The following is a 72,089-nucleotide window of genomic DNA, read 5'->3' as shown; positions in this document are numbered from 1 at the left end:
GTTTGGCTAAGGTGATGGTTCCTCCGCCCAAAGAAGTTACAATCGGTCCTAAAACGGTTGACTGCATCTTCATTGGGTATGCACTTAATAGTAGTGCATATCGATTTGTTGTCCACAAGTCTGAAATACTGACTGTGACCGTGGGAACAACAATCGAGTCAAGAAATGTTGTATTTCTTGAAAACATATTTCCTCGCAAAGACAAGGAAAATATTGTACCCAATTCTGAGACGAGAATTGAGGATGAAGCCACTAGTTCTAAATCAGCGGATGAAGAGCCAGAATCGCGCAAGCGAACAAGGCCTGATCCAAACGATGCGGTACCAAGACGTGGTAGCAGGGTCAGAACACCAAAGACATTTGGTCCTGACTACATTGCATTCATGTTGGATGAAGAACCAACATCGATAAAAGTAGCATTTGTTGGCCCAGACGGGTTGCATTGGAAAGAAGTTGTTCAAAGCGAAATTGAGTCAATTTTGCTAAACCACACGTGGGTGTTGGTTAATCTACCTGAAGGTGCTAAACCTTTAGGATGCAAATGGGTCCTTAAAAGAAAGTTTAAGGCCGATGGAACAGTGGACAAGTATAAAGCTCGACTGGTAGTCAAAGGCTTTAAACAAAAGGAAGGGTACGATTTCTTCGATACATACTCACCTGTAACGAGGATTACATCAATTCGACTGCTTCTCGCGATTGCTGCTGTGCACAATCTTGAGATTCATCAAATGGATGTTAAGACTGCGTTTCTAAATGGTGACCTTGAAGATGAAATCTATATGGAACAACCTGAAGGTTTTGTAGTACCTGGACAAGAGAAAAAGGTATGCAAGCTGGTTAAATCCCTCTATGGATTGAAACAAGCGCCATTGCAGTGACACTTGAAATTTGATAACGTGATGTTATCAAATGGATTTAAAATCAACGAATGTGACAAATGTGTCTACATTAAGAACACTGATAATGAATACGTTATAGTGTGTCTCTACGTTGATGATATGTTAATCATGGGTAGTAACACCCAAGTGATTAACGACACGAAAGCCATGTTGAAGAAAAACTTCGACGTGAAGGATATGGGTCTAGCCGATGTAATTATTGGAATGAAAACTCTAAGAACATCCGAAGGAATCACCTTAACACAATCTCATTATGTTGAGAAAGTATTAAAGAGATTCAATGCCTATGATGGCATCCCGGCTAAGACGCCTATAGAGCTCAATGTTCACTTGAGCATGAACAGGGGTGAGTGATAAGGCTAATTTCATGCATAGGTCTACGGCTTTAATTCGTGAAATTTCTGGGTCTAACACGCGTTTTAAGCCAGGTGTGTGAAGATTTTCGCCAGGTCCAGCAAAGAAGGGAGACAGTTGCGTGGACCTAGGAAGAAGGCGAAAGAGTGGACATTATGAGGAAAATTGCTCGACGGAGGAAGTCTCGGAGTTGAAGGGTAGAATAGAGATTTCTACGAAGACTCTAGAAGGTTATGTCCGCGTCTATAAAAGAGAGAAGCATGCACGCTGGAGGGATCTTCTCGGTTGGAGACCTCGCCAACAGCTTGTAGCTTAGTCCACTTTTCTTCACACACTTGGGTTCTTTCGTGGGAAATTCAGGGCATACTTGGGGTTCACTTCTAGCTTACACACTTTTCGATCTGGTGGTAACATCGTCCTACTTGAGGGCGAAGAAACAATTTATTTTCTGTTACGTTTCTGCTGAATTCGCCGAGCTTCGCTGTTGGAGGCTCGGACCTCTTTGTTTTCTGGATATTCTCTGTGTTTATGCAAGTTTCGTTTTAGTTTATGCCGACTGTGTTGATCTTTGTGTGTCGATTATGTTTACTTGAATTCTGAGTTGGATTGTTGGAGTTGGTTGTTTTCTAGATTATTGCTGGTTTGTGGTTGGATCTGGGAGAATGGAGTTTGTTTGTGGATGAATCGGGTTCTTAACTTGTTGATGTCGTACGGTTGTCTGTGATTGTTGGGATCTGGAGTTGATTTGAGTAGATCTGTGAGAATCGGAGCTATGGAGTTGATTGTGCTGGGTGTTGAGTTCGGATGTCTTGGATCCGGAGTGGATTAAGCATTCGACGTGAATCTGAGTCGTGTTGGTTTAATTTTATGCCTAGCTTACGTGTTTTCGTTTCATTTCGTTCAGTTTATGTAGATCTGATGTACTTCCGATTCGTAGCGAGTTTCCGGCGTCCCGATCTCTATATTCTGTTCGAATCTAGGAGTATGCTCTGTTTTCTTCATTTACGTTTCTGAGTTGGATAGTAAATTGCATGAGTTTGTTAGTTGCAGCTTTTACCGTACTTACCTTATTTGAATGTCCTGGTCCCCACTTTTTAATTCTTCCTGCCTAGTCATATTTAGTTAATCATTTACACGGTCTAGCGAGCTATTGTTTCTTTCGGTGTTGATGTCTGATTTTACAAGTATTCTGTTTCTTAGGTCTAGCATTTAAATTCCGTGCCTAGGTCTAGTGGTAGTTGTTATAAACCTCAACCCTTTGCGTGGCAGCAGCCGCTTGTTTCCAAAGTCTCTAAACACTACTCACGAATCCATCTTCGTGGGATCGACCCCACTTCCCTATACTAATTTAATAGTAACTTGGGTTGAGGGATTAATTTTTGAAGGAGAGTCGAGCGTGTCCAACGACAACAACACTCTGTGTTCCTTGGGTTCCTGGACCTAGTGATCCAGTGGATTTAAGAAGCGCGGTGTCATGACTGAGCACTTGTATTAGTGTTCCCTGTAAGCACACGAAACACACACGATCCGATTCAGCTCTTCCTCACTTCAAAATGGCGCCGTTGCCGGGGATGGATGGCGTGCTTAGTGTTAGTGTTCAGAGTCTGTGGTGTAAATAGTTTTGATTTATTTTCTTTCTCTTTTGTTTGTAGTTTATGAGCAGAGGCTCAGGATCTACCTACTGGAGCAACTCGTCTGGGAGGAAGTACGGCCAGTTTACTCGGCAGATTAAGGATAAAACCTCTACTGTGACCACCAGACCAGGGTTCACCACAGGAGATCCGTTCCCGAGTGAATCAACTAGCGACGAATCTTGGACGTCGTAAGGACGCGAAGATGCAGAATCCCCACCCGAATCAGAAACGGAGTCAGAATCAGGGGAAGCAGAGGAAATAGTCATGGCGCAGGTAGTAGATCCAGATCCAGAGATCGGTTCTCTCACTGCCCATTTAGATGGAGAACCAGCTCAAGCTATAGTGATGAATCCACGCCAGAGGACTATTGAGATCAAGACAAACGTGCTCGGCATCTTGCCGACGTTCTCTGGGCGTAGAAATGAGTGTCCGTATGAGTTCTTAAATGAATTCAGCAAGTTGTGTGGTATTCAGAAAAGGCCGAATGATGCAACAGATGAGGATTATCGCCTACGTGCGATTCCGTTTACCTTGAAAGGGGAATCTAACACGTGGTTATTAAGGTTACCCCCCGGATTCTATTCGCACATGGAGGGATTTCAAATTGGAATTCCTAGATTATTTCTTCCCATCCAACAAGACGAATGCACTGAAGAAAGAAATATTAGAGTGTAAGCAGGATTACGACGAATCCTTGAGTCAGTATTGGTCGAGATTTAAGGGGTTGTTGGATGCATGCCCAAACCACCGAATGATAGAGGCAGAGACCTACTCTCTATTTTACGAAGGAGCGACTCCTGAGTCAAAGGATTTAATGAATTCCTCGAGTGGGGGGAATTTCACAAGAAAGAGGGGAAGTGAAGCAAGGGAAATTCTGGGAAAATTGATCGACGCTAAGAAGGCGTACGATAACCCTAGGAATGCTGTGAGAAGAGGGTCGGTGCATGCCGTAAGAGAGCAAGAAGACGATAAAGTGGAGGCAAGGATTGATAGGCTCGAGAAGGCTCTTTTGAACGCGATTGAGAAAACGAATCCACTGACTTCGCAAGGGAAGGAGAAATCTCCGGGTCCAGGAGATAGTCAAATTCAGCAATATTACGGGACCCAAGAAGGAGATTATCAGGCCCAGGTCAATGCAATGGGTAGTTGGAATCCCGATGGGAGCTGGAATCCAGGAAGACAGAGAGATGCACCTTGGCGGAATCATCCGAATTTCAGATGGACTAACAATGAGCAGAATCAGCCAGCACCACAACAAAGTCAACAGTTTGCACCTCAGCCCGAAAGGCAAGGTAACTGGTCAGGAAGGAATCAAGAGGGGCAGGGCAGCTGGATCAATCGGAACCAAGGAGACCACTCAAGCTGGGGGAACAGAAATCAGAATAATCAAGGGAACTCTTATGTGCCACCGCACCAAATGAATTTTCAGAATAATTACCAGGGCCAAGGAAATCAATACAACAACTCTTCAGGCGGTCAAGGGAACGCTCGTCAGAATCAAGCGAGTGGACCGACGCTGAGTATAGGGCCAGGGCCCAGTCAACCACAAAAGTCACCAAAGAGTATCGATGATATGGTGCACGACCTCGTCAGTTCTCAGCAACATATGCAAAGCAACCTGCAATCGAACAATGACGTAGTGCATAAGCTTCAAGATGCTCAACAGGAGCAAAAGGCAGCCATGGATATGCTGGCTAAACAATTGTCCCAGATAGCCACTGCTTTGAGTGATATGAGAGGAAACGAGGGAAAGATTCCCGCCTCAGTAAGGCCACCAGATAGGGCGAATATAAGTCAGGTTACCTTGAGATCCGGGAAGGCATATGATGGGCCAGTGGTGAGAACGAAGGAAGCGATAAGCCCCAAGGAAGGTAAGGAAGAAGATACTATTCCTAGGTCTGGGGACTTGGAAGGAGAAAGTTCTTTGGTCAAGGATGACCTTAAGATAGGAGATTTGGAGAAACCCTTGCCTAAGTCAACTGAGCCATTCTTCCTCGATCCAGAGCCAGTATTTGAGAACAAGGCAGAAAGGGAGGAGACTGGAGAATTCTCAGCTGACAGTTCTACAGGAGCAGGAAAACGATTGAAGCCTTTCCCGAGCCGGGGGGGAGCCAAGAAGAAGAAAGAAGAGCCGGTGGATTTCATGGACATTTTTGGGAAACTAGACATTAATCTACCATTCCTGCAGGCCTTGAAATTGCCGGTGTTTAGCAAGTTCATCAAGGAATTTATAGCTGAAAAGGCTAGACCCAGTGTGAAAATTTTGATAGGCGAGAATGTCTCGGCAGTGATTCAAAAGCGGAGGATGCCTTCAAAATGCAATGATCCAGGTATGTTTACCTTACCCATCTCTATTGGTGACGTGAAAATTGAGCATGCTATGTGTGACTTAGGTGCGTCGATAAATGTGTTACCGCTATCTGTATACAAGAGGTTAGTAGGGGTAGGCATGGTGGACACGAAAGTTGTAATCCAATTGGCAGACAGGTCATGCATTTGTCCTGAAGGTGTGCTTGAGAATGTGATAGTAAAGGTACATGATTTCTTGTACCCAGCTGATTTCCATGTGATAAGGATGAGTGATAATGAGTCTGGAGAGTCTGGCGGAGTACTTCTAGGGAGACCTTTTCTACGGACTGCTAAAACTATCATTGATGTTTTTGACGGTACTATTTGCCTTGATTACAATGGGGAGAAATATACATTCAGCATAGATGAGGCAATGAAAAGACCTCTTGACGTTGAAAATTTGTATGCTATATATGTTATTAACCCCTTGGTCCAGGAATATCTTGAGACAGAGTTAATGCAGGAACAGATCGAGAATTCTGAGATGGGTCATGCCATTGATAGAGAAGTAGCCAGTTGGTGTCAAACAATGAACACAAATGAGTTATCAGATGAGGAACTAGCGGAAGCAATTCTGGAATTCTGTACAAGTCCGGAGCTAGTTAGGTCAAGGAAGACACCTTATGTGGCGAGCATGAACAGTTCTGCTGAGTCTAAGAAATGAATGACAACAGAAAAAAATCCCTTGCCCCAGGAACAAGATATCCCCAAGAAAGAATTGAAAACACTTCCACCGGGGCTCAAGTATGCTTATCTGGAGGAGAACGAAAACTTCCCGGTGATTATTAACAGCAGCTTGACCGAGGGACAAGAAGAGGAACTGCTGAATGTAATTAGGAGAAACAAGAAAGCCATTGGGTGGACGCTCTCTGACTTGGTTGGAATCAGTCCAGATATGTGTATGCATCACATTCGTTTAGAAGAAGGAGCAAGGGCCTGTAGGGACCCGCAACGCAAGTTGAATCCGAACATGAGGGAAGAAGTGCTGAAGGAAGTATTGAAGCTGCTATCCCTAGGAATCATATATTCCATACCAGACAGTGAATGAGTTAGTCCTGTACATATGGTACCAAAGAAGTCAGGAATACAGGTAGTTAAGAACGATAAAAATGAGTTGGTCCCCACTCGACTTGTTACTGGGTGGAGGATGTGTATTGACTACCGGAAGCTGAACGAGGCTACTAAGAAGGATCACTTCCCGCTACCTTTCATTGATCAGATGTTGGAGAGGCTGGCAGATAAGCAATATTTCTGTTTCCTGGACGGATATAGTGGATATTTTCAAATCTATGTGGATCCCGAGGATCAAGAGAAGACAACTTTCACGTGTCCCTTTGGAACGTACGCTTATAGGAGGATGCCGTTTGGTCTCTGCAATGCGCCAAGGACTTTCCAGCGGTGTATGATGAGCATTTTCTCGGATCTCCTAGAGGATTGCATCGAGATTTTTATGGACGACTTCACTGTGTACGGGAATTCATTTGACTCGTGTTTGGCGAGTTTGGATATAGTGCGAGGTGCCAGAAAAAGCATTTGGTTTTGAATTTCGAGAAATGCCACTTTATGGTCCTTGAAGGAATTGTCCTAGGGCATGTGGTATCGGAAAGAGGCATACAGGTAGATCAAGCAAAAATCGATGTCATCTCGAAACTGCCTTACCCGACGAATCAGAAGGAGGTAAGAGGATTCCTAGGGCATGCAGGATTTTATAGGAGGTTTATAAAGGATTTCGCAAAGATTGCTCAACCACTCACTCACTTATTGCATAACGATGTGGAGTTTGAGTTCGATGAGGAGTGCAAAAGGGCTTTTCAGTTGTTGAAAGATAGACTAGTATCTGCCCCCATTATTAGAGCGCCCAACTGGAATCTACCATTTGAAATTATGTGTGACGCAAGCGACTATGCCGTGGGAGCAGTGCTAGGTCAAAGAATTGATGGAAAAAGCTATGTGATCTTTTATGCATCCAAAACACTGAATCAAGCTCAGAAGAATTATGACACCACCGAAAAAGAAATGCTGGCGGTGGTATACTCATTTGAGAAGTTTCGCCCGTATTTGCTGGGGTCGAAGGTGATCGTTTTCACGGACCATGCAGCTATTAAGTACTTGCTGGCAAAGAAGGAGTCTAAACCAAGATTAATCCGTTGGGTATTACTTTTACAAGAATTCGATTGGGAAGTTAAGGATAAGAAAGGAACTGAGAACAAGGTGGCTGACCACCTAAGTCGTATCTTTTAAGGAGAGACCGAGGAAGCAATTCCAGATGCATTCCCCGAGGAGCATTTGTATTATCTGGAAGAACTCCCTAGACCCATCAATTGGGAAAAGCTCATGGCATTAATAGGTCCAGGGGATGCCGAGAAAGGGAAATGTCAGACAAACACTGAGCCACGGTTCGCTGACCTGGCAAATTACTTAGTCACTGGAGAGGTACCCAGTTCCCAAGAAATCTCCCGGGCCCAGAAGATGAAATTGAAGAGTGAGGCCAAGTACTATTTCTGGGATGACCCGTATTTGTGACGAATGGGGGCCGACCAAGTTATCCGGAGGTGTATCCCAGAGTGGGAATAGAGGGATGTGCTGAACCATTGCCATGCCCTAGCGTGTGGAGGTCACTTTGGACCTAGGAAGACCGCAAGGAAGGTGTTGGACAGTGGGTTTTACTGGCCCACGTTGAATAAGGATGCTTTTGAATTCTGTCAGAACTGTGTGAGGTGTCAACAGACCGGGGGAATCTCCAGGAGGGACGAAATGCCACAAGTTCCAATAATTGTATGTGAGATATTCGATGTCTGGGGGATGGACTTCATGGGTCCATTTCCGTCTTCATACGGAAACACCTACATACTTGTGGAAGTAGATTATGTTTCGAAGTGGATAGAGGCAAAAGCAACAGCATCGTGTGAAGCTAAAGAGGTAGCGAAGTTCCTTAGAGCTAACATTTTCAACAGGTACGGAGTACCCAGAGCTATAATATCTGACAATGGGACGCATTTCCATAACCGGACTATTGAAGCTCTAATGAGAAAGTACGGAGTTCACCATCGCCTCTCCACACCATATCATCCTCAGTCCAACGGCCAAGCGGAAATATCAAATAGAGAAATCAAAGCGATCCTGGAAAAAACGGTGAATCCGTCGAGGAAAGACTGGAGCAAGAGAATTGATGATGCATTATGGGCATATAGAACAGCATATAAAACGCCCATTGGAATGTCTCCTTACAAGTTAGTATTTGGCAAGATGTGTCACCTACCGGTGGAAATTGAGCACAGGGCGTACTGGGCGGTCAAGGAGATTAATATGAGTCCTCGAGCTTGTGAGGGAGAGAGGAAACTGCAACTCCAAGAGTTGGAAAAATTGCGACTTGAATCTTACGAGTCAGCAATGTGGTACAAGGAAAAGACAAAATTGTGGCATGATAAAAATCTCCGGACCAAGGAACTGCAAGTTGGGCATAAGGTTCTCCTGTTCCAGTCCAGGCTCAAGTTAATGCCTGGCAAGTTAAAGTCCAAATGGATTGGGCCATACACTGTTGTGAGTCTGCGTGCAAATGGAGCAGTAGAAATCCAGGGAAGTTCTTCAAACTCTACTCCTTTCCTTGTCAATGGTCATCGTCTGAAGGTGTTTAGGGATGCCTCGGAGATGTGTGTAGTGGACGAAGTGCCGCTACACGCGCTTCTTGATATCCGCAAACGGGTCTAGGAAGGAAGTGTTCTTAAAGATTTCCTGGGCCGAGTGACTGAAAAGTTTTTATACCCTGACCCGGGGAATCTTGAGAACACTCGAAAGAAATTTTGTAAATATTTAATCACTTTTCGTAAATCTAGAAAAACCCAAACAAAACAAAAAAAATAATCTTCCAAAAATATTTTCGAAATACCAAACTCTTTGGGAATGTTTTTGATACTGTCATACCCTAAAACCGAGGAGTCTGGCGTTTCAAGTTTTTGTTTAATGTTTTATCCTAAGTACGGTTTTGCAGAAGGAATTTGCTAGGGCGAGGAGTTCAGAAGTAAAGGTTTGGAGGGAGTTGGCACCGGTTCGAATTTCAAAGGACACCTTTATGGGAAGGCGTGCAGTCGCTAGCGTCATGCCTGCAACCGCCTGCAAACCGTCCTCTCTCATACCTATCGGTTAATAACCGTGTTCTCTTTTCATTTTCCCTTATTCACTCTCTCTACTTCCAGAATTCCCCAAACTTCTCTCTAGGTTTTCTTTCTCTAACCCTAATCAAAGAAATTTCTGCCCTAGTTTTTGTCAAGATTTTCTACAGAATTCTTCATGGATAACAAGCCGAGTACCGGAAACACTTCAAGATCCGCCGATTCAAGTGCGGCGGCGTTTATGGCGGATATACTACAAAAATTTGGGGGACCAGAAAAGGCGATGGAGGCATTTGCCATGTTCGCGGCGGTAATGGGGAAATCTGCACCAGCCGTTTCTACATCTGCCGTATCACAACCGGGAACTTCAGGGGTTTCAACACCCAAACCGGTGGCTGCCGCAGAACCCACCACCTCTGTACCAGAAGAAGCAGATCTGACCGCGGGGTTAGAGTTGTTGGTCGTAAGTGAGCCTAGGTTAGGTTCTGTCACTGAGGAGGGGGAAACCCTTGTTGTGAAGGAATTTACAGAGGGGGAAACCCCTGTTTTGGAGGAGTTGGTCGAGGGGGAAACCCCTGTTGTTGGTTGCGATGTTCCAACGGGCGGCGAAGCCCTAACTTCTGAAAGACAATCGGCGGGGGAAACCCCATAAGTGGTTGAGGGCACCGAAGCCCAATTTGTTACGGGAAGTCCGGGTGGGGTAGAGACCCCTGTTTACATCGAGGGGGCAACCCCATTGATTGGGAATGAAGACGACCACGCGTCTGGCGAGGCACAAGAACCCATCGACGACGGGATGACTCTAATGGTGGATCTGACTGATGTCCCTGATGGGACCGATTCACCGGTAAACGCAAGGGAAGCAAGGAGGCAGGCTCGTCGGAGTCTGCTTGATGAGATAGACGAAACCGTCCAGCAGACGGAGGAGGACATGCTGGGTCGAGGGGCCGCAGCACCTGAGCAGGCAGATTCTCCCGGACCTGACGATAGGGAGAACGACGAGGAGGAGCGCAGACGCGCGGTCGAGAGGAAGAGGAAGGGGAAGCAGATCGCTCCTTCCTGGACCAAGTAAGCAAGAGGGAAGTCCGCCGACCATTCTCCCTCTCCACCTGCTAAAATATCGTCCGATGCCGAGTCGGAAAGCCCTAATGAGTCCAGTGGTTCCGAGGAAGATCAAGGAGTGGAGCTCAATTTTGAGCCAAAAGAAATCTGGATAACTAAGAAACTGCTGAATGCGATGGGGAAGTTTGATGACCCAAGACGTACAGCGATATATGCAGAGAAGAATACCGTGGGGAAACATGCCAAATCGGGAAAGAAGTACGATTCAGCAGAGCTTAAGGGGATCTCAAGCAATGACGAGTTTCGGGGGTATATAGAGGCAATCGGCTTTGACTGGTTGCTAAAGCATAGCACCCTTGAGGTTCCGATAGACGTGGCATGAGAATTTTTCTTGACTTTCCGGTTTAAATCCACCACCGATTTGGATGCCGATTCCATTAACTTCCGGCTTTTCAATGAAGAGCATGTGATGAGCATCAGGGAGTGGACTCTACGGATGGGTCTGCTAACGCGTACGGAAGATGACGAAGGCTTATGGAATGAGAGAATGGTTGGTCCACCAAAACTCACGCCAGGTTTCAAAGCGCAGAGCGCATGGGAGTTCTTGACTCATCCGAGGATGGGTCAATTTAAAACTAGTTGTTCGAAGGCTCACCACATCGAAGACAGGGTTCTGAGGTTCGCCCAAACCTTCATTAGCTACAACCTGATGGGCACAGCCAACACTGCCTTGACAACCGCCGACTTATACTTTACCTGGTGCATGGCCACGGGTGTACGTGTTCATTTGGGCTACTGGTTAGCTCAAGCCTGCCACCAAGTAACTGCCAATCCCTCCCGGCATCTATACATATGCCACCTTCTGGGAGCTTATCTGCAGCGCAATGTGATTATGAAGATCCACAAGGCTTGCCGGGAGGTGAAGATGTGTCTACCTCCCCAGGTTTTCAATATGGAGTACTTCTTCAACAAGGGGCTGCTAATCATGCACAAGAGGGATGTCTGTTTTTACGAGGTTAGTAAATCGGAGGCCCAGATCAAACAGGAACAAGAGGTGGCGGGTGTGAAGGACGTTGCTGATGCAGGTGAAGCCAGGAAGCCAGTTGTGGAGGTGGATGCAATGAGAAAGGAAGTCAGTTGGATGAGATCCGAGATTCAAAAAGTGATGGAAGGGATTGTGGCCCTGCGGGGTAAAGGAAAAGACAGTGGTGAAGCAGAGAGAGTAAGGAAGGAAGTTGCCGGAGTACGAACAGGAATGGTAGAAATGAGATCGGAGGTTCAGAAGGTCAGGGAGGAAATGGTGGCCCTCAAGGGGCGCGTTTCTGATCTGGTGGCAATGTCGACCCTATGCACTGAGAAGATGACGGAGGGTGTCACGTTAATGATGGCAATGATGAAGTGGTTGCGCGAGAAATTCCCGGACGCACCAATATTACTTCCTGGACCTAGTGGCGGACCCAGGGCGCCAAGTCCAGCAGATCTATCTATCCGGAAGCAGCCACAAGTCACCAAGCCTCTAATCACTTCGTCCTCTACTAGACCCATGACCTTGAAGAAGACCGTACCCGGACAGACTGACGAGAGGAAAGAGAAGCCGGAATCACCGGCAAGAAAGAAAGCTAAAGTGACCCAACAGGCTGTGCCGCCCAAGTCTGGCTCCCGAGGGGGCCAGACCCCGAATTAATTTCCCCCAACCCAAGTAACTTTTACTTTTCGTCTTTTGCATGAGCTAGTGGATACAATAAGGCAGAAATATTCCCTTAGTGAGAGCGATTGAAGATAGGATACACGTCAACTTTGGTGCCCTCTTCCTAAATAAACTAAAAGCGGTTTGGATGAAGTGAGGATGATAGAGGATACCTTAGATAACCTAGCTGTGCAGCCTTACTATAAAGTGAGTTATAAGCCTAAACACTTTGAGCTAACTTGTAAAAAATGGGCAGCCACTTGATGCTTAGGGAGTAGAGTATAAAGGAGAAAAAATGGGTTATGAAGGAATAAGCTGGACAAAGTCCAGAGCTGGTGGTATAAGCTGGACGAAGTCCAGGAAAAAAGGAGGTATAAGCTGGACGAAGTCCACGAAAAAAGGAGGTATAAGCTGGACGAAGTCCAGGAAAAAAGGAGGTATAAGCTGGACGGGTGCTGGATCCTTCGGTCGGCACGGGTACTGGATCCATTGGGGTCAGCACGGGTGTTGTATCCATCGGGGTCGGCACGGGAGCTGGATCCTTCGGGGTCGGCACAAATGCGGGGGCTTCCATGCTCCACGCAACTGTGGGGGGTACTGTGCCCCAACCAATTGTTAGCTCCTACGGGGGCAACAGATTTGGTCCATTCCATGGGACAAGCTCGGCACCAATGGCACCAAGGATGATGCCACCCGCTGAGAAGCCGTCGAAGTTCACTGGAACGGACTTCAAGAGATGGCAACAGAAAATGTTATTCTACCTAACAACGTTGGGCGTCGTTAACTTCCTCAAGGAAAATGAGCCAACCCCGCCAAGCGAGGATGAGGCATGTGTCGAGATGTACGTTGAGTATGACGCTTGGCGCAAAGGAGACTATCTATGTAAAAACTTTGTTTTAAGTGCTTTAGATGATAGTCTCTATAACGTGTATTGTACTATTCCCACATCAAAACAAGTGTGGGAAATGCTTGATAAGAAGTACCGTAGTGATGATGCGGGTACTAAGAAATTTGTAATAGCTAAGTACTTGGACTACAAAATGGTTGACTCCCGACCAATCATGGACCAAGTGCAAGAGTTCCAGCTCATTATCCACGACCTCGCCGCCGAGGGAATGGCCCTGCCTGAAGCTTTCACGGCGGGCACGGTCATTGAAAAACTTCCACCCGGCTGGAAGGACTTCAAGAGCTACCTTAAGCACAAGCGAAAGGAGATGAATCTTGAAGACTTGATCGTAAAGTTGCGCATCGAGTCAGACATGCGCAAACGCGATGGTTTAGCTAAGGGCCATGGCCCACCTGTTGCAAAGGCCAATCTGTTGGAGCGGGGCGGTCCCTCCAACAAACGCTCCCGTCCAATTGCAAAGGATAAGGGCAAGAAGAAGCAGCTTGCGAGGAAGGTTGAAGGCAACTGCTACAACTGTGGCAAACCTGACCACTTTTCCAAGGACTGCCGCAAGTTGTTGAAGAAGCCGGCTGCCCACGTTGTTGAAAAAAAATTCAAGGACTGGGATGAAAATGACCTTGTTGCTGTAGTCACGGAAGAAGTCAACCTTGTTGATAACAAAGGTGGCTGGTATATCGACACTGGAGCTACTGCCCACGTTTGTGCCGATAAGAGCAAGTTTGCCTCCCACACCGCTGTTGAATGGAGGAAGATCAATATGGGGAATCAAGCCTCGTCTCAAGTCCTCGGCATTGGAGACGTGATTCTCATGATGACGTCCGGCGTCACCATCACTTTGAAGGATGTGCTGCACGTCCCGGACATCCGGAAGAACCTAGTGTCAGGATCAATACTAGTGAATAAGGGGTTTAAACTTATATTTGAATCTGATAGGTTTTCTTTGTAGCGAGAACATGTGGGGGGAAGCTGTTTTGACAGCCAACTACATCCTAAACAAAATCCCACTCAAAGGTAAGGACGTTACTCCTTATGAGTTGTGGAAGGGAAGGAAACCATCCTACAAATACCTCAAAGTGTGGGGGTGTTTGGCTAAGGTGATGGTTCATTCGCCTAAAGAAGTTACAATCGGTCCTAAAAACGGTTGACTGCATCTTCATTGGGTATGCACTTAATAGTAGTGCATATCGATTTGTTGTCCACAAGTCTGAAATACCGACTGTGACCGTGGGAACAACAATCGAGTCAAGAAATGTTGTATTTCTTGAAAACATATTTCCTCGCAAACACAAGGAAAATATTGTACCCAATTCTGAGACGAGAATTGAGGATGAAGCCACTAGTTCTAAATCAGCGGATGAAGAGCCAGAATCGCGCAAGCGAACAAGGCCTGATCCAAACGATGCGGTACCAAGACGTGGTAGCAGGGTCAGAACACCAAAGACATTTGGTCCTGACTACATTGCATTCATGTTGGATGAAGAACCAACATCGATAAAAGTAGCATTTGTTGGCCCAGACGGGTTGCATTGGAAAGAAGTTGTTCAAAGCGAAATTGAGTCAATTTTGCTAAACCACACGTGGGTGTTGGTTAATCTACTTGAAGGTGCTAAACCTTTAGGATGCAAAATGGGTCCTTAAAAGAAAGTTTAAGGCCGATGGAACAGTGGACAAGTATAAAGCTCGACGGTAGTCAAAGGCTTTAAACAAAAGGAAGGGTACGATTTCTTCGATACATACTCACCTGTAACGAGGATTACATCAATTCGAGTGCTTCTCGCGATTGCTGCTGTGCACAATCTTGAGATTCATCAAATGGATGTTAAGACTGCGTTTCTAAATGGTGACCTTGAAGATGAAATCTATATGGAACAACCTGAAGGTTTTGTAGTACCTGGACAAGAGAAAAAGGTATGCAAGCTGGTTAAATCCCTCTATGGATTGAAACAAGCGCCATTGCAGTGACACTTGAAATTTGATAACGTGATGTTATCAAATGGATTTAAAATCAACGAATGTGACAAATGTGTCTACATTAAGAACACTGATAATGAATAAGTTATAGTGTGTCTCTACGTTGATGATATGTTAATCATGGGTAGTAACACCCAAGTGATTAACGACACGAAAGCCATGTTGAAGAAAAACTTCGACGTGAAGGATATGGGTCTAGCCGATGTAATTATTGGAATGAAAACTCTAAGAACATCCGAAGGAATCACCTTAACACAATCTCATTATGTTGAGAAAGTATTAAAGAGATTCAATGCCTATGATGGCATCCCGGCTAAGACGCCTATAGAGCTCAATGTTCACTTGAGCAAGAATAGGGGTGAGTGATAAGGCTAATTTCATGCATAGGTCTAGGGCTTTAATTCGTGAAATTTCTGGGTCTAACACGCGTTTTAAGCCAGGTGTGTGATGATTTTCGCCAGGTCCAGCAAAGAAGGGAGACAGTTGCGTGGACCTAGGAAGAAGGCGAAAGAGTGGACATTATGAGGAAAATTGCTCGACGGAGGAAGCCTCGGAGTTGAAGGGTAGAATAGAGATTTCTACGAAGACTCTAGAAGGTTATGTCCGCGTCTATAAAAGAGAGAAGCATGCACGCTGGAGGGATCTTCTCAGTTGGAGACCTCGCCAACAGCTTGTAGCTTAGTCCACTTTTCTTCACACACTTGGGTTCTTTCGTGGGAAATTCAGGGCATACTTGGGGTTCACTTCTAGCTTACACACTTTTCGATCTGGTGGTAACACCGTCCTACTTGAGGGCGAAGAAACAATTTATTTTCTGTTACGTTTCTGCTGAATTCACCGAGCTTCGCTGTTTGAGGCTCGGACCTCTTTGTTTTCTGGATATTCTCTGTGTTTATGCAAGTTTCGTTTTAGTTTATGCCGACTGTGTTGATCTTTGTGTGTCGATTATGTTTACTTGAATTCTGAGTTGGATTGTTGGAGTTGGTTGTTTTCTAGATTATCGCAGGTTTGTGGTTGGATCTGGGAGAATGGAGTTTGTTTGTGGATGAATCGGGTTCTTAACTTGTTGATGTCGTAGGGTTGTCTGTGATTGTTGGGATCTGGAGTTGATTTGAGTAGATCTGTGAGAATCGGAGCTATGGAGTTGATTGTGCTGGGTGTTGAGTTCGGATGTCTTGGATCCGGAGTGGATTAAGCATTCGACGTGAATCTGAGTCGTGTTGGTTTAATTTTATGCCTAGCTTACGTGTTTTCGTTTCATTTCGTTCAGTTTATGTAGATCTGATGTACTTCCGATTCGTAGTGAGTTTCCGGCGTCCCGATCTCTATATTCTGTTCGAATCTAGGAGTATGCTCTGTTTTCTTCATTTACGTTTCTGAGTTGGATAGGAAATTGCATGAGTTTGTTAGTTGCAGCTTTTACCGTACTTACCTTATTTGAATGTCCTGGTCCCCACTTTTTAATTCTTCATGCCTAGTCATATTTAGTTAATCATTTACATGGTCTAGCGAGCTATTGTTTCTTTCGGTGTTGATGTCTGATTTTACAAGTATTCTGTTTCTTAGGTCTAGCATTTAAATTCCGTGCCTAGGTCTAGTGGTAGTTGTTATAAACCTCAACCCTTTGCGTGGCAGCAGCCGCTTGTTTCCAAAGTCTCTAAACACTACTCACGAATCCATCTTCGTGGGATCGACCCCACTTCCCTATACTAATTTAATAGTAATTTGGGTTGAGGGATTAATTTTTGAAGGAGAGTCGAGCGTGTCCAACGACGACAACACTCTGTGTTCCTTGGGTTCCTGGACCTAGTGATCCAGTGGATTTAAGAAGCGCGGTGTCTTGACTGAGCACTTGTATTAGTGTTCCCTGTAAGCACACAAAACACACACGATCCGATTCAGCTCTTCCTCACTTCAGTGGGCCCGTTGCACAAGAAGATTATGCACGGGTCATTGGATGCATTATGTATCTTACTAATTGCACTCGACCTGATATTGCTTGCGCCGTGAACAAGTTGAGCCGTTATACGAACAATCCAAGCAAAGAGCATTGGAAAGCTCTTGTAAGAGTTTTGAGATATCTCAAGTATACTCAAAATCATGGGCTACACTTTTCGAGATACCCCCGGTACTTGAAGGGTACTGCGATGCAAATTGAATATCCGATAACAAAGACTCACTTTCAACAAGTGGATATGTCTTTACTATTGGGGGTGGTGCTGTCTCGTGGAAATCCACGAAACAGATATGTATAGCCCGATCCACCATGGAATCTGAATTCATAGCTTTAGATAAGCCGCGGAAGAAGCCGAATGACTTAAAAACTTCCTTGAAGATATTCCATGTTGGTCAAAGCCCGTGCTCCAGTGTTAATTCACTGTGATAGCCAAGCCGCTATTGGGAGGGCAAACAGTGGCTTGTACAATGGTAAGTCTCGACACATTCGTTGACGACACAATATCGTGAGACATTTGATGACAACAGGGGTGATTACAATTGACTACGTGAAGTCATTGGATAATCTAGCGGATCCGCTAACCAAAGGGTTAAATCGTGATCAAATGAATAAATTGCTAGAGGGAATAGGTTTGAAATCCACAAATTAAAGAATTGTCATAGTGGTAACCCAACCATGATGACTGGAGATCCCAAGAACTTGGTTCAATGGGAAAACTAAGCTATGAGAGTTCGTGTGAAACACTCATCTATATCTATTCCCTAGAGAGCAATAGAGTGTTTGAAAAACTTGCCTAGTGGTGAGGTTAAGTCTATGACTTTTAATGATTCCTAAAGGATCTAGTTGAGATAAAGTTCTCAAGGAGACTAAGTATGACAAGATACTTAACGAGGAATCACTTATGTAAGTGTGAAGTGGGTCTTTGGGTTGTCTTTGGGCTGTTCTTTGGAGCTGGTCGTTGAGCGTAGTTCGAGCCCCGCTTGTTCTTTTTAGACCACCCCAAACTCCACGCTATCCCCGACGGGTCTGGTCCACGTCATGGTCCTGCTGGACCCCGACGCATGATGGGAGACAAAAGGTTCCCGCTGGACCCTGACGCATGACGGGAGACAAAAGGTCCCCGCTGGACCCCGACGCATAACGGGAGACAAAAGGTCCCCGATGGACCCCGACGGTCCATGGTGTATCCCTTCGTGTAGCATGTCCAGGTGCGTTGTGTCTCTTCAGCTCCCACTGGCTAGTGCACCAGTCAATAACCCCCGGCGGTTACGGTCAAGTCATCATTACACACATAATGGCTGTTGACTCCATCAATGCCCTGCAGGTGGACTTAGCCTATAAATAGGCATGCATCCATTGCATTCTAGACATAGAATACACAAGCATTCCTGCATACACGCTCTCTCCCTCTCTGCATATCTTCCCGTCGAAGCTCTGCCCCCGCCTTACTCCCGTTCGCCGGAGCTATGTTGCTAGCGGTGCTACTACTTCAGAGACGAAGCCGTTTTATTTTTGGGGACGACACGCTAACCGAGAGCACTACCGGGGCGTATCTCGTCTTGCGGAAAGAGGACTCCTCGACTCGGCTTACCGCTTTCCACAGATATTTTCCCGTGTAATTGTTTCAGTTTTTCCGTGTAATTTTCCTTTGTTTATTCTCATGGTAATTTTCGTCCGGCAAGACTTGCATCTCATTTCGACAACAGTTTTCTATTTTCTTGTCCGATTTTGGGTCACTATGAGGCTGTGCTGATTTTAACATCAGATCTGAGCAGCTACGGGAGCACCTAAGGCCAAGTTACCAATGCTGGAACCCGAACCACTCGGCTGGCCTGAAGTCATAACTTAATTACATAGAATGATATAATGTCATATCATATGCACCCGTGGGTCAATGAAAAAGACTAAAATGCCATGTGGTTCAATGAATAAAAAGACTAACATGCCCTCAATTAAATGTAAAAACAGTGCAAAAAGGTGCATAAAAGATTAGAAATAGCGAAAAGAGCACCTGAAATTCGGGCACATAATGTTTGAAGTGTAATATGAATGTCATTAGTTTATAGTTCAATCATAAAAGAAAGAAATATAAATGTCATTAATTTGTAGTAGTTCACTCATAAAAGAGAGAAAATATAAATATCGAGCCAAAAGAGAAAATAGGTAATCCGTCTGTTCCTTGTTAATAGAGGCGTTACTTTTCTGTACGGAGTTTAAGAACAATGAGTTAAATGGATGATGAATAAAGTAAGAGAGAAGAAGAGAGAATAAAGTAAATGAGAGAGTTATTTTTGCCAAAAATAGAAATAACTCAGTTATCTTAAAACTTACGGAAATAGAAATATTACTATTAACACTTCTGTCCTTGAATGGTAGAAATGTTAAAAAAAGTACAAATGTCCAAAGATAATGCAAATGCACATCAAATGTTTAGGTTCCAATACTAATCCAATCCTATGATTAGGGTCCACCAGCGATTAAAAATGATTAGAGTATCCACTATGGAATAGCCGCAGCTATAGCCCCGTCGGGGCGATCTCGGGGCTATTATAGTGGGGGCGACTTCCGCCCCGAGGCGGATGAAAAATTTGGGGCGGACGGTCATGCGGCGTCTTCGGGGCGAGGACGCGCCGGTCCGGGGCGGACGCGGCGATTAGGCAGGGCTATCCATAGTGGGGCGGCGCCGCACCGGCCGCCCCCTTAAATTTTTTTTTAAAATTTTTGACATTTTTTTAGAGAGGAAGGGAGAAGGAAGAAGGAATTTTTTTTAATACACGTTTTTTGTTATAATTGCTTATAATTGGTTATAAAATTTCGGGGCTATTGGAAGTGTCCGCCTATAGTGGTGGAAACCTTTTTTTTGGGGGCAGATAAAAAAACTGGGGCTGTGGACAAAAAAGGTGGCGGGGCTATTGGGGACGTCCGCCTTATAATGTACCCTTAGAGCATCCACTATAGGCGGACACTTCCAATAGCCCCGCCCCCTTTTTTTGTCCACATCCCCACTTTTTTGTTCATAGCCCCAATTTTTTCCTCCACTGCCTCACTATAGGCGGACACTTCCAATAGCCCCAAAATTTTATAACCAATTTTTATTTTAATTTTTTTGTTTCGTTTTTAAATCAGATGAATTGAAATATTTACAAAACGAGGTAATTGAGACCGAATATTCGTTGTATTGGCAAAGGTAAAATTATACAACGAACGTAAAAAAAACAAATAAAAACGCCGCCACCGTCTAATCGGTGGCGTCGTCCGATTCCTCTTCCTCATCTCCGTCGCCTTCTCCATCGCCTTCAACGTCTCTCTCGTTGCCGCCGGCCGCCGCTGCCCCAGGACCCTCATCAGCCAAGCGCAGACGGCGATGGATCCGACGTATGAGGTCGGAGTATATATTCTTGATGTACGGGTCGGTTGTCGTCTCGTATTTGCTGCAGGCATCATTCAATTCGTGCGCCAACTGCACATATACGGTATCCCTCAAGACCGAGCTGGCAAAGGGGCCCTTGAAGGCGGTATAGATGCGGTCTGCGGGGCGCGCGATCCAGAAGCCGCCGACGATCGTCGGGAGGAACCGCCGGCTTCTCTAGCGCGTCGGATAGAGGCACGTTGTCCCGGAGGGCGGGCGCGCCTAGAGTGTGTAGCGGAGGGCTCTGCGGCTTGCTCTTCGATCAGGTCGAACGATTGCGAGCCGCTGCCGCTGGTGTAGTCCCCGGCAATGTTGTGTCTTATCCGCTTCGTCGTCGGACTCTGCTCTTGGGCACAGATGGCCTTGAATTTTGGGCAGTCCTGGAGAACTAGAAACTCCTCCCACATTGTGAACTTCGGATTGCCGAGCGTGTGGTATTGCTCCATCGAAAGTTCTTTCACGTCAGCCTCGCTGCGCCCACTCTCCGCATGGAGCAGGTTGTTCTGGTATATGCCCGCGAACCGCCGGGTCGCCGGCAGAATCCTAGACCACTTCTTGAGGAGCTGCTCCCCGTCACGCGGGAGGGAGTCGTAAGGTTTGAACTCGTTGTATGCCTGCACGACGCGCTTCCAAAAGCTAAACTCGGTCTGATCGGTGCCCAATATGGGGTCTGATGTGGCGGCATCCCACGCCCTCGCCACAGCAACGGACTCCGCTTTGGTGTAGTGGATGGGCTTTTTTTCCCGACTTGAACTGAACCGCTTTGCGAACCGCCACCGGAGCCGACGCCGCTGCCCGATCCTCCACCGCCACTGCCACAGCCGCCGCGTTGGGACCCTCCGACTCTCGTCGTAACGGGCGTATCCGGTACGCCGGAACTGATCAGATCCATCATCGTATCCAGTGCGTCTTGATCTGCATCGGTGAAAGGAGATTGACTGGATTGGAAAGTGGTCTCCGGACGGGAATGGTTAAGCGAGTCGAGGTTGGGTCTGTAATCTCCAAACGCCGAGCGGCTCAGATTCCTCGCCAAAGGTTGGGTGGGAGAAGAGGGTTTAGAGTTCATGCCGGGGGAGGTTGATTCCAACTCCATGGCTGAGACGGAAAGTCATCATATCCCGACGGTACGGGTCGCCGGCAGAATCCTAGACCACTTCTTGAGGAGCTGTTCCCCGTCACGCGGGAGGGAGTCGTGAGGTTTGAACTCGTTGTACGCCTGCACGACGCGCTTCCAAAAGCTAAACTCGGTCTGATCGGTGCCCAATATGGGGTCTGATGTGGCGGCATCCCACGCCCTCGCCACAGCAACGGACTCCGCTTTGGTGTAGTGGATGGGCTTTTTTTTCCCGACTTGAACTGAACCGCTTTGCGAACCGCCACCGGAGCCGACGCCGCTGCCCGATCCTCCACCGCCACCGCCACAGCCGCCGCGTTGGGACCCTCCGACTCTCGTCGTAACGGGCGTATCCGGTACGCCGGAACTGATCAGATCCATCATCGTATCCAGTGCGTCTTGATCTGCATCGGTGAAAGGAGATTGACTGGATTGGAAAGTGGTCTCCGGACGGGAATGGTTAAGCGAGTCGAGGTTGGGTCTGTAATCTCCAAACGCCGAGCGGCTCAGATTCCTCGCCAAAGGTTGGGTGGGAGAAGAGGGTTTAGGGTTCATGCCGGGGAAGGTTGATTCCAACTCCATGGCTGAGACGGAAAGTCGTCATATCCCGACGGTACGCCGCCATATCCCGACGGTACGCTGCCATATCCCGACGGCTGGGAAGGATTGCCGCCATATCCCGATTCGTGCGAGCCGGGGGATTCGTCGTCTCCACCGTGCATTTTTTTAGAGTGAAAGTGTAGATAGTGATGTGTGAAAATGAAGTCTATGAAAGTGTGTAAAAATGGATGGTGGAGGAGGAGTATTTATAGATTTAATTTTCGAAAAAATTAAAAAAAAAACAAAGGGGGCGGACGTCCATAGCCCGTCGCCCCACTATAGATCGCCCCCCCCCCCCCTCCCTATCGCCCCGGATCGCCCCGCCGCCACCTCCATCGCCCCGTAGGAGGCGAAGCCTCTACCGCCCCACCCTCGCCCCATTTTTCTTGTCCGCCCCGGGGCGGAAGTCCGCTGCACTATAGACCGCCCCACCCTCGCCCCAAATTTTCGTCCGCCCCATTCTCGTCTATAGTGGATGCTCTTAGGACCCCAACTATTAGAAACACTTTGTCCCGAGGTTGATATATGCAGTTCATTCTAGTATTTATTTTGGTGAATTTCATTGAATGTTTTATTCAAGACTCGAGCTTTGTAATTTTGCTGGAATACTCGTGTAATATGCTAGATTCAAATTTCGGTTTAGTTCGGTTCGTCGTTGGTCAGCCTGAAACGACCAAGCTTCCAAATTTGAGATGTGTACCCCAATTTTTAGAAAGAAATTTCGGGGCTTTGGTCCACAATTCTTGAAAACGTAGTCTTTCACCCTTTTTACCAAAAAATATGAATCAAATCAAGGCATGCTTTACAATTGTCGATCGGCATTTTTTTGCTGCATTTATCATGCACCTTTCGTAATGTTAATGTTTTATTAAATGAATATAAATGGAAAATTAATTTTACGAGATCAGAGAATGGAATATTATGAATATGAATGGAATATTATGAATATGAATGGAATATTAATTTTATGAATAACGGAATATTAATTTTATGAATGGGGTATAAATATTGAGACAGAATTCCATATCTCAGAAATCAGAAACGAGAGCAAGAGTATCGCAAAGAAGACTGCCTTTTGACTTCGAATTAGAGGTAATTGAATCTGAAATCGTCTGTTTTGTGAAATTAATCTTTGCAGTTTGTCGTTGTTTTCGTCTCTGTTGCTGTTTCTTTCAGTAATGGATCATCACCATCGCTAATTTTGCCATTTTTGGTTGCTCAGATTTTGATTTATCCATTCCCATCGTTTGAATTCGGCTGGTTCTGTGCTTGCCAAACTTTAATGATTTTAGTTTTACGAATAAATAAAATAAAAATTGGGAATTTATTATCTTTTGGATGTGGAATTGTGGAAATGTCTTGTTTGTAGTAGTATTGGACTGATTGCGATAGTCTCTTTAATTTACAGTTCTTTTTTTAATATCTCTGGCAGCAAGAATATTTGATTTCTTGATTGTATTTGAAGGATTATATTAACCCTTGTGAGGAATCATGGCAAACAAAACTGTGATCAATAATAGTTCTACAGAGAAGGGCGTGTTGCAAAGCGCAGAGTTATACAATGTATGCACACTTATAATCTATCACTACTAAAATACTAATGTTTATTTTGTATGTTACCACTAAAACTAATTATGTTTTGTTTGTTTGTTTAATTTTCAAAGTATATAATGGATACTAGTGTGTATCCACGAGAACACCAGTGTCTCAAGGAGCTCAGGGCTATCACATCCACTCATCCAAGGTAATATATACTTTCTTCATCTAAATTTACAATTAGGAACAGACATTTTATGATTATGATATATTTGAGCTATATAAAAGGTTCAATCTTCTATTGAAATTTGTTGGTGACATGAGATCAATTAGTTTGTTCATGTCCAACATTGTTGATGAATATTAGTATCTTCATTTTTTTTGTCAAAGGGCTGTGATGGGTACAGCACCTGATGCGGGGCAGTTTATGGCCTTGCTTCTAAAGACAATCAACGCGAAAAAGACAATTGAAATTGGAGTGTTTACTGGATACTCCCTTCTTCTAACTGCCCTCACAATTCCAGACGATGGAAAGGTTGCTAATTACATTTCTTTTCTTTTCTTTTATCTCATTTCAATCTGTTTCTATAACTCCATATTTATTAAGAATGTGGGTGTAGATCACAGCCATAGACATGAACCGGAGCTCGTATGAGATAGGATTACCTATCATCGATAAGGCAGGGGTGAAGCACAAGATCAATTTCATTGAGTCTGAGGCTCTTCCTGTTCTTGATCAGTTACTGAAAGATGTAAGATAATGATAAGTTTTGTTCCTTTTTAGCAACAGAGATTGGCAATGCTAACCAAATAAAGTTTTGGATCCAGCCAGAGAATAAGGGGACATTTGACTTTGCATTTGTTGATGCTGATAAAGACAACTATGCAAATTACCATGAGAGAGTGTTGGAACTTCTGAAACCGGGAGGTATAGCTGTTTACGATAACACCCTTTGGGCAGGGACGGTGGCAATGGATGAGAGTTCGGTTCCGGAGAGCAAGCTGGGTTCAAGGAAGGCTTCGATAGAGTTTAACAAGTACATAGCAGGTGATGCTAGAGTGCAGATTTCTCAAGTCCCTCTTGGTGATGGGATCACTGTCTGTCGCCGTAACTGAAACACTACCAATGATCCTCATGAAGTAACTTATTTTGTTGGAATAAATTTTTAAATAAATTGGTGCTTGATTTGCTGCAAATTGTTAGATGTAGACATCTTTTTTCCAAGGTTGGAATTGTTGGGATGTTTAAGTCATTTCACAAGGTTTGTCGTGGGATGATATGATATGGAGTGATATGGAGTGCTCCCTCCATTTTTTAAAAATAGAAACATTTGAAACGACACGAGTTTTAATGCACAATTTGGTAAAGTAAGAGAGAAAATTGATAAAGTAAGAGAGGCGGAGAGAAAAAAGAAATGGAATTAATGTTAGTGGATTATAAGGTTCACTTTATTAGTGGTACAAGTGGTAAATAAATTGATGTATAAGGATGTAAATAATTTCTAAAATAGAGAGTTTGAAAATTGTTATTTTTAAATAATGGACTAAAATAGAAAGAGTTATATTTATTGTTGCATTCTCCCTGCTTGTTTACTTTTGACGTGGCTGAGTCTATAAATGAATAGTACTATATCATTCATTAAGTACATGAGAAAGTAGCTTGTAGTATCTAAGTTTGGATCGCTGGATGGTACATTTAAATCATTTTGGAATGATATTGATATTTAAAACAAATTGTTAAAAATTGATTTTCAATTTGAAAATTAAACCTGATCATCCTGTGTATGGTGACTGTTGGGGCTACCCAAGTTAGCTCCGACAAGTTAGCTAGCCACGTCTTTGGAGCCGTTAGAGGAGGATGTTACGCTTCCCCTATACTTCGGATGAGACCGCGTCTCCTGCCAAATGTTGAGGTACTTGAATGGCTTGTAGTTCATGGATTGATAGGTCGACAAGGCGGAACTGATGATGTCGACCTCGCTCCGGCCGCTCCCCGCCGACCGCTCTTCCTGGAGGTAATACCCCTGGAACTTTTGGATTTCTTCGTTGGCTCTGTATATGGCGTTGCGCACCATACTCTCGTTGCGCTCGATTGTTCCTGCCGGCCGGTTTTCATTGTACCGGCGACAGATGCGCCACCAATAATGATCGCCGGATTGCTTCGTGCCAACCTCCGGATCTTCGGAGATTGACAAGAACGCCTTAAACAATTGCTCCATCTTCGCCGGAGTGTACGGTGTGTGGACACCGCGAGTAGGAGGAGTCGAAGTTTGGGAGGGGCCGCTCGACCTTGCTCTAGGCTCGGGTGTCCACCCGTATTACCCTTCGGGGTCATCTTGGTCGTCTATCGGGTAAGGCCGGTAGCCACCCGGAACTCCCGAACTTTGGGTTTGAGGAGGGGCCGAATATTCCGTTTCCGGACTAGGAAACGGTTTTGAACCGAACCAATCGGGGTTCCAACCGTGGGAGCCCGGGGGGTGATCGTCGTGGCCGGATATTGTTATGTTGTAGGAGTGGAAGAAAAATTGAGAATGGAAATGAGAGAATATAGATGAGAATGGAAATGAGAGAATGTAGATGAGAATGGAAATGAGAGAATGTAGATGAGAATGGTGTAGTGTGGTGTGAATTTTTGGGTTTGAAAGTGAGGGTATTTATAGATAAAAATGTGTATTTTTAGGGGAAAAACTGAAAAAAAAAAATTAAAAGTGGGTAGAAAACGGATATAATTTTTTTGGAAGTGGGAAAATATTTTTTTTATTTTTAATCGGTTTTTTTAATTAAAACCGATTTTTAAAAAAATAAAAAAATCAAAATCAAATTGCCAATGGCTATGCCATTGGCCAATCAGCGCATGTCACGTCACCTGCTCGCTGGCACGGACGTACTTGATCCATCGAGCTGGCACGGTGCAGCGGCAGACGAGGTCTCCGTGCCGTTGGCACGGACGAACGGACACCGTCCTGCTCGCGGATGCTCTTAAGCCATCAATAATGAGGCTGCAAATCGGCGGGCTTTGATGTACGCAGTTGCAATATTTTATTTTATTGCATCGCGAGATTCGGGGCGGTCGCTGCCATCCATTTCAATATGTTTTACTAGTATATGTTTCAATATTTTATTTTTGTTATTTTCAGTTTTTATTGTTTTGTAGAAGTATTTTTCACTTTTTAAATAATTGCATTTTGTAGTTTGCATTTAGTTCTCGGTTGCAAATAATGTACTCTTCAATTAAAACTCTATTATTTAATAATGCTGACAAGTTGGGGCTGAGATTTGAGTTGGCTGCATTATAGCTATTGTAGCTATAATTTAAAAAGTTGACGCGGCAGCTGAAAAATAGTTTGTGATTGGATTTTAAGTCCGGTACTACGGGTACGTAAGAGCATCCATAATGGTGACTAGCGCACCGTCTAGCCGAGCCCCGGCGCTAGGCGGTGTGCTCTGCCAACCATTGCAACCGCCTAGCGATTTTCCGAAAAAAAATCGCCTAGCGCTAAGCGATCCGCTCGGCGCCATTGCAGGGTCTGGATCGCCGAGCGATCGCCCAACGGATTTTTTTTTAATTTTCGAAACACTATATATACGCGTTTTGCACGTCATTTTAATTCACACCACTTGTTTTAACGAGTTTTCTCTCTATCTTAATTTCTGTACAAGAACAACAACGAAGGTACTCCAGTGACGAGCAGGTCTCAAACTCCCCCGGTACCCGTGGGAGGTGGGTGGGGTCCGATGCCAGGGTACTACAACATGTACCCGTGGCAGGGGATGATGCCCGGGATGGCAGCCGGGGGGAATATGCCCGGGATGGCAGCTGGGGGAGTATGCCGGCGTGGCATGGGGTACCGGGGATGCAACCCGGTATGCAGATGATGCCGGGGGGGGGGGGCAGTGATGCAGCCCTCGACAGGAGGGGTACCGGCGACGCAGGTGACGCCGGGGGAGGAAAACGTCTATCGCCCCAGTTTTGATTTTTCTACTGCTTCTTCGCACACATCGACCCCAACGGAGGCGCAGTTCACGCAATTTGAGACTTTTTCCTTAGAGGAGTTGGAGTTTGATATTCTCGGAGTTCCGGATACTCCCGTTCAAACGGGGGGAGCAGTGCGGGGTCATGGCGCCTTAAAGAAGAAAGGCAAGGGGAAGAGGGTCGGCGAGTCGTCGCAGCCGGGTGAGGACGACTGCTCGGTACGGAGGAGGTGGACGGATGCGGAGAACGTCGCCCTGTCCAAGGCGTGGGTGAGTGTTTGCGATGATCCCCTCACTTCGAACAATCAGAGGATCGTCAATTTGTGGGCTAAAATAGCAGCAGCCTACAAGACATTTTACCCGGAGGGGAGGCCACGCACCGGGGAGGATTGCCGGAAGGCGTGGGACCGAATCAAGGCTGCGGTCTCCCGATTTTCGGGCTTGTACACCAACGCCTTCCGCATGCAGAGCAGTGGCCAAACGGAGGATGACTGCAGGAGGATAGCGGAGAAAGCCTTCCCCCAGCCCGGGTTGTATAAGGATTTCACCTACTAGAACTGCTTTGTGGTGCTGAACGAATCCGAGAAGTTTCGAGTAGGTGTCGACGCTGGCTGGCCGAAGAAGCAACGACTGAACTGCACCGGTGATTTCAGCGGCAGCAGCGGTGGTTCCCACGACCTCCCCGAGACGGCCCAGGTGATCCGTACCCCTCGTTCGTTCGCTCGCGCCCGGCTGGGCAAAAGCGGGCTCAACGGGAGGCGAGGGGAGTCGCCGGGGGTTCCCAGGAGGTCCTGTCGGCATCCCCCCTTGGCCAGTCCACAGAGGATCTCAAATTCTTCGCGCGTCAACAAACGCGCGCTCAGATGGTCAAGACGTTAGCCGAATGGCGGGCGGCGCGGACCCCGAGGAGAAGAGTTTTCTTCACGCATTGCTCATGAGCATGCGTGACGATTTGAGTGGAGGCGGCGGCAACGGTGGCGACGGTGGCGACGGCGACGACGGAGGCGACGGAGACGAGGAGTGAATTTTTTTAATTAATGTACTTTTTAAAATTTTAATAGTATTATTAAATTTTCCCGTATCTGTGTCGTAAATTTAATTCCATATGTTGTGTGATTGTTAATTATTTGTTTTATATAATTTTGAGTGATGTGGCTAGGCTATGGCTGGGCTATTTGCTTGTCTTGATGATGTGGCAGGAGGATTTTTAGGGCTGATGATGTGACAGGAGGAGTTTGTGGCTAGGCTATGGTTGTGCTATTGCTGGGCTATTCCTATTGTGGATGCTCTAACGATCGATGAATCCTCCAAAAATCACAAAATTATCATTAACTTTGGTTAGCTTTATTTTTTGTTTCATAGTATATTTTTCATTCTTTTATTTTTTGGATTTATTTATATCCGAAGTCATTGTGGATACACATAAAAAATATTTAATTTTGGTGCCAAAACATTCAAGCAAGGAAACATAGATCCATAATATTGGCCGTTAATTTTTCGTACAACTTTAATCCTTTTTAAATTTATATCGAAATTTTTAACACCAAAAATCTACCCGACTATACTCCAAATTTTTGACACGATGGATTTTTACCTTATAAACAATTTTTTTTTCTTATACTCCCTCCGTACCATAATAGGAGTCACTTTTATTGTGGGCACGAGTTTTAAGAAATGTAAAGAATAGTCAGATGGAAAAGTTAGTGAAATATGAGATTCACTTTTTTATATTGGTTTTATAATAAAATGTAAGTGAAGTGAGTTAGTGGAATGTGGGACCTACTTACCATTTATGATAAAAATGAATTATGACTCTTATTATAGGACGGATCAAAATGGCAAAGTGTGACTCTTATTGTGAGACAGTGGGAATACTACTTTTGGTAATGAACTCTATGTTCCACTTCTCATTCTCCTCACATTTTATTATAAAACTAATACTCAATCTGTCATTGATTACAAGTCCACATTTGACCTAATACCGAATTTTAAAAAAATATACTCCCTCGGTCCGCAAAATGTTGTCCATGTTTGACTTGGCGCGAGTTTTAAGAAATGTGAAGAAAATTCATGAATGGAAAAAGTTAGTGGAATGTAGGCCCCACATTTATATGTAGTATTAATTTTATATTAAAATGTGAGTGTAAGAGTTAGTGGAAAGTATGGTCTATTTAACAAAAATGAAAAAAATAAATAAAGTGGACAACATTTCACAGACATAGGAAGTACTAGTAAAAAGTGGGTGGAAAAAGGTGGAAAAAGATTATTGAAAGATGGTCATATTTTTATATACTCCTCCGCTCCTCTGTGTAAATGCATTTCTTTTCGATACGAGATTCAAGAAAAATTGTTTTAAGTGAGTTAAGTAAGAAGAAAATAAAGTAAGAGAGTGCGAAAAAAGAAATGAGAAATGTATTGCTTTTTGCAATACTATTAATTTTATAATAAAATGTGATTGGAATAAAGTTAATTGAATATAAGATTAATTAGTAAAAGTAGTAAAAAGCACATGGAACATTTATGTGGGCGGACGAATATGGCGAAATGAGATATTTATTGATGGACGGAGGGAATATATAAAAATAGTGCCCACATTTTACGAACTTTTTCAACCTACTTTTTATTATATTTTTTAAAACTCGTGTCGGATCAAATTGTGACGTTTAGTGGCAGACATTGGGAGTAGTATATAATTTCGGCGCCATTCACTTAAACCGACATTATTTACAAAATTTTTAACACATTTCTTCTTTTGCCTTGGGGAGTTTTTTATTGAACTTTCTTAATTTATATAACTAATGGGAGATCTGATTCCATTATTATAGTATATCTCCTTTCATAGTTTTATTCTCATTTCAGAGTTTTTTTTTAGTATTATTTTTAAGGAGTAATACTTTCTTCATCCATAATTAACACAAATTTCCTTTTTAAATTTCCCTACTATTAATTGGCAATTAATTATAAACGGGGGGGGGGGGAATAATATATTGCAAAAAGAGCCCAATACAGATCAAGACCTAATTAAACACGCGGATATAATTTGGTTATAAATAAATATTCATTATACCACAATCAATTCCGAAAATATTTAAAAACTAAGTGACTGGTAATATATTATTATTACTATTATTATAAATCCTAATCAATTAATTATCCAAAACATTATCTTGGAGATATCATTTATATTTCCTCTCTCTTAAATATATGGATCAATAACGATGATTTTTGCAATATTATGATGAAATAAACTTTTACCAAAGTAAATTTCTAGCAAACCTTATCCTAATTAAATTCACCAACAACAGAATGACACATGGCATTATTATTGAGAAGGGAACCATTCAGGACTATTACAATTCGAAAATGTAAAAGTTGCAAAATTTAGTAAGTACACCCAAATTAAATTCAGCAATAAAAACCGTTGGCATTATTATTAGAGCATCCGCTATTGCGTCGAATGAAGCGGACACGGATTTCGGCGGCGGACGAGAGGTCGTCCGTCGTGACGTCCGCTATTGCGGTGACACGACGGACGTCCCAATTTCCGATTTTTTTATTTATTTATTAATTATGTATATTTTTTTAAAATAAAATGGTTGCATTTTCCCCGTATTCGTGTTGAAATTTTAATTCCGTAAATTGTATATTTGTGAATTTGTGAATTTTTGTTATTGTTCTTGTCCGTCGGGATGTCCTTGGGGATGTCCGCTACTGTGCAGTGATATGTCCTTATGAGGTGACAGGAAGTGTTTTTGGGATGTGCGCCGGGACATCTGTCCCTATTGCTGATGCTCTTAAGAAAAGGAAAGGGGTCATTCTTTCATATCATGAAGTTTAGTCAAATTTTGCTCAATTCATACTTTTGAAACTAAAATATTAAATCATGGAATTTTAGTTATTTTCATGACAAATCTATGTTGTTTGATGATGTTAAAAATGACATTATTTCAATAAAACAAGAAAAGAAATAAGAACATAAGTATATATTTATTTTAGTGAAACACCAACATTTTGTGTATGAACGAGATAATTTAAAAAATTGAAAATTGTGATTTAATATTCTGATCTCAAAATTTTTGAGACTAACCTAAATTTGACCAAATTTTATTATTTAAATGGCCATTAATCCAAAAGAAAAAAAATGTACTTGATGTACACCTGATGGGTGCCCCAATTCGCTGAAAGACTAAGACCATTCAGGTGCTTAAAATGGTGACAGTAGTGTTCACCAATGACATGGAGAACTATTGGAGATGGGTGCCCAATATTTTGTTGAACTACTATTCTTGAAGATGTGAGTCTCTTTTTATATCTTGGAAGTTAAGAATGAATTTCAAAATTAGTCCTTTGAAAAATAGAATTTAAATCTGTTGGATCATTGAAATAATAGAATAATATTTTAAAATTTTGGATAAAAAGAAAATCGCAAATGAAGTGCTTAAATGGAACGACATTTTTGTAGGCCATCAATAATAGTTTTAAGTCTTTGTGTCTCAATCGACACATGCTGTGCCATAATTCTACATGTTAATTATGGAGCCGAATTTATCTCCTACCATGTTTAAGATTTGTTTCCTTAAAGTATTTTTTCCTTGTGATATATGTTTCCTAGTTTGACTAGAATTAGGGCTCTCTAGTTGCTTATAAATAGAGGTGCTCCTTCATTGTTAAATTATGCTTATTCTGAAATTATATAGTGAAATCCCTGGCTTGGCATCGCCCCAGACGTAGATACACATTGTATCGAACTGGGTCAACAATTTCTTGTGTTCATTCTCTTTCATATTCGTGATTGCCTGTGTTTATTTCCGAACAACTGGTATCAAGAGCCTAGGGTTTAAGAGGCAGAAATCACGATGGGGATCGATGAGAAAATTGCTGTAGAGAAGTTCGACGGATCTGATTTCAAATTTTGAAAGATGCAGATTGAGGATTACCTGTACGGTAAAGATTTCTGGAAGCCTTTAAAAACCAAACCCGAAAACATGGAACAGGAGGAGTGGGAGCTGCTGGACAGAAAAGCGATGAGCGCGATTGGGCTATCGTTGTCCAAGGATGTGGCTTATCACACGACTGCAGCAAAGTCGACAAAGGAGATGATGAAGATCTTGGAGGACATGTATCAGAAACCATCAACGGCAAACAAGGTACATCTGATTAGACGATTGTTTAATTTTAGAATGCAAGAGGGAAAGCTGGTGCAACAACATCTCAATGAGTTCAACATGATTACTTCGCAACTGAACTCGGTTGATATAAAATTCGATGATGAAATTCGTGCCCTGATTTTGCTATCATCTCTGCCTGAGAGTTGGGCTGGCACAGTGACAGCAGTTACTGCTGCAGAGACAAACCTAACAGTTGACAGAGTAAGAGATCTGATGATTGGTGAGGAAGTTCGCCGGAGAGAATCAAAATCTTCTACTTCGGGATCAGCACTGAATACAGAACAGAGAGGCAGATCGAAGGGAAAGCAAAATCGTGGAAGATCAAATTCCAGGGGAAGGAGCCAATCCAAGAAGGATTTGGATAAAGTTAAATGCTGGAATTGTGATGAGTTTGGGCATTTTAGAAATCAGTGTGAGGCACCGAAAAAGTATAAGAATAAGGATCAGAAGAAAAAGAAGACAGCAAACGCTACCATGTCTGATGACGATGGCGAGGCGTTGGTCTTGAGTGTCAGTAGTCCGATGGAATCGTGGGTATTGGATTCTGGAGCGTCGTTCCACTCCTGCAGCAATGTGGAGATAATGGAAGCCTACGTTTCTGGCGATTTTGGGAAGGTACATCTGGCTGATGACGAGCCCTTAGATATCGTAGGAAAGGGAAACGTGAAGGTAGTGACGTCCAATGGATCCGTGATAAAACTGAATGGAGTCAGACACATTCCTGGATTGCAGAGAAGTTTGATTTCGATTGGGCAGTTGATGCAGAAGGGTACACCATGACGTTTGGCTGCAACAATTGGAAGATTACCAAGGGAGCTATGATAGTAGCTCGAGGTAAGAATGAGGGTACGTTGTATACCACAACTAACTCCAAAGATTGCATTGATATTACAAGTAAGGCAAATAATGCAGATTTGTGGCACTGTCGTCTTGGCCACATGAGCGAGAAAGGGATGAAGATAATGTGCTCAAGAGGTTTACTGCCTGGCCTGAAAACTGTTGAAGTTGTCCTGTGCGAGGATTGCGTGTTTGGGAAACAGAAAATGGTGAGTTTCTCAAGAGGAGGCAGAAAATTGAAGACACAGAAGTTGGAGATTGTCCACACGGATCTATGGGGACCAGCACCGGTGAAGTCCCTAGGAGGCTCTGAATATTATATGACTTTCATCGACGACTCTACTCGAAAGCTATGGGTTTATTTTATGAAGAGTAAATCCGATGCGTTTGACACTTTTAGGAAGTGGAAAGCCCTTGTTGAAACTGAAACCGGGCTGAAGGTGAAGTGTCTAAGATCCGATAATGGAGGAGAATATGAACTTGCAAATTTCAAGGAGTACTGCGCCGAGAATGGAATCCGCATGGAGAAAACTGTGAAAGGAACTCCACAGCAGAAAGGAATCGCAGAGTGCATGAACAGAACGTTGAACGAGCGAGCAAGATGCATGAGATGGAAAAGTGGATTGCCAAAGAGTTTTTGGGCAGATGCAGTCAACACAGCTGCATTCCTAATTAATAGAGGTCCATCAGTTCCCTTGGAGTTTCGGATACCCGAGGAGGTTTGGACAGGAAAAGAGGTAAATCTATCTTTCCTACGCATCTTTGATTGTGTTGCTTATGCTCATGTTAGTTCCGTTGAGAGAAGCAAGTTGGATGCTAAATCTATTAAGTGTACGTTCATTGGTTATGAAGGCGATGTGTTCGGTTATAGACTCTGGGATGAGCACAACCGTAAGGTTATTCGCAGTAGAGAAGTCATTTTCAATGAACAAGTATTGTATAAGGATAGATTGGAGGCGTCGAGTCCCAGCAGTTCTGAGCCACAAGTGGTCAAGCTAGACATCTCAAACTCGAGTGGGAGCAAAGAGAGTCAGAATGCTGAAGAGGTACTTGAAGAAGAACCAAGCACTCCACCACCGACTATTCTGCTGCCTAAATTGACTAGAGAGCGACGTGCACCTGATAGGTACTCGCCCTCTAATTTCTATTTGTTACCTACTGATGGTGGTGAGCCCGAGTGTTATGTAGAGGCAGGAGAAGGCCCTGATAAACGAAGGTGGAAATTGCTATGGATGATGAGTTTGCCTCTCTTCTCCTGAATGGCACATGGGAGCTTGTAGAACTTCCTAAAGGGAAAAAGGCATTGCATTGCAAGTGGGTCTATCGAATCAAATGTGAAGCTGATGGTAGCAAGCGCTACAAGGCTTGGCTGGTTGCCAAGGGATTTGAGCAACGATACGGTATTGATTATACAGATGTGTTCACTCCTGTTGTGAAGCTAACTACTATTCGTTTAGTGTTGAGTATAGTAGTTGCAGAAAATCTATTGCTACATCGGATGGATGTAAAGACGACATTCCTTCATGGTGATTTGGAGGATGAGTTGTACATGACACAGCCTGAAGGATTCATAGTAAAAGGAATGGAAAATCTTGTGTGCAAGTTGAAGAAGAGCTTGTATGGTTTAAAGCAAGCTCCAAAGCAGTGGTACAAGAAGTTTGATGGATTCATGATGGAGATTGGCTATAAAAGATGCTACGCTGACTAATGTTGTTACTACAAGAGGTTGACAAGAGCTATCTTATCCTGTTATTATATGTTGATGATATGTTGATCGCAGGAGGTGATCAAAAGGAGATGGATAAGTTGAAAAGGCAATTGTCTGAACGATTCTCCATGAAAGATCTTGGAGAGGCTAATCAAATTTTGGGCATGAGAATCGAGCGTGACAAGGCGGCAGGAAAATTGTATCTTTCGCAAGCTGCTTACATTGGTAAGGTTTTGGAAAGATTCAACATGGATAATTCGAAGCCAGTAAGTGTGCCTTTAGGCAGTCACTTTAAGCTGTCAAAGAAGGAGTCGCCAAGTACAAAAGAAGAACGTGCTGAAATGAAGAAAATTCCTTATGCTTTAGCAATTGGCAGTATTATGTATGCAATGGTGTGTACGAGGCCTGATATTGCACAAGCAGTGGGAGTAGTGAGCCGGTTCATGGGTGATCCGGGAAAGCAACATTGGGAAGCAGTTAAATGGATCCTTCGATATTTGAGAGGTACTACAGAAAGTGTCTTATGTTTCAATGGCAAGAATGTCGAGCTGGCAGGTTATGTGGATGCAGACTTGGCGTCCAATGATCTTGATGGGAGAAGAAGCACAACCGGGTATGTATTTACTTATGGTGGTACTGCTATTTCATGGACTTCTAAGTTGCAGAAGACCGTTGCTTTGTCTACTACGGAGGCTGAATATGTAGCTGCGACAGAGGCAAGCAAGGAGATGGTGTGGTTGCAGAGTTTCTTAGATGAACTTGGGAAGGAGAAAAGAGTAGCATACTCTACAGTGATAGTTAGAGTGCTATTTTCTTGGCGAAGAATCCAGCGTTCATTCTAGGACAAAGCATGTGGAGTTGAAGTATCATTACATCCGACACCTAGTGGAGATGAAAATCCTGCAACTTGTGAAGATACTTGGAAGTGAGAATCCTGCAGACATGTTTGACCTTAGAGAAATTGAAGCTATGCATAGCTTCAATTGGCCTTGGAACTTGAAGAGAAGGTTAGGCGATGCTAAGCGGATAAAGGGATGAGATCACGAGGAAATGGTTATTTAGGAGTTGTTAGTCTCCAAGTGGGAGATTGTTAATTATGGAGCCTAATTTATCTCCTACCATGTTTAGGATTTGTTTCCTTGAAGTATTTTTTCCTTGTGATATATGTTTCCTAGTTTGACTAGACTTAAGGCTCTCTAGTTGCTTATAAATAGAGGTGCTCCCTCATTGTTAAATTATGCTTATTCTGATATTATATAGTGAAATCCCTGGCTTGGCATCGCCCCCAGACGTAGATACACATTGTATCGAACTGGGTCAACAATTTCTTGTGTTCATTCTCTTTCATATTCGTGATTGTCTGTGTTTATTTCCCAACACTACAATAGTACAATTATTCAAAACTATTGTAGAATTATTCAAAACTATTGTATTCTTTTACAATGCTCTACCATTGTCGGTTGGTATTCTTTTTTGCTGCGATTGCATGCATCTTTTGCAATAATAACATTTTATTAAATCGTACAAGTATAATATAAAATGGAATATTAATTTTATTGCCAGCTATAAATATTAAAACAATGAGTTACTCATCTTAGAAGTGAGAACAAGCCTAGCAGAAAGAGACTCCCTTCCCTTGTGAGGAGTCATGGAAAACAAAACTGTGATCAATAATAGTTCTACAGAAAAGGGCGTGTTGCAAACCGCAGAGTTATACAATGTATGCATACTTTTAATCTATCACTACTAAAATACTAATGTTTATTTTGTATGTTACCACTAAAACTAATTATGTTTTGTTTGTTTGTTTAATTTTCAAAGTATATAATGGATACTAGTGTGTATCCACGAGAACACCAGTGTCTCAAGGAGCTCAGAGCTATCACATCAACTCATCCGAGGTAATATATTTTCTTCGTATAAACTATGATTTGGACTGTTACAACTACAAAGAGAGACATTCTACTGTTAGTATTAATTGTTGTTGACATGAAATCAATTAATTAGTTTGTTCATCTCATTATTGCATGATGAATATTATCTTCTTTTTTTCACTCAAAGGGCTGTGATGGGTACATCACCTGATGTGGGACAGTTTATGGACTTGCTTCTAACGACAATCAAAGCGAAAAAGATGATTGAAATTGGAGTGTTTACTGGATATTCCCTTCTTCAAACTGCCCTCGCAATTCCAGACGATGGAAAGGTTGTTAATTAGGACTACTTTTTTTTTGGCTATAACTCCATATTTGTTAATTTATTAAGAATGTGTGGTGTAGATCACAGCCATAGACGTGAACCGTAGCTGGTATGAGATAGGATTACCTATCATCGACAAGGCAGGGGTGACGCACAAGATCAACTTCAGAGAATCTGAGGCTCTTCCGGTTCTTGATCAGCTACTTAAAGATGTATATGTAATTACGAGTAGTTATTTTCCTTTTTTAGTAGTAAGAGACAATGGCAATGCTAACGGATGCAGCCAGAGAATAAGGGGACGTTTGATTTTGCATTTGTAAAAAAGGAACTATGCAAATTAGCACGAGAGAGTGTTGGAGCTTCTGAAGCCGGGAGGTGTAGCTGTTTACGATAACACCATTTGGGCAGGGACGGTGGCAATGGATGAGGGTTCGGTTCCGGAGAGCAAGCTGGCTTCGAGGAAGGCTTTGATAGAGTTTAACAAGTACTACATTGCAGTGATGGGATCACTGTCTGTCGCCGTAACTGAAACACTTAGCATCTTAATATGTTGGAATAAGTTTTTAAATAAATTGTTGTTTGATGCTTTGCAAATTATTATGTAACTATGCACTAGCTGTCTTTTTCTAATTGTTGGCATGTTTAATTTCCATGTGAAAACTACTCCACTTTGCAAGCTCTGTTGTGATAACTGATATTATATATATTATATGGTAGTGTTGCTTTCCGCTTAGTTTTGGTGTTTATAAATGAATATTAGTAGTATTAGTGTGGGTCGTTGGATGGAGCATTGAACAAGGGGTACAATTATACATCCATATTTTAATGTTACAAAATAATTTACTAATTCTCCTTGCTAGTGAATGAATTGGTTCTTACTAGCTCTTCCATTAACTTTAAAAAGCCCACAACCTACTTGAATAAATTAAAAAAAATAATAAGAAAAACACTTTATGTTGAATATCTATATTTCTTATGTATTGTTTTGCCTTGGAGATTAAATTTTTCAAATTTTGTTTTGATTTTAGAAATGACTAGTGAATCACTCATGTATAGATTTTAGTAGTATTATTTTTATTTTTTGTGTGTACAAAATTATTTAACTGTGTACTCCGAATTAAAAATCGTTTATTAAGACGTCATTGCACAAAGCCGTACCTCCAAACTTAAAATACTAGACCCGCTAGACTGCTACTGGTCGTTGGATGGCACAACTAAATCATACTCTATTGGAATGACATTTAACAGTTAACAATATTTTGCTAATTAAACGTTACTATATTAATCATTACAAGGCTTTTTATAACATATGACATAATATACTCCCTCCGTCCCATAAAAAATATAGGCGTTTAAAATGACACGGGAATTAATGTATAATTGGTAAAGTAAGAGGGAAGAGATGAAGGGTGGTTAAAGTAGTTTTAGTGAATAGTGACACTCACATTATTATTAGTGTATAATAAGTTGTAATGGTGGTCATAGTGATATAAAGTAGTACTCCATCCATCCGTCATTAGGAGTCTCATTTGAGTTCGGCACGGGTTTTAAGAAATATAAAGGAAAGTGGGTGAGAAAAGATAGTGGAATATGAGGCTCATTTTTATATATTAATTTTATAATAGAATGTGAGTGGAATGAGTTAGTTGAAAGTGATGTGTACCTATCATTTATAGTAAAAGTGAACCGGGACTCCTAATGACGGACATACTAAAATAGTAAACCGGGACTCCTAATGGCGGACGGAGGGAGTACTATATATATGGTAATGAGTTCGGGCAGTTTTCCATAAAATGGAAATGCCCATATTTTTATGAGACGGACAGAAATGAAAAATTCATATATTTTTATAGGACAATCAAACGTGGTCGTGAATGCGAGATGCCAACGGAATGATCGTCCGGACAAAGGCTAGGGCTGCTTCCTTCCCACCGCGTCCTTCCTTGTGTGTCGTAGATATAGAGCGAGTGCACCGGAAAAGAAGAACGGGAACTGAGTCGATCTATTCTATGGCGGAGTTTATTCATAAAATCAAAAACTTAAAATAACATTATGTGGAGTAAAAATCAATAATAATAGTAGTAAGGTATTTTTAGTCGGCTTCTGTCACTAGAGTCCACAAGTAACAATACACGTGCATACTCGATCCGAAATTTTCGGGTACCCGATCCCAAAATCCCTAAAATTCAATACCTGATACCCAACCCGAATTTTATTTCGGGTACCCGGATACCCGACTCAGGTATCCTGTCTCGAAAAATTGGGTATCCGGTCCCGATTGTAATTTTAATTTTTTTTTTAAATTAACTACAAAGTTTTACAATTTATTTAATATTATTTAGTTCGTATTTAATACAAAGTTGAAGTAGTATTCAAGAGAAAATAACTACAAACTTTTAGACATACAAAACTTTTGTAGTAGTTCGAATTTAAGAGAAAAATAACTACAGATTTTGAGAAATACAAAGTTCATAAGTTGTAGTAACATATTAGTAACATCTTTCATCCATCCACAATAAGAAAATAAATTACATTAAGAAATTAAATTACATATTAACATCGTTCATCCATCCACATATAATTAAAAAATTAAATTACATTTTTCATCTTTCATCCATCCACAATAAGAAATTAAATTAAATTATATTACATCTTTCATCCATCCACAATAAGAAATTGACATATTAACATCTTTCATCCATCCACATGTAATTAAGAAATTAAATTACATTTAATTATAATGAAAATATAATTTATTAATTTTAAAAAAATAAATCGGATAATTCGGGTATACCCGATTGGATATTGGGTAACCAGATACCCGATCATCCAAAATTCGCACTACCCGATGCCGATCCGATACCTGAAAAATCGGATTTCAGATATCCAATTATCCAACTTTTTCGGGTTTGGATATCGAGTATCCAATACCCAATATCCATTTTGACAGGCCTAAACAATACCAAAATTCGATCAATTATACATATATTGATTCAGTCATAGTAATCAAAAGTTTCCATTTTTACTACTCCTAAGGCTATAAGTTTAATGAAGGGGTGATTATTTTATTATGTTCAAATTTTCACGAGTATACAAAATTGTAGAATAAAAGAGTGACTTGGCAATTATACAAATATTTTTATTCAAAATGGTAGACAAAAGTATGGATGTCAATCGGGTCGGCCCATCGGGTTTCGGGCCAACCCTACTCGGGTTACGGGCTAATCGGGTTGAGATTTTTTCGGGCTATAAAAGTTCAACCCTAACCCTAAACGCTCGGGTTTCGGGCTGGCCCAGCGGGTTAATCGGGTTGCTACCGATAAAATTAACATGCGATCAATCCGATAAATAATGACGAAAAATTAGTTATATTTATAAAATATAAATATTTAATTATGATAAATTTGAGATATACACTTAAACTCAAACACAAACATGATCAAATACTAATATTTGAGATTTGTGTAAAATAAAACATAAATTTAAATATTTTAAAGCATGTTTTAGAACATGTTTTACAAATTTAAATATTTGTTAATGAATTAGAAGTTTCTAATTTATTTATATATTATTATATTAATAAAATTTTAATATATAATTTATATATTTAATATAAAATTGAATGTTATTTTTTTAGTTATCTATATTATAAAAATAATCAATGAAATTGTCCAATTATGAGTCAAACAAATAGAACAATAGAAAATTTATCGGGTTTTCAGGTCTGACCCTAACAGGTTGCGACTTGATCGGGTGCTGGCTAATCGGGTTGTAATTTTATCGGGCTAGAAATTTTCTACCCTAACCCTATAAATTTGACGGGTTATTCGGGTCTGCCCACGGGCTATGAGCTGCATTGACATCCCTAGACAAAAGTATTTCTAATATAAGTATTATAGGTAAGAATGATTTTATTATGATGTTAAAATGTCCTAGATAATAAATTATGCGTAATCATAGATAATTTATGTCAAGCACTTTGAGCTAATATCAATTCATAGTCATAGATAATTCATGTCTTTGTCAACCAATTCAAGCTAACAATGTATAGTAGTTCTATTTATTTTTCTTTTATCTTTGTGTGTTATTTATGTATGATAAGAGAATGAATATTTGGTAGTATTATGTAGAGTAAATCCCAGTCAATATAGATTCGTTTGGTTCATGTTATAGTATACGTGCGGTGGCATGTTGAAGCTAGAAAGTGCATCAATATATGAAATACTTAACAAAATAAAACATTGGTGAAAGTTACAAGTAATAGAAATGTAATCAAATGCAAATTCTAAATGTTGTACAAACTCCAAATTATGATCCAAACCGTTAGAAAATGTCAACAGATGACAAAGTAGTAGCAACAGAAAACAGTGACGAAGCCAGAAATTTTATATTGGGAGGCCCAAAGTTTAGGCATTTTTTAGTGTCGGCATCATTGAAAATTTTTGTAGCATGAGCAAAGGGAAATTGCAAAAGATATAGTAGATGAATAATGAGAGGAAAAAAATAGAAAATGCATAATAGAAACTAGAAATATATATGTCTGTTATAATTAGAAAATAAGGTGCGAAGTAATTATAATATAAGACTAAAAGTCAGATATATGAAAATAAAATAGCAGTGGGAGTAAAACTATTGGACATAAAAGTGTAAGAAAATAAAATAAGGAATTCTTTTTTGATTTATAGTAAAATAAGGAATTCTTTTTTGATTTATAGGCTGATGGATTTGAACTTGGAAACTTAAAAATATAAGAAAATACTAGTATAAAACAATTTCTTAGAAGTGAAAGTGTAAGAATTTTTTTTTGATTTGTACGTTGAATGAATTGGAACTGTGGGAACATAAAATAACTCCCGGACATAAAAGAGTAAGAAAACAAAGCAAGAAAAAATTAATTGAATTTTAGGCTCAAGGGGAGTTGAACTTGGGACTTGGGTGCATAAAAATGTATGAAAACTAAACAAAGGATAAAAAAAAGAAGGGATTTGGTGTGGGGGGGGGCGCTGCTGTAGGAGTCGAACTAGAGTAAGGGTATCCACTATAAGGCGGACAAGCCCAATAGCCCTGCCCCAGTTTTTGTCCATAGCCCCAATTTTGTTGTCCACAGCCCCAAAATTCTATTTCCGCCACTATAGTGGACACCTCCAATAGCCCCCAAATTTCAAATACAAAATTCTACATTTTCACAGCCGCGTCCGCCGCCCCAATAGCCCCCAAAAGTTGTCCGCCCACCTTCCCCACTATAGCCGCCCGCCCACCGTCCCCAGACGCGGCTATAGCCGCGTCCTACCCATAGTGGACGCTCTAAGCAAGGCCAAACCTTGGCTGAAACCAACGGTTGTAATCACAAACTTTATCTTAATAATAGCATATATACGTCATTAGCTGGGGGGCCATTGGCCACCCAGGCCCCATAGTGACTTCGTCAGTGACAGAAAATGTCAACAGATGACAAAGTAGTAGCAACAGAAAATGTCAACACAGTGTCAACAGTTGTCCCATAGTGACTTCGTCAGTGACAGAAAATGTCAACAGATGACAAAGTAGTAGCAACAGAAAATGTTAACACAGTGTCAACTGTTGACACTGTGTTGACAGTTTCTGTTGCTATTATTTTGTCATCTTTTGATATTTTTTATCGGTCTAGATCATAGTTGAAGTTTGTACATATATGAGTTTGCATTTTATCAATACTATAATGTAATATAACTAAAAGATAGAGAAAAAGCAGTTAAAGACTTATTTTTTGTGAAAAATGAGATTTTCCATGGAGAAATACTTAATAATAATAATATAATAATAATAATAATAATAATAATAATAATAATTAATTTTGGTGCCAAAATGTAAAAACAAATCTATTTATTGCGAACGGAAGTAGTAAAATACCACTTCCATTATGTGATTGGCACTCTTGTTTGAACGTCTAGGTGATCAATTTCTTTTTTAGAGAAGAAAAACAATACTTAATGTCTTAATTCATCACTATTATAGGCACTGATACAAAGACATTCAGTTACATTCTTATACATGAAACATGACAAAATTTCCCTAAAGCTATTTGAAATCCCAGCTGAGCTCTGTTGAAATGCCAAAGCGGCAAAACTGGATAATAATGTAAGAGAGTTAGGCTTAAAATCATGAACTATACTATACAATGTAGGCAGTTAAATATAAAATCTAACAGAAAAACTAAAAGATAGGTACCGATTTTTCTAGATCTTGTGAACATTGTATCCTACATCTTCAGATTTCAAGTTTTCCTCCCATCCCTCAAATTCAGATCCACCAAACATCACCTGTTTAATCCCGACATAACTGTGCATTCAAGTCAAACTGGTCAGAGACGAAAATACTATGAAGCAATTTATCAGCTGTTTTCCAGTGATATTTGTAGAGCAAGACTGAAAAGAAAAGAGAGAGATTTGTGTCTTACTCAGAGCTTAATTGTGTTAGAGCATTAATCAAAATATCCAAGAGCAATGGTTCCACGGTGCCAATATCAACCCTGTCAGTAAATACTAAATAAGCCAAAATACATTGTATTGGATCTTTTCAGAGACACATTCTAACCCCTAAATAATTTATAAGATCAAATACTTTACCATATTCGAGCTAAGTTATGCTGGACCTCAAGGTCGCCTATGTTGTAAAATGTGGTTGGACTCACATTTGCTCCTTGAATAGCATCATAACTTGGTCTCATGTCCAAAGGAGCTTGTGATAGCTGTAAAAAACAGAGCAAGAAATCAACTGATTATAGGAATAGGCATCTGTGGTTCTGCAATTCTCCAATGTTTATTAACGCTAGATGTAAAGAAATGTGTGTTGAAGGATCTTTACCTGCATATTCATAGAGTTGCACCCACCAAGACGTCCAACAATGTGCCATGATCGAATGGTCTGAATACAAGTTCATTCAAGAATAAATAACTTGGATTAAGTGCCTAAATTAAAGGAATTGGGTGATAGAAACTCACATCGCTGATCAATGAAATATCTTGCTCAAGTGGTGCATTGTAGAATTCCAACCATATATACGAATTTGAGAAATCAAATCTGGCCACATGATCCAGGAAATGGGTCACTTAAACAATGTTCTTGAAAGGTGATCTTAGACTTTTTATATATTGACAACAAGAAGGCGGTAATACTGTTACTTTTGGTGCAAGGTTTCTCCAAACAAAACTGTGAGTATGGAGTAGTATATTCATATTATGATTGCGAGACATCAGAATGAGATATTTGCAACTTACATCTTTTACTCATATTTAGCAATGTCTGCCATATCATTTAGTATGTATAACTATGAAAACAAGTGCCTCCCATCCCCATCATACGTTATCCTGATATTCACTGGGATTAAGATACCTTGATGTGTGCCCCAAGTAATAAAATTAGTGTGTAAGTAATGCAAACCAAATTCCTACTGAATCAAAACCCAAAGTGAAGATAATGCAAACTAGTATAGGTCAAGCGAACAGAATCTCTAAATAACGTGGCCAACAATCAGCCGACATATGCATCTATAATGCTCAAAGTCAACAATCATGCCAACTGAATATCCAAACAAGTACCTCAGATATATCTGAATCAACTAAGTTTTTCCTTTATTTAAAGTCAATTGGAGATGAGCTCTTCAAGATTTAGACCGGATTAGGATGAATCAATGGCTGGATATTATCATCTCGAGTTTCAACTGTCTGGATAGGCTAAGCTAGTACACAATACAGAAAATTGTACTACTACAGTATCAGTCATGACTGATGAGCAAGTTGCTTTCAAACTTGGTATACAAATGCAAGTCCACTTACTTGTTAAAATGCACCTTCATTGGGCTTGCTGAGCCAGTTTTCGTGTGCAGTATTTTGTTCCTTTTCTTCCTCAACCTCTCCTCCATCTTTCCAATATCATACAATTACATACACCATACATAAGGAAAACTAAAACAAAATTAAGCTGAAATTCAATTAAATGAACCCCAATTCTAATTCCAAAATTTCGAGGGAGAAAAATGACCTTGGACTTAGCTTTATCCGGGTCATCGAGGCAGGAGCCCATAATCTCGGCGAACTCAGGGTCTTTATCGTAATCATTATCTTCGCCTTGGCGACCCCCAAACCCGCCTCCAGCCCAAGAAACATCGATGGCTTCTTCATCATCTCGGCCAGCAAAACCGTCCGTTTCGAGTTGGGAGTGGGGAGTCTTGATCCTCAGCCGTGTGACAGGTGAGAGTAGACCGGAATAAAATCCGGCATGATGAGGCGGTTTGGCGCGTCGGAAGGGGAGGAATTTGTTTGGCGGAAGAGCGGTGAAACATGGTTGGAGGATAAGCATGAGGGATATGTTGAAATTGAATGCGTTTGAGGAGTGGTGGAGACGAGTTTAGCGGAAGAATTGCAAGCTTATCAATCGGCCATTGAAGGAGTGAAGAAGATATGCAGATTAAATCAACTCTTCCTATCGCTTTGGCGTGAATATTTTAAACTTGGTTCATAAAAATGTCCTTGTGTTTTGAGCTTCTTCAATTCTTTCATAATCACAAAAATCAAGTAACGTTTCAAATTATTGAAATTAACAAGAGTGTTTAGATATCTAAAACTCTATATCCATTTTATTAGAGCATCTCCAATGCACGGATGTCTCATTCGTACATCCACTAGGACTTCCCAAAAACACCTCCTGCCACGTCACTAGGACACCCCCTTCACAATCCGTCCTTCCCATCGCCCTTCCCACTAGGACTTCCCGCAATAAAAAAGTCACAATTATTTATAAACGTAACGGAATTATAATTTTGACACGGAATATGGAAAAATTGCAAATGCTTCATTAAAAAAATTACATAAAAAAAAATTACATAATAAAAAAGAAAAAAATTACATAATAAAAATAACATAATACGGGAAAATTTAGACTCGGCTCACTCCGCGTTGTCCTCGTCGCCCGTGCCGCCCCCGTCGTCCCCGCCGCTAATCTCGGCGCCATCATCTCCAATGGGTGGCATCCCCAAATCGCGCCGACATCCATCGATGACATCCTTCAACATCCTTTTATACACAGGATCTGTCGTGCTATGCCACCTATGCATGGTCCGGACCAAACTAGTCATTATCTGCGCGCGGGCAAGACGATCGTACTCTTCTGGGGGAGCAGGGGCATCCGATTGGACCTTGAACGACCCGCTACCGCTGCTGCTTCCCCTAGCCTTCCGTTGCGCAGCCTTTTGCCCAATCGGGCGACGACGCCAGCGGGAGTCTGATTGAGGTAGCGGGGACACTTCCTCGGCTTCTAGGAGCTCGTACGAACCAGCACTGCTGATGTATTCACCGGAAGCGTTGATCTTCGTCCGCTTCTGCCAGCCCGATTCGACACCCCCACAAAACTTTTGGGAATCCTTCACCACGAGATTGGCCTCCCACTGGTCGAAATCTTTGAACTTCAAGGATTTGTCGGGGTACTGCGCCAAGGCACGGTTCTTCACATCCTCCTCGGACATACCGCTGGTTGCCTGGCGGAGATTGTTTTGGTAGAGGCCGGCAAATCGACTAAGCTTAGGCCTCAACCGCTCCCACTGTTTCCGGCATTGTTCGGGAACGCGACACTTCGCCCCAGCCGGTTTGTGTGTGAGGTAGGCTTCAGCGACGCGATGCCACAGTCTGTCAATATGCTGGTTAGCACCGACATAGGGATCCTCGACTATTGAAACCCAAGCCTTCGAAAGCACGGCGTTTTCCCACACGCTCCAGACCATCCTCTTTCCCGTCTCCTCATCATCCTCCTCCTCAGCCACCGTTCGCGAGGAAGAGCCCGTGGCTTTCCCCTTGCCCTTGCCCCTGCCCCTTGCCGCTGTCCCCACATCATCGGGAGTATCCCTGACTGGAGATAGCCCCAACTCCTCAAAAGAGAAAGTTTCCACGCCGATGAACTAAGTCTCCGAAACAAAACTGGAGGGGGTATCAGTAGACAACATATCGATAACCGGCGGATAGACATCGTCCGCTAGTGGTTCAGGACCCCTGCCACCCCCTCCCCAGGCATGGTCTGCATCATCCCCGCCATCATCCCCGGCATCATCCCACCCATCCCCATCATATTTGGGGTCATGCCCCCCATCTCCGCTGCCCTGGGCATCATACCACCCATACCACCCATCACACCCATCCAATTGTACATATTGCAGTAAGGGGACATCATCCCACTCATCCCATTCCACCCATCCCTGACATTGCCGGAACCGTTGTCGCATTTCCGCTAGAGTTTCCCTCCAGTTCGGCGGGAAACGTCGGAGTCTGCGACTCGCTCGTGGCGGGGGAGTTCCTGTCGTTCTCCATTAAGTAGAAACGAAATTTGTAGTAAAAGAAGAGAGAAACTTGTTAACACAAGTGGTGCGAATGAAATGAAGTTCAACGAGCCGTATATATAGAGTTTTAAAAAAAAAATAAATACCGGACCTTCGACCCGGACGTCCGACCCACGCCACAATGGCGGACGTCCGCCCGCCCATCGCCCGCACGTCCGAGGACATCCGACGTCCTTACGGGACGTCCGTATCCGACTTGACACGCCACAATGGCGGACGTCCCGGTCGCCCGTCGCGGATGTCTGACCGGACGTCCGCCATTGGAGATGCTCTTAGGTAATCGACTAATCTTACATTTAATAAATTAGTGTAAACTCATTAAGCTTCAATTTTTATGTAATTTATAAAATTAATTATGTGAATAATAAGGTACTCCTATTACAAATACTATCAATATACTAAATGAGACTGGTGGTGACATTTCTCATAATAATACTACCATGAATTATAAAAGCCCAATTGATATACAAAAATGAATAGTACTAAGTACATATCATACTCCCTCCGTCCTCCAAAAACAGACATCGTTTTATATAACACGAAATTTTAACGTGAAATTGATAAAGTATGAGAGAAGGAGAAAAGTAAGAGATGAGTAGTGTTACTAGATTGTAAGGTCCACATTATTAATATAACTTTCTATATTTAAAAAATAATCTAATTTTGATGGACAGTCCAAAATAGTAAACCTTCTCTATTTTTTGTGGACGGATGGAGTAGTACACAGATAAGAAAGGCAACGAGGTTGAATTAGGAGTAGGTGATAAATGCAGTACCCATAAACATGGAGTACTATAATACCACAAAAACAACCACTCTCAACTAGTACTATTAGTAAACCACTTGAATTCCAATGATCAATTACCACATGGTCCACATCTGATATCCAAATGGTTAAAAGTATAGCAAGTCGTCGAGATAAATGAAATCCTCATCACATGAATGTCAATATATAAGTGTAAGACAATTATACTGCAGATGATTAAACTGCCAACCTAATATTCTGATCATAAGCAAAAATTGAGATATGTACAATATCAAATCAACTAGCAATGTAGGCCACTATATACTTCATCTCAAAATCATATACTGCACAGATAAAACATGCATGGATCTCAAATAGAAACAAAGGCCCTCTCGTTAAAGCAATAACTTGCTCATCCATGGATCAAGCACAAGCCAAGAACAGTGGCAAGCCCTGTACATAGGAGATCCTTCTGTAGGTAGAGCAAACAAATTTAGTAAGCCTTGTAAGCATACATATATCCACGAAGTTTCCTGACTTCTTCAGATGACCCATTGAGTAAACTATCCACATATAGGCATACTCCAGCTCCACTGAAAGGGTTTAGAGCGATGCTTTCGGTTAGCAAAAATGCAAGCATGAAGAAAATAAACTTTATTCGGAAAAAAATTGGAAACTGTGAATTAGGGTCTACCATAATGGCGCCAAAGGAACCCACATGATTTCCCATCTAAACTTTGCCAACCTGCGTGAGAGACATAAATCTAACATTGGAAAGTGAAATCATACACAGAAAAAGGACTCTTCAACATGTTCTTTAGTTTTACGACCAAGTCATTTTATGTTTTGACCCAACGCCAATTCATAAAAGAAATGGATAGACGAATAATAGAGTAGCTTGGGGCAAGTGTGCTGGTTTATAGCTGTTCAAAATTGAATATAAGACACATGATCAATACACTTCCTAGAAATAATAACTAGAGTAGATAAATTCCACAATTCCTCATCCAAAAATGAGTTAAATATATAGCAAAAGGAATTCACTGCATATATTAACAGCTCACCTCAGCATGTGGTGCAACCAGAAGATTGCCAATAATGTACCAGGTAGAAAAGAGTACCAAAGCCAAAGGTGATGACGCTTTGAGTGATGCATGAGGCCAGTGATGATCATCAAACATGTGATAACAGCTACCAGCTCTGGAACATAGTTTCAATCAAACATTGTGAGGCAAGATCTCGAATTAATACTAGTATACAAAATATTGGTTGGAACTTGAAAGTTGAAGCAAAAGATCAGTTTCATTAGTTAACTTTATGTCCAATGGTTGAAAGGTGTTGTGAATTAAAAAAAAAAAGTATTCTCCAACTTGAAACTTATCACAGTGTAAGAAGTAGCCTTCCGCATATAAACAAGTGTTTTGGTAAATCAATGACCATGGGGTGGCCTCGAGAAACCACTAATAAGGTCGGGAACGGGTAAAAGCTTGCACAGCTCATCTAGACATCTACCCATTCTATATGAATATCCATCCAATCATGTAAAGAGGTCAGACAAATTAGATGAAACAGCATGCTTATCATGAATACAAAAAAGAGCAGACAGAGATCAAATAGAGAAGATGAGAATGCAAACCTGCAGCTACAATGCTCCCTGAGTCAATCTCATACATGAAGTAAGCATGATACTGCTGCAAATGGGAAAAAATAACAACATGAAAAAATGGCATAAACCTGGTGCTTGTTTGGTAGCCTAGATAAGACCAAGATATATGAATTATATGGATTACTTGGCTGTTTGGTAGATAAAATAAGGTCATGTTAGGCTATCAAAGCCCATCTCAGCCCGCTGAGGCCCGGAGCGAATTAGTTCAAAAGGGTGGACTATTTAACAGGGATAGCATATCCTTATCTTAAAGCCCATCTTAATTAATTATCATGTGCTAATTTAACATGCCTACCAAACATGCACTTAATTTGCTTCGTATATGTTTAGCTCAATGTCTTCAAGTTTACAGTGCTCATCCAGAAATGGGGTAGCATCACCCATCACTATAGGATTAATCACATACTGCTATAAATGGGACCCACATGAAGGTTTTTCACTCATACCATACCAGAGTCAATAATCACCCCCAAGATAGATTTTTAGACGTCTCATATTTACTGCTATAAAGTCAAACACTCAGATCTTCATGCTTCGGACAAAATCAACTGAAAGTGCAGATTAACATTATTTCCCCTAAAAGTTTCGAATAATTTTAATTGATCGTTAGAATGTAGCAAATAAATATACTTTCCATGTTTTCTTAATGTTGTTTAAATTATGTCTGGCGGCATAGAGTCCTCCTTGAAATGGAAAATACAAATATTCTTATTCAAATACAAATTACCAAATGCCATTTCGATGAGCATTTACATGCAGCTAGTAAATGTTAAAGGAATAGATAAATAAACACGGTTGCGGTGGGAGATGAAATGATAGAAAACATACCAAATCCCATGGAGAAAAGGCCTGTTGATACATTGAATAAGCCAGGAAAATCATGTAACAGAAAAGCAGTCCGGCAAACACACTCTACAGCAATATCAGATGAGGGGAAAACAAACAATTAATTCAACCCAATTAAGAGTAATGTTATGTGTTCAAGATTTTAGGCACAAACCCTCCATAGAAGAGACTGTTGAGCGTGAATCTTCTCCAGGGACCGGACCAATTCCTCTTGCTCTGCACACACAAATACGTCATTCATCAATCTAAGCAACTTAAATCAAATTGTAATTCACTCAGAGACTCCAATCCAAATTCGAAAAAAATGAAAAGGGAATCTGCAAACAGAAAATCACCTTGGATGTCAATCGGACGGGAGTCGTCCCGAGTTGGAAGCGAGTAGTCGTCGTCGCCGTCGACATCCCCCGCCGATTTTCTCAATGTTCTCGCGAGCTTCTGCATCATTCGTCTGAATTAGTACTTCTTTTTCTGATAGTAGGATATATAATTGGCGTTCGAAAAATTCTCTTGACTCGTACTCAATCTCAACAGATGCCAAATTTCTTCGATTTCTGGATTTCCTAATTTTGTTTATTCGAATTTATGGAATAAAATTATTAATTTATTACTACATGTGAATATAATTAAATAATTTATTTAAAAGTCAAATTTTAGTAGCAGTAGTCGTATATTGTTTGTGTGGATTCCGCTTATTGAGAATCTTATGTGAACATGCTTAATCTAACATTAAGATTATTTTTATTTTATATATTTAATTCTAAGTATTTAAATTTAATTCATCTCTCCTAAATCAGCCGGCCCAATCATTGAAAGAACTAATCAAGCCCACTTAAAATTATTAGCCCCAAAACAATTAAGAATTTCCCGATTAAAAATCCCCAAAATTAAAATCAAAGCACCCTAAGAGCATCCGCAGCGGTGAGGAATTGACGTCCGTCCATCCGTGCCAGCGGCACGGCACCCGCTGTTCGCCGCTGCACTCTCGCCGCTGGCACGGCGCTGCTCGATGCATAATTTTAAGTGGGCTTGATTAGTTCTTTCAATGATTGGGCCGGCTGATTTAGGAGAGATGAATTAAATGCATCGAGCACGTCCGTGCCAGCGAGCAGCTGACGTGGCGCGTTCTGATTGGCCAACAGATTTATCCGTTGGAAATTCAAATTTTTTTAAAAAAATTGAAAATAATACAAAAAAAATTTAAAAAAATATTTTTAGATTCCCAAAAATATGGTTGTTTTATTACCATTTTTTGGAATTTTTTAGATTTTTTAAAATTTTTGTATTCCCAAAATCATCTATAAATAAACACATTCATCATCCATTTTTTTATTGAGCTACAAGAAGACCTAAACAAACACATTTGGGCGAAATTCGACCACGAGTAGTGGGTTTTTTTAATTTTTAGGATTTTAATTATGTAATTTATAATTTTTAGGATTTTAATTATGTAATTTTTAATTTTTTTTGTTATTTGTAATATTATTCTGGTTATTTTTAATGCATTTTAACATTGTGGAAATGTTTTTATTTAAATTGAATAATAGAATGGTGGGACCCTTGAGCTCGTCCTTGCGGAAGAGCACGGATGTGGGTGTTGTGCTATTGCCTAAGAGCGGGGAGTAAAAGTGGGTTCTGGCCCACATCCGTGCTCGTTGGCAAGAGCACGGATGGGGATGCTCTAATTCCCTATCTCTCTCGACTTCTCACCGGAAACCACGCAGACACCGCCGGCCGTCTTTCTTGCGCCGCCTTGTAGCCGGCCTTTCCCTTTTATCTCCGATCATCTCGTCTCTCTCTTCCCCTCACGGTACTTGTCAAAGCATATCAAATGGAGAGAATATTGGAGAATAATTGTAGAGAATAATTGATTGACTAGGATTGATTCTTGTCCTAGAATAGATTGATTACAATTGATTGTATTTTCCATAGATAGAATATATTCACACATATATATTGAGGTGTTGAATTACATTGTAAAATACAACACATAAATACAACAACATCTTCTACTCTCAAAACTCTCTCAATATGCATAGCCCTATGAATCTCGCCTCTCTCAATTAGCATCTTTAAGATGGTATCGGAGCAGGTTTATTCGGGCTTAAGGCTCAGAAAAATATCATCACAGTCTCGAGTACCTTCCCCGACCTTTTGAAACCTGCAAAAACACAACCAAAAACATGTTAGATTTTGAATCTGATACCCCTCCGAAGAACAATCAACCCATAACCCTTTTAGCCGAACAATTTGTTAAATTCATGAGAATGAGTATGTCTCAGAAAACCCCAAACAATCAGCCTTCATCTCTGGAATCATTAGGCGAGGTGCGCCTAACAAAAAATCTCAATGGGGACGATTATCCCATATGGGTGAAACTGATGAGACGAGCCATCTGAAGGGGTTGGCAACGGAAGCGTGCATGAAATCCGATCACATAAATTTAATCTATTTAGCAGATTATTTAGACAAATTTTATTCGCGTAATTATCACATGTATCATGCTCATAACTTGAATTAAAACATGGTTTAGCATATAAAATCCCTAAAACATGCTCACTACGGAATTAGCCAATTTACCTCGTTGATTCAATCAAGAATCGATGATGGCTTGCTCCGTCTCCACGTGAAGATCTTCAGTACTCGACCTCTGATCTTCTAACTGGTGTCCCGGACTGTATGCTGATATTTGTGTGGGCAAATCTCACCAGAATACTAGGAATCGAATAACGAAGACTGAACTCAGCTCACGGAGGGAGCAATTTTCGAATTCTCTCTCTTTCTAGAGGGGGACGAAAATTCTTACTTTTTTAATTATATTCTCTGTCTCCATTATTCTCCTATTTATAAAGTCACATATTGGGCTCAGTCAGGGATATAATGAAGAATTTGGACATGGCCCACCCAATTAGCTTTTTACTAATTAAATTGAACCCACAATTTAATATAAGCTTATATTGGAATATTACAAGGAGCCACTACAGAAGTAATATTGCACTGCCTTTCCAAATCCGAAATTACAAGTATTCCGGGTTTCCTTTTATTTGTTTAATTCATTTCCCGCGCTTAAGATAGAAACATACATTAATTAATTAATGTCTGCTATGGACTTAATTAATTAATATATTTTATTCTCCAAGAGTGGACTTAGCAAGAAACTCTTATTTATTATTCATAGAGTAATTAAACTCCAACTAGCTAGGTTCTGAATAATAAAACATCGTTTCGAGCTCCTCTTGTGGATGTTATCAAACGATACTCTCCTCGCGCACGATTCAACATAATAGCAATCCTAGCACCGCTAGACAATGATCACCACTACCTAATATACCTGGATCGTTGGGTGACGAAAAACCCGTACCGTTGGTAAGTCAAAGTAGTAGATACTCAATATCGTATGCTCAATGCTAATGTACATTGATTAAGAAATTAATTATCAAGACCTCGTCTTTCAGTAGATAGCATAAAAACTCGTCTTGCTGTTAGATCCATTCAGTGCTATACCACATCAACGTCATCATATTTCAATAAGGCTTAGAAATAATCGGACTGACATTGCAACCTTTCAAGATAGGTAGTCTAGGTCTATCTGGGTTGTGAAATTCTTATTTTTCTTTGTTCAGAACTGACCGCGTACCTTAAATTGAGCGCAGCCCACAACCGGTCTACTAGAACAAAGACTTAGACTTTGTTATATTCGCTTATACATTTAAATATGCAATAAACATCCATTAAATGTAAAACATAACAACAATATGACAAAAATAATTAAAATAGTGTACACACGTCAAATTTCTCCCACTTATACTCAAAACAGTTTTCGAGTATACAAAATAGTGTGCACACGTCAAATTTCTCCCACTTATACTGAAAGCGAGTTGAGGTCTTGAATGAGTCGAACTCTCATCCCTTCAACGTGGCCCCCGAACGGTTTTACCGCCAATGCCTTTGTAAAGGGATCTGCCAGGTTGTTCTCTGACGCAATCTTGACCACTTGTATGTCTCCTCTCTGCACTATATCCCTTATGATATGATACTTCTGCTCTATGTGTTTGCTCGCTTTGTGAGCTCTTGGTTCATTTGAATTTGCCACAGCACTAGAATTGTCACAATAAACCGTGATGCTCTTGGGCAGATTCGCAACCACACCTAAATCCATAAGGAAGTTCTTGAACCATACTGCCTCTTTTGCAGTCTCCGAAGCGGCCACATACTCGGCTTCCATGGTCGAGTCCGCGATGCATTTCTGCTTCACACTCTTCCAAATTACGGCTCCACCTCCTAAGGTGAACACATATCCTGAAGTAGATTTTCTCGAGTCCTGATCAGCTTGAAAGTCTGAGTCAGAATATCCCAAAGGACAGAGCTCGACTGCATTGTAAACTAGAGCATAGTCCTTAGTCCGTTTAAGGTACTTGAGTATGTTCTTTACGGCAGTCCAATGTCCTTGGCCCGGATTCGAATGATATCTTGCCACCATGCCAACAACAAAGCAAATATCAGGCCTCGTACAAAGCATAGCTACATGAGACTTCCAACTGCCGAATCATATGGAATCCTTCTCATTGCTTATATCTCAGACGGCGTTTTGGGGCACATCTCTTGAGATAGATGGATGTCATGTCTAAAAGGTAAGAAACCTTTCTTGGCGTCCTGCATGCTAAAACGACTAAGTACTGTTTCGATGTAAGGTTCTTGAGATAAGCATAACATCTTCTTTTCTCGATTCCTAAGAACCTTGATCCCGAGGATGTGTCCCGCGTCTTCCATATCCTTCATCTCGAACTGGTTTGACAACCATGTTCGTACTGATGACAACATCTTTTTATTGTTTCCAATTAGAAGAATGTCATCTACATATAAAACTAAGAACACTACATTCCCCTTTTCAACCTTGTTGTACACACAACTTTCACTTGGGCATTTTTCGAATCCAAACTTGCAAACAGTTTGATCGAAACACTGGTTCCATGATCTAGATGTTTGCTTAAGGCCATAAATGGTCTTCTTAAGCTTCCAAACCATCTGTTCCTTGCCCTTTATGGCATAACCTTCGGGTTGTTCCATGTAGATGGTCTCCTCAAGACCGCCATTTAAAAACGCAGTCTTAACGTTCATCTGCCATACATCCCAATCCATATAAGCTGCTATAGACAATAGTATCCGGATCGATTTGAGTATGGCCACTGGGGAGAAAGTCTCGTCGTAATCGACACCTTTCTTTTGGGTATACCCCTTAGCCACTAGTCTTGCCTTGAAGACTTTAACTCGTCCATCGGGACTACGTTTACGTTTATATATCCACTTGCTCCCAATGGCAGTACAGCCTTCGGGTAGGACGGACAAATCGTAGACGTCTTTGTCTATCATAGATTGTAGTTCCGAATCCATTGCTTTCATCCATTCGCAATGATCGACATCTGTTTGCGCTTCCGCAAAGTTCTAGGGATCTAATACATTGCTGTCTGAGGAGTGATCCATAGATTCCCCCAAACCAATGTATCTTTCAGGCTCATGTGAGACCCTCCCACTGCGGCGCGGCACTACAATTCTTGGAATAGAAGTTGAAGTTTCTGGAATTGTTTGTACACTTGGTACTTGTTCTTGGTTAATGGAATTTGTGACAGAAGTTAGCTCATCAAGAGCCACTTCATTGCTCGGTTTATAATTCATTACATAGTCTTCCTCTAAGAATGTGGCGTGAGTGCTCACAATAACTTTATTATCTCAGAGACTAAAGAATTCATAAGCTTTCGTTCCTCTTGGGTACCCTATAAACAAACATACCTCTGTCCTTGATCCTAGCTTAGTCGGATCATTTTCCAATACATGAGCCGGACAACCCCAAATCTTGAGATGTGCTAGATTGGGCTTGCGCCCAGTCCACAACTCATAAGGAGTAGTAGGTACAGATTTTGATGGTAAATTGTCTAAAATATGGCTTGCAAAAATTAAGGCATGTCCCCAAAACGAAGTAGGTAGCCGTGCATAACTCATCATTGATCGGACCATGTTCAATAAGGTCATGTTCCTTCTTTCAGCCACGCCGTTCTGCTGGGGCGTGCCCGGCGCAGTCAGTTGGGATTCAATTCCCGACTCCGACAAGTAGTCCAAAAACTCAACACTGAGGTACTCGCCTCCACTATCAGATCGTAGGCTTTTGATACTCTTACCATGATACTTCTCCACAAGAGTCTTAAAATCCTTGAACTTATCAAAAGACTCTGACTTGTGGCGCATCAAATAGACGTATCCAATTTTTGAGAAGTCATCAATAAATGTGATGGTCTTGAGTTCGGTGTCTGCCTTTTTCCCGTGCTAGGCTTGAAGCCAGAGGAACGAGGCGCCGAAGTCATCATGGCCGCCTTAGCCTGGACCATAAGGTCCTCTGCCGACTGAAGTTCAGTCAACAGTTCTGCCAAGGTGTAGTTCCTTTTGTTCATCTCGAAGTTGAGCTTCAACTGCTGGAAGCTAGGGGGAAGACTTTGAAGAATAATAGTCACCTGGGACTCGGGATCGATCGTCCTTCCCAAGACCTCAATTTGGTTGAGGTGGCCCATCATCTCGAGGACATGATCCCTCACAGAAGAGCCTTCCTTCATAGTATTCGACATGATACTCCGAAAGGCTTGAGACTTAGCCGTTCAATTCTGAGTACCAAAAAGATTCTTAAGATTCTCCATGATCTCGGCGGCAGTTTCCATGGCTGAATGCTGATGTTTGAGTACTGACGACATAGATTCCAACATATAGCACTTAGCCATCTCATTCGCCTTATGCCACCGTCTGTGTGCATCTCTAACTTCTGCCACAGCGTTAGCTGGTGGCACTGGAGGTCGCGGGGTTGTGAGTACAAAGATGTACTCATCTGATGTGAGAACGATGTCCAAATTTTGTTTCAATTCTATGTAATTTTGGCCCTTGAGTTTGTTTTCTTTAAGTATTGCAGAGAGGATTGAACGACATATTGACGATTTGATTTGCACTGCAAAACAGAATATTTACCTTTTGTCATAAACTTATGTAAGAAGTTTGATTAGATTAACCATAAAACTTTTCAAAATCTTACAATAGTAAAATCAAAATTTTGTATCCTCCAGAGGAAGTTAATACGCATTAAAATCTTACAATTTTTTACTGGTCACAACACCAATGAATAGTCCAGAGACCACAGAGTGGCATGGCCGCCTAATGTTGCCTAAGCAAGACCACCTCTTTAGCATTACAGAGTCTTATTTCTACAACACACTCCCATGACAATGCTTATATGCTGCTAATAAGATCAAGCTATCCCATAAATCCTGTGTGAACTTCTGAATCTCGCAGTTTCTTAGGATTATTGTCCCTACAGAGCAGGTGGCGATAATATTGGAAACCACATTCTAGTTCATACTATTTATATTTGAAAAGTCCGCCTTATGAACTCGCTATTTCCTAGGATTATTGTCCCCACAGTGCAGGTGGCGATAATATTGGAAACAACTTCATAAATTACAGACCAATTGGTGGAGACCATATACAAACGTTGAGTTCGTAATTACAGCTTATATATTTTGGGCTATGGTTTTTATTCAATTATCCTTAGCCTTGAGGCAGATTAAGGCTTAATTAAATTCTGTTGGTATTTAATATGCTGGATGATTGAATCCTTTATATATAATTGGCGTCTTCCATTAAGAAAATAATGTTCCAGTATTTAATTCTTATTCATGTCTACTATAAGATATATCTAAAATAATTAAATTATTTAATTCTCAATAAGACATGAAAAAATAAATTCAAATTATTTCCATGTTTAAGATTAGGAAGAGAAGCTTTATTATTTAATGTATTCAAACATATTTATCATAATTAGGATTCTAGATATATAAGTATCAGGAAACTATTAAATTATTCTCATCCATATCATCTAGGAATAAAATAATATTATTTATTTCTATAGATATAGATAATAATAAAAATATTCCTAAAATCTAGATAAATATTAGGAAACTATTAAATTATTCTCATCCATATCATCTAGGAATAAAATAAAATTATTTATTTCCATAGATATAGATAATAATAAAAATATTCCTAAAATCTAGGTAAATCTTCCAAAAATATTTTATTTCCATTAAATAATAATATTTTAATGATATCTTTTAATTAAAAAAATTAAATAATCAGTAAAATAATCTTTCATCGTTATCTCATCGTACGAGGTTCGCACGAACGATGAACGACGAAAATCCAATCAGTTCTTCATCGGACCACGACGCACGAAGCGTCTCGGCCACCAGCGCGCAGATGCGCGCCAGCGTCTCGGCCAGCGGCTCTTCGGGTGTCGCCAGCGTCTCGGCCAGGAGCGTGCGCGGAGGCTCGGCTCCTCTCGGCCAACGGCGAGCACCCGTCATGGCGTCTCGGCTTGTCGGGTGCCGACGCTTCTCGGCCAGGCACACACACGGTGGCACGCGCCTCTCGGCCAGCGTCTTGACGCCCGTCTCGGACATCCGAGTCGTCGGGTGGCGCGAGCTCTCGGCCAGCGGCGCGCACGGTGGCGCGCCCGCTCTCGGCCAGCTCCGAGCACCCTTCCTTCCGCCTAGGGTTCCAGCTCTCGGCGCCTGGTGTCTCGGTGGTTATCGGACGAACCACCACTCCGTGCCAGCCTTCAAATCGGTCTTGGTACGGGGGCCGCCTTGGGGTTGCGGTCTCGGCCGGCGTCGCACTCGAGCCAACGCTCTTCTGCGCGTCGCCCCGTGATCGTTATCCCTCGGCTTCCACTCAATCGACAACCCTATTTCACGATCGCGCGTGGTGCGATCCGTCTCAGCGCGAGCGCCGACGGATCGCACGACTCGTACGATTGAGTAATTCAAGTTCTTTGATTCGATAGTTCTTGAGTTCATCATGCATAATTAATTAAACAAAACACCAAGAACATGCTTCGCAATCAAATAATACATACATACATGAATATCGTGAAATTTAAATCCAAATAATCAGAGCCAAAACCTGGCTCTGATACCAATAGAAGGGGTTGGCAGCGGAAGCGTGCATGAAATCCGATCACATAAATTTGATTTAGCAAATTATTTAGACAAATTCTATTCGCGTAATTATCACATGTATCATGCTCATAACTTGAATTAAAACATGCTTTAGCATATAAAATCCCTAAACCATGCTCACTACGAAATTAGCCAATTTACCTAGTTGATTCAATCAAGAATCGATGTTGGCTTGCTCCGTCTCCACGTGAAGATCTTCAGTACTCGACCTCTGATCTTCTGACTGGTGTTCGGAATTGTATGCTGATATTTGTGTGGGCAAATCTCACCAGAATTCTAGGACTCGAATAACGAAGACAGAACTCAGCTCAAGGAGGGAGCAATTTTTGAATTTTCTCTCTTTCTAGAGGGGGACGAAAATTCTTGCTTTTTTAATTATATTTTCTGTCTCCTTTATTCTCCTATTTATAAAGTCACATATTGGGCCCAGTCAGGGATCTAAGGAAGAATTTGGACATGGCCTCACCCAATTAGCTTTTTACTAATTAAATTGAACCCACAATTTAATATAAGCTTATATTGGAATATTACAAGCAGCCACTACAGAAGTAATATTGCACTGCCTTTCCAAATCCGAAATTACAAATATTCCGGGTTTCCTCTTATTTGTTTAATTCATTTCCCTCGCTTAAGATAGAAACATCCATTAATTAATTAATGTCTACTATGTACTTAATTAATTAACATATTTTATTCTCCAAGAGTGGACTTAGCAAGAAACTCTTATTTATTATTCATAGAGTAATTAAACTCCAACTAGCTAGGTTTCGAATAATAAAACCTCGTTTCGAGCTCCTCTTATGGATGTTATCAAACGAGACTTTCCTCGTGCACGATTCAACATAATAGCAATTCTAGCACCGCTAGACAATGATCACCACTACCCAATATACCTGGATCGTTGGGTGACGAAAAACCCGCACCTTTGGTAAGTCAAAGTAGTACATACTCAATATCGTATGCTCAATGCTAATGTACATTGATTAAGAAATTAATTATCAAGACCTCGTCTTTTAGTAGATAGCATAAAGACTCGCCTTGCTGTTAGATCCATTCGGTGATATACCACACCAACGTCATCATATTTCAATAAGGCTTAGAAATAATCGGACTGACAGTGCAACCTTTCACGATAGGTAGTCTAGGTCTATCTGGGTTGTGAAATTCTTATTTTTCTTTATTCAGAATTGACTGCGTACCTTAACTTGAGCGCAGCCCACAACCGGTCTACTAGAACAAAGACTTAGACTTATGTTATGTTTGCTTATACATTTAAATATGCAATAAACATCCATTAAATGTAAAATATAACAACATTATGACAAAAATAATCTGTTGCATTCATAGGAAAATAATTATTAGAGTTTTACAGTATTCAATCACTCGAAAGGTGATTTCTAGTATACAAACCCTAACACCATCCGGGGGAAGGGTCTGGCATCTCACATAACTGGAGTTACAAATCCTCCCCCACCAACAGACCAAAATTACAACCGATGGCAGCAGCGGGATGATTGATGCTTCAGCTGGATCATCAACAACATCGACGCCAACCTCGTCAATGAGGTCTCGCAATACGAAACGGCATACGACTTATGGGAAAGTATGGCCACAACGTATGGGAGCGGTGCCAATCAGTTCCAAATTTCAGACCTGCACAGACAAGCATACAGTTTGAAACAAGGAAACTTATCACTGGAAAATTTATGGCAAAAGCTTCATGATTTGTGGATCTCAATTGACACTCGAGATCCAAACCCAATGGACACTCATTCTAGCATCGAAAAATACAACCAAAATACCCATAAACACAGGTTGTACCAATTCGTTTGGGCACTGGATGACCAATACGACAAAATCAAGGGAGAAATCCTGAATATGGATCATATACCGACGGCAAGGAAGGCTTACGGACTGGTCAGACGAGAGTCCGTAAATGAGAAATTGTTGAACCCAGAACCCAAGGAGTCCGAAATCGGAGACTTGCCGTGTTTGACAGAAATCGAACACCCACCGCACAAAACAACCAACCATCGAGAAACCCTAGCTACCGAAAGGAGGAAGACAAGAGTAAATTGGTATGCAGTCACTGTGGAGGAAAGAAGCACACCAAAGATACATGTTTTCACATCCACTGGTTCCCGGAGTGGTGGGAGGAGATGAAGAATGCGAGGCAGGCTCGAAATGCAGGTCAGAACAATGGAGGCGGAAGAACTTCAGCAGCCGTTGCCATTTACCCGCCACCTACACCGAGAAACCGGCGGGCGGCAGTGGCGAGAGCCAAACCGAGGAGAAGCCGACCATCGCATCCGTCTCCATGGCAAGAACGTGGTCAGAAGGTGCAGTATTATTGGTCGGAAACATCACCGATGGTAATAGCGACGAATGAGGGACGGAGGACGAAGCTATGGTGTTGTGATTTTTAGGGTGCAATATAAGTACAAAAAACAAGTAATAAATCCCTAAAAATACTACCTCTGCAAGTATGCAGACGTGCAATGGAGTATAAAAGATGTCGAACCCACAGGGAGGAGCTTAATTGCTAAAACTAGTTACCTAACTAAAAAACAGTAAATTAGTTTGATTTTGGGTTTTTGATCAAGAGGGCGAGTGAAGTACTAAACGAGAAGGCAAAAAATGCAAGATAAACACAATAAAGAGGAAAGACTACTCCTAGCTTGTTTGGGTCACTTGTTCACATGAATCCTAAAGTCTAATTACTTTCCATTGTTTATCGGGATTGTGTTGGTTTTACGCTCTCACACACCTGATCACTGATCGTGGAATTTTACACCTAGGATAAGTTGATCACGTCTCCTAGGCTCTACTCACCAACCCCTCACTCCTACAGTCGCATAGTAAGCTCAGATTTGGCTTCTAAAAACATTCAACACGTAAGATCCACCCCAGGCTATCCTCTGATCAGTTTAAACCTAGGGTTCCTTATCTATGTTAGCTCCCTACTCCAAGTTAAAGAGACAACGAAGTTAAGGCCTTTACCGGATTAAGTTTGCTAGCAAAACCCAATACAGATAGAAATAAAGACATACATAAGAACCAAAACATGAAAATCTATCAAAACAAAGTCATGGATTCATATTTACAAGCTCCCCTAACAAACAAGAAGTAATCCCTAAAATCTAGCCACTCATAGTGGGCAACAAAATACAAGAAGATGAGTAAATGCTACCATATGAGGCTTGATTTTAGGTGGAAAGGGGGCTTGATCTTCTCTCTCCTTCCAAAAATGGCTCCCAAGCTCCAAATGCTCTTCAAAATTCGTCCCCCAGCCGCCAAAGATGACTTGGAATTCGTGCCCTAGATATTTAAATAGTTAGGGCTTAAAAAACAGGCCCAGAACCATTTGCCCGGTTGGGCGATCTGCACAATGAAAAACGCTCGGTTGGGCATTTTGTCTGATTCTCGATCAGGTCGGGCGTTTTGGACGCCCGGTCGCACGTTTTTGCACTGCATTGCTCAATCTTTGTAAAACAACCGTATCTTCTTCTTCCGAGCTCCAATTAAGGCGTGCAAGGTATCCACGCGAAGCTCTTTCGAAGGTGAATGCAATGGTGGACTTGTAGAAGCATTTTAAATTAATCCTGAAGGGCTGATTACTATTCAGATTCGGACCATTTTTTTCTTTCTTCTCTCTCTCTTAGAGCTTGGTCTTTTGTCCTATAATATATCAAAATGAGTCCATTTTCACCTTAAAAAGTATGTTAAGATAATGAAACAAAGGACTACAATTTGATTCACATCATAGGGTTTCCACAGGTAGAAGGGATCCGGCAGCGGCGGCTAGGGTTCCACAAAAAGAACCCTTATATACTCCCAACTGTCCAAAAACCCAAACCCACCCCACAAAAATTCCTAAATTCCAAACTGAGCGACGAGAACGATAGTTGGGCGTGGCACTGAGTGACGCGGACTGTACTATGTGGACGAGATAGCCCAACAGAGTGTTGTGATGATGCTAACTCCCGAACCGACAAACAGACAGGCTTGGCTTTGGCATCGTCGGTTAGGGCACCCATCCTTAGGATATTTTCGCCTACTTTTACCTGAATTAGTTACTTCTATGAACTCATTTCATTGTGATACTTGTGCATTGGCCAAAAACCATAGACATTATTTCAAGTTGAACAATACTAGAATGAAATCTCCATGTAACATCCCTAACCTGAAACATTCATTATTTTGCATAATTAAATCTTTTATCATTATTGCATATTATATTATCAATTGTATTATAGAAATGGAAATAAAAGATGATGTTTGATTTATAATGGGGAATTAATATAGTTAAGTATGTAAATATATATTAATTAATGAAACATAAATATATGGTTAGTTAGCTATTTAAGTTATCTTAATTATATGTATTATACCTATAGTTTAGTAGACTAAGTGATTATAAAAATGTGTGCCTAATGTGTTTGCATGCATGGAATACATATATATATAAGTAGAGTATTGTGCATGAAATATATACACATAAGTAGTTAATCTCATAATTGTATCTCACACGCTAATACACACTATCCTATACTATAAAAGAAATAAGGAAAGGGATAATGTTGTATCAATTTAATATTAGATAATATACTTCTACGTGTCAAACTATATGATTGCATGCAACACATTTATACGAGTCATGCAACTTATAATAATAGTTAAACAAATTGGATAGGTTTTGATGATATAACACATACGTGGCCATATTCGAACTATTATGCTTAAAAAAGTCTATGAAAAGTTGCTTTTATAAATTTAGTTCTTTTATCAAGGGGAAGCAAAATCGACCCATGTACTAAAATATTTACCCACAATTATTATGTTATGGGGGAATTTATTTGGAAAAAACAAAAAGAAGGAAAGAGGTTCGGAGAGTAAGATTAAGAATAATGCATTGGGAGGGAAGGTAGAGAAAAAAAAAGGAAAGAAATGGTCAGAGGGTCGTAGATGATTATCTTTACATTGGGAGGGAAGGTAGAGAACAAAAAAAAAGGAAAGAAATGATCAGAGGGTCGTAGATGATTATCTTTATCACTAGGTGTGTATAAATCATACTTTTAATTTTACATAAGTTATTGTTATGCAATTAATTGTTATATGTAAGATAGAAGTGAATATTTGGATTGTATGAGGTGAATTTACTATAGTTATGTGTTATTTACAATTATTTGGTGGAATGTGGTATGGATATATGATTGGTGCAATGAATATGTGAGTGGTGCAATTGATATGTTTTTATATGGCATTTGAATTACTTGAATCATTTGATTAAAGAGGATATGCGACAGTCTTGCCCTGAGTCTAATGTCAATGATAATGGAAATAGACCTACGGGTCATATACAATGATTATGGACCTACGGGTCAAAGAAAAAGCAAAGAGGGACTTTCGTGGAAAGGTCAAAATGCAAAGAGGGGCATTGGTGGAAAGGTCAAATCAAAGAGGCGCCTTCGTGGAAAGGTCAAAATGCAAAGAGGGACCTTCGTGGAAAGGTCAAATCAAAAAGGGACCTTCGTGGAAAGGTCAGAAAATAAAAAGGGACCTTCGGGTCGTATACAATGGAAATCCCGGGCAGATACCAAGCTCGACTTGTCACAGAATAATAAATTGAACAGAGCGGCATATGCATATGGATCTGAAATTGTTTATGATATTTGATGTTTATTTATATATGCGGATTTAGACTATTTGTAAATAAGCTAAATAAATGATCGATTTTGATAATTATAGTATTTGGATGGTGAAATGATAATTCGTGATTTCTTTACTTTAATTTGTATTTATGTTATAAATATATATACAGCAGAGGGGTTGGGTGTGACATTTAGGTGGTATCAGAGCATGAATAGGATCTCATTTGGGATAGTCTATATTTGTGTTTCATATAAAACATATTGATCATAAGTTGCATTTGCATTTGAAATATGAGGAATAAGGACATTCCTGAGCGTGCAGTTGAGGAGAGAAGGATTGCCACTCTGTATCAATGTTTAATTTAGTGGTGGAACCAGAAATTTAAGTAAGCCGGGGCAGAATTTTTTTAAAATAATACTATCTCCGTTTCCAAAGAATATGCATTTTAGGTTTGACACGAATTTCAGAATATGCACTTTGGATTTGTCACATATTTTAATGTAAAATTGGTAAAGTAAAAGAGACATAGAGAGAAAAAGTAATTAAAGTATTGTTAGTGGAGAATGGGTCCCGCCGCATTAGAGAAAAAAATAATAATTAGAAAGTGCATATTCTTATGTGACGGACTAAAAATGAAAGAGTGCACATTCTTATGAGACGGATGGAGTAATAATATTCAATTTTATGTGTAATATTTTTACGATTTTTAAATCCCTAATCTTCAATTCACACAATCATAAATACAAAACACAACCCAAATACCTAACTATCTCATTTCAAAATCAATATATTAAATTATAGTAGAAATTTACAAATTTGAATGCACTATCGTAATTTTTAAATGTGAAATTTTAAATTGAATACATAAATATAGTATTGAGCCTCGTCTAGATAATTTTAAAAAACTAGATTTAACTGGAAATTAGAAAATATTTAATTTAATTTTACCCAAATACCTAACTATCTCATTTCAAAATCAATATATTAAATTATAGTAGAAATTTACAAATTTGAATGCACTATCGTAATTTTTAAATGTGAAATTTTAAATTGAATACATAAATATAGTATTGAGCCTCGTCTAGATAATTTTAAAAAACTAGATTTAACTGGAAATTTGAAAATATTTAATTTAATTTTACCGTTTCTAATCTATTGATCATCTAATTCATTTTAAAAGGAGCATATATATAGCACATATTTAATTAGATTTTAACTTATATTTTCAAATGAAATAAGAAGTGAGTACAATACAATATATTAGAAGTCAGTAAATTGGTAGGAAATGTTAAACTCTATAAAGGGGAGAGCGATAGCTGGTAAATATAGGTGCCTATTTTTTATAGCCTTTTATCATTTTTCTCTAGCTTAGATTAAATTCCATTCATATCCCCTATCTTCTTCCACAGTATATTTCTTTTCCGGAGACCAGACTGAAACTTCCTGGGACGGGGTGGGGCGGCCACGGCGAAGTTATAGGGTCCGGCACCGGCCAAGCCCCCGCTGGCGCGGTGGCTTGGCCTATGCTGGTTCCGTCGCTGGTTTAATTATATGAGAATTTTAGATATATGTGGTTTCACATGGAAATTATGTTAGTGGAATAAGAAGTATATGTACCTATGATAGTGTTCAGTTGGTTACAAATTTTGTGAACATAACTCAAGGTGCATTAAATTATTGAACCAACTAATGCTTCCATGAACTAAAACAGCCAAATTAAATGATATTGCTTCTTTTTAATGTGTGAAAAGTTTTGTCTTGTAAACAAAGAAAAGTCAAATTATTAAATATTAGTTGAACTTTTCACTAAGACCCATATTTAAAGGAAATGCAAGAGAATGTGGGAATCAAGACAATAGTCATTTAACGATAAGTATAGACCTTTTTGTGAAGTAAATAATTGACAATTATATATCATAATACGATGAATTAAAAATCTATACACGCATAAGAGCATCTACAGCGGTGAACAGGACGCTGTCCGTCCGTCCGTGTCAGCGGCACGGCACCGTTGACCGCCGCTGCGCTCTTGCCGCTGGCGCGGCGCTACTCGATGCATCGAGCACGTCCGTGCCAGCGAGCAGCTGACGTGGCGCGTGCTGATTGGCCAACGGCATTTCCGTTGGAAATTTAATTTTTTTTTAAAAATAAAAAATAATACCCAAAAAAAATCAGAATCCCAAAAATCTAGCCATTTTTTTTACCGTTTTTCTAGTTTTTTTTTATTATCCCCAAAATCATCTATAAATACACACATTTATCATCCATTTTTCACATCAAATAATCTCTCATTTATCTCACATTCATATTTTTTCATACAACTTGTATCTACATCTTCCTCTCTCACTCAAACCTTCAAATGGATTTCACCCATCTTATTGCTGAAGCAGAGCGCGAAGAACAAGAATACTATGAACAATATCGTGCCGCCTATGAAGCCTATGTCACAGCGAATACCCCCACCCCTCCTCCTCAACCAACTAGATCAACTCGTCGATACATCCATCGTGACTGGAAGGGAGCCAACGAAAGGCTCGTTGCCGACTATTTTTCCAACCAACCGCGGTTTCTGGAAGATTACTTTCGGCGCCGTTTTCGCATGTCTAAACGCTTGTTTATGCGTATTGTCAACACATTGTCCGCCCGTGTTGAATACTTTCAAACAAGTACAGGCGCAGTCGATCGGCAAGGTCTCTCGGCGTTGCAGAAGTGTACGTGCGCCATCCGACAACTTGCTACTGGGAAAACTGCTGACTTCTTCGACGAGTATTTGCATGTCGGTGAGTCCACTGGAATCCTTTGCCTTAAAAATTTTTGCTAGGGCGTTCGTTCAGCTTTCGGGGATGAATTCCTTCGGGCACCCACCACCTCTTCCCGGTATGCATTGGAGGTGGAAGAATTGTCCGACTGCTTGGAGGGGGCAACACTTAAGCGGCCACAAAGGCGGCGGCCCAACACTTATCCTTGAAGCGGTCGCCGACTACCGCCTATGGATTTGGCATGCATATTTCGGTGTTGCCGGATCCAACAATGACTTGAATGTGCTCTATTCTTCACCACTCTTCAATGATGTGTTGAATGGTGTAGCACCGACGATCGACTACACCGTCAACGGAAATACATACAACATGGGTTACTATCTCGCCGATGGTATCTACCCAAGGTGGTCGACTTTCGTGAAGACGCTCAGCAACCCGCAAGACCCAAGATGGGTTCCTTTTGCGCAGCGTCAAGAGTCCGCTCGTAAAGACGTCGAAAGAGCTTTGGGGTCCTTCAAGCCCGATTCAACATTGTGAAGGCCCTGTCTCAGCTGTGCTACGTGAAAAATATCGCCGACATCATGTACACGTGTATTATCTTGCACAACATGATTATAGCCGACGAAGGACCGAGGGCGGCTAGCTTTTACGATGAGGATGAAGCCGGAAGCTCAACCGCGAGGTCTCCCCCACGCCGAGATGTGCATACGACGGTGGGTGAGAGGATCGAACAAGGCACACAATGCGCGATACCCGAACCCACGTTGAGCTACAAGAAGACCTAATCAAATACATTTGGGCGAAATTAGGCCACGAGTAGTTGGTTTTTTTAATTTTATGAATTTAATTATGTAATTTTTAATTTTTTGGATTTAAATTATGTAATTTTTAATTTTTAAGACTTTAATTATGAAAATTTTAATTTTTAGGATTTTAATTATGTAATTTTAATTTTTTTGTAATTTGTAATATTATTCCGGTTATTTTTAATGCATTTTAATATTGTGGAAATGTTTTTATTTAAATTGAATAATAGAATGGTGGGACCCTTGAGCTTATCCTTGTAGAAGAGTACGGATGTGGGTGTTGTGCTCTTGCCTAAAAGCAGGGAGTAAAAGTGGGTCAGGCCCACATCCGTGCTCGTTGGCAAGAGCACGGATGTGGATGCTCAAAGATGATAGGATCTTAAAAGGTATACTAGATTATATGTATGAACATAAATTCGTTAAGTAAAAATTGTTGATTTGCTTAGACCATCAAGTATAAATACATAGTGATATCGATCCATGTAATTCATGATCCATTTCCCAAGGAATTACTCATTTGTGATGCTTGATCTAGATATTTTTGTGAGATTGATTTTCTATTTTTCAATAAAAATAAGAGGATAAAAAGAGATCCAACCACAAAATTGAATCTAGGATGAACAAGAAAGGAATTAACATTGGATAGTGTGGAAATTGGAATACAAAGTCATTGATGAAGTAAGCTAAAGCACTTACAACATAACTAACATGCATTCATGGCTAGATCTTCAAGGCAACCACAATCCTCAAAGCATACATTTACTTGATCCATACTTCACTAGGAATTGATGAACCAAGCAACCTAAATCCAGGAATTAGATAGGAAACCCTCTTCAAGACGAACAAATCTCTCAAGCATCTATTTTCATCAACAACTAAGGAATAAAATGGGGAAAATAGGTATTTATAGTTTAGGCTCAAATCCCAAGAAAAAGGCCCACAAAATCTAGCAGCGTCACTCTACCCGGCCGGGTGAAAATTAGGGTGTTAAGTCACCCGGCCGGGTGAAAGTCTCTAGACTCCGGCTTCCTTTCGGACGCTACCCGGGCAGGTGGCAGCATGGATACCCAGCTGGGTGGACAAGTTTGGCTTGGACTCCTCTAGAAGGTTGTACCCGGCCGGGTGGTTTGGTGTGTCAAATGCCACCCGGTTGGGTGGAATTCCTCCTCCTTCAAATTTCAGCACGTTCCTCATCGTAGGCACCTCGTTCTTCATGGACAGCGAGCCCCCCTCCCCCAGTAGTCACCTCGCCATGGATCTCGTCGTGAGGCCTCCACGTGGGGACGCATCACATAGTTTTATAATTAGTCCCAAGTTGTTAATCATAAGATGTGTGAACTTTTATATAGTACATGTATTTATGTGAATCCTTGAAGTTGAGAAATTTATTCTTTTAAAGATGTTATGTCTCGAGAGATCTCGTGTTAGAACCAAAGTATATTGAGTATAATATATTTATGTGAATCACATAATTATATTTGTTCTTTTGCACTACATAGAATGTAATAGGTCATTTGAATATTGAAAAATGAGTTTTATTATAGCCCATTTGTTCAAATGTTGTGACAAAATTTCAACTTTGCTTTGTGATATTTCCTTTTATAAAGACCATGAAATGTTTCGCAATGTCTATTCGTAAAGTTAATCTTATTTTAATATTTATTTGATTCAAGTATCTTTTCATTTTATAAAGATCATACATGGTTTAAAATCAGCTTTGTTCTAAAGCAAGAGGTATGTTCTTTGTTATAGTTCTTGTTGGCAATTGAAACTAAAAATATAACATATAACTGTCCCACATCGGTGTCAAGAGAAAACTGAAATTAGTATATAAGTCTAATGGGCCCCTCCTCCTATCACCAATTGGTTTTAGGATGGAACCCATGGATTTCTATCATGGTATCAGAGCGGGTCGCCGACTGTGGGTCAAATTTAACTGACCCAGCAGTATATCTGGGCCGAAACCAAAAAAATGACTGACCCAGCAGTATATCTGGACTTAAAAATTTGGGTCAAGTGGTCCAACCGATCGAAAAAAAATGGGCCGATTGTCCAATCGATTAGAAAAAAGTCCAACCCCTCCAAGGTTCACCTTGAAGGGTTTGAGGTAAGGTGTTGGCAATTGAAACTAAAAATATAACATATAACTGTCCTACATCGGTGTCAAGAGAAAACTGAAACTAGTATATAAGTCTAATGGCCCCTCCTCCTATCACCAATTAGTTTTAGGATGGAACCCATGGATTTCTATCAGTTCTTGTGTGAGATAACAAATTTTAGAACAAATTGAAACAAGAAGAGGACAGATTTCGAATAGTGATGAAGATTGAAATATAAGGTGTATTGTAAAAGTAAATGTATGAAATATAACGATGTGATTTTTTGTGTGTTATTACGACATACTATTGTTATTTAAATGGTAAGCGATTAGTTATAAAATGATAAAGTTGAGAATTAATGAAATTTTGTGAGTACTAGTAAGTAGTACTCCCTCCGTCCCATGCTACTCGCACTTTTCATTTTAGGCCGTAAATTTGGGATTGATTTTTTTGTGTAATTAAAAAAGAATTTTAGGTGTAATGAGACATCACTTAATAAAAGAGCTCTTAACTTAAACTAACATATTAATTAAATGCATTAATTCTAACTTAAATTATAAATAGTGTAAGGACTTTGTGACGAGCCGAAAAGCAAACGTGCGAGTAGCACGGGACGGAGGGAGTATATATTTAG

General features: G+C 41.0%; 3 protein-coding genes and 1 pseudogene across 4 annotated transcripts; 2 read left to right on the top strand and 2 right to left on the bottom strand.

Moving 5' to 3' along the window:
- Window positions 1-22,988: 22,988 nt before the first annotated feature.
- LOC121802519 (probable caffeoyl-CoA O-methyltransferase At4g26220) lies at window positions 22,989-24,785 on the top strand. The gene is made up of 6 exons (XM_042202205.1): window positions 22,989-23,144; window positions 23,518-23,615; window positions 23,717-23,796; window positions 23,979-24,123; window positions 24,209-24,340; window positions 24,417-24,785. Exons 2-6 carry the CDS (start codon window positions 23,544-23,546, stop codon window positions 24,702-24,704), a joined length of 717 nt encoding a protein of 238 aa, XP_042058139.1. The 5' UTR covers window positions 22,989-23,144; window positions 23,518-23,543; the 3' UTR covers window positions 24,705-24,785.
- A 12,136-nt stretch (window positions 24,786-36,921) lies between these two features.
- LOC121803863 lies at window positions 36,922-38,077 on the top strand (annotated as a pseudogene).
- Window positions 38,078-43,438: 5,361 nt separating this feature from the next.
- LOC121802033 lies at window positions 43,439-45,999 on the bottom strand. The gene is made up of 8 exons (XM_042201571.1): window positions 45,492-45,999; window positions 45,287-45,372; window positions 44,453-44,531; window positions 44,316-44,375; window positions 44,078-44,199; window positions 43,909-43,980; window positions 43,680-43,790; window positions 43,439-43,577 (listed from the first exon to the last, which is right to left on the bottom strand). Exons 1-7 carry the CDS (start codon window positions 45,807-45,809, stop codon window positions 43,688-43,690), a joined length of 840 nt encoding a protein of 279 aa, XP_042057505.1. The 5' UTR covers window positions 45,810-45,999; the 3' UTR covers window positions 43,439-43,577; window positions 43,680-43,687.
- A 2,749-nt stretch (window positions 46,000-48,748) lies between these two features.
- LOC121802156 lies at window positions 48,749-51,657 on the bottom strand. Of its 2 annotated transcripts, none has more exons than XM_042201742.1 (7): window positions 51,428-51,657; window positions 51,247-51,308; window positions 51,075-51,158; window positions 50,217-50,268; window positions 49,645-49,780; window positions 49,275-49,325; window positions 48,749-49,173 (listed from the first exon to the last, which is right to left on the bottom strand). In XM_042201742.1, the coding sequence occupies exons 1-7, from the start codon at window positions 51,534-51,536 to the stop codon at window positions 49,074-49,076; spliced, it is 594 nt and encodes a 197-aa protein (XP_042057676.1). In that variant the 5' UTR covers window positions 51,537-51,657; the 3' UTR covers window positions 48,749-49,073. The 2 variants fall into 2 exon arrangements, with proteins under 2 accessions (XP_042057676.1, XP_042057675.1); XM_042201741.1 differs by having other exon boundaries at window positions 50,217-50,271; window positions 51,428-51,655.
- Between the last annotated feature and the right edge of the window lie 20,432 nt (window positions 51,658-72,089).

This window comes from Salvia splendens, chromosome 5 (genome assembly GCF_004379255.2).
Source record: "Salvia splendens isolate huo1 chromosome 5, SspV2, whole genome shotgun sequence".
Taxonomy (NCBI): Eukaryota; Viridiplantae; Streptophyta; class Magnoliopsida; order Lamiales; family Lamiaceae; genus Salvia; species Salvia splendens.
The sequence above is the reverse complement of the archived record's forward strand: the minus strand, read 5'-3'. Positions and strand labels throughout refer to the sequence as shown.

Excerpts from the sequence above, each read along its gene's own strand:
- LOC121802519 (XM_042202205.1), top strand. The coding sequence starts at position 23,544 with ATGGCAAACAAAACTGTGATCAATAATAGTTCTACAGAGAAGGGCGTG. Across the intron at positions 23,616-23,716 it reads AAAGCGCAGAGTTATACAAT|TATATAATGGATACTAGTGT; the intron begins GTATGCACACTT and ends TAATTTTCAAAG. Across the intron at positions 23,797-23,978 it reads ATCACATCCACTCATCCAAG|GGCTGTGATGGGTACAGCAC; the intron begins GTAATATATACT and ends TTTTTGTCAAAG.
- LOC121802156 (XM_042201741.1), bottom strand. The coding sequence starts at position 51,536 with ATGATGCAGAAGCTCGCGAGAACATTGAGAAAATCGGCGGGGGATGTC. Across the intron at positions 51,309-51,427 it reads CCGTCCGATTGACATCCAAG|AGCAAGAGGAATTGGTCCGG; the intron begins GTGATTTTCTGT and ends TTGTGTGTGCAG. Across the intron at positions 49,174-49,274 it reads GTTCCTTTGGCGCCATTATG|TGGAGCTGGAGTATGCCTAT; the intron begins GTAGACCCTAAT and ends AAACCCTTTCAG.
- LOC121802033 (XM_042201571.1), bottom strand. The coding sequence starts at position 45,809 with ATGCTTATCCTCCAACCATGTTTCACCGCTCTTCCGCCAAACAAATTC. Across the intron at positions 44,376-44,452 it reads ATATTTCATTGATCAGCGAT|ACCATTCGATCATGGCACAT; the intron begins GTGAGTTTCTAT and ends ACTTGTATTCAG. Across the intron at positions 44,200-44,315 it reads GCAACTCTATGAATATGCAG|CTATCACAAGCTCCTTTGGA; the intron begins GTAAAGATCCTT and ends TGTTTTTTACAG.